We start from the raw sequence: 60337 nt of genomic DNA on the forward strand, positions 1-60337 counted from the left end.
GGCTGTTCAGATCCACCATAACTAGTGCACACTAAACTATATCAGTCATACGTATTTGTTTTCATTGAAATAAGACTACAATTCACAGATGGTGTTGGTTATTTTTTTAAATTCAATTAAACCCTGCAAAACCAAGTCATAATCTATAATATTGTCAAAAAATTACTTGTGTATCTATAAATTATATTATGCAATTAAATCATGCATAACTTTGGATATTTTAATTTTTTATCGATTGTAGTTTTTTCTTAGGCAGGGCTTAATGAAATTAGAAAAAAATAACCAACACCATCTGCAATATGTATTTTGAATACAACGAAAACAAATAAGTACGACTGAAAAGTGTCCACTATTTTTGTCGGATCACCCATACCATACCTAAGCTATTATGGGTATGACTGACAAAGTATACACCATTTAGGTCGGATCTCCACAGCACACCTCCACTATGATGGCTTGGTTAAGCCTCAATTACATTGAGCTTCTTTACGAGCTGTGTGTTGGCGAATTTATAATCTGCCTGTAAAGACGCCCAGTGTAATCATCGAACAAGCTAACATGTTCGATTATTACACTGGGCGACTTTACAGGCAGATTATAAATTCGCCAACACACAGCTTGTAAAGAAGCTCAATGTAATTGAGGCATTTGGCAGGGTTTAATTGAATTTTAAAAACTAACCAGCACCATCTGCAAATTGTATTCTTAGTTCAATGAAAACAATTATGTATGACTGACAAAGTTTAGTGTGCACTATTTATGTCGAATCTTAACAGCCTACCTCCATCCCTCGCCACTGCCACAGGATTCATGGCAATGTATTTTACAAGCCACAGGCATCCTATCTAATTATAATGATATCAAATTGCGTTAATTGTCAGCTATCGGATTTTTTGTGTTTTTAAATCAAGATATCAATTAGCCTAATTTCTAACCGTTGTCAGGATCTCTCTCCACATTTTAGTTATAACGTACTCGCATTAGCTGATAATTAACTATTTTTTTATTCAAAGAATAATACGCAATGTATGTTCAATATGAGGCGTCTAATTCCAAAAAGCGGTAAGTCCACATTTGATCAAAATCAAGAAAATAATACGCACGTATTCTTTGTATAATTTTACACAATATGTATTGATCTATAAATTCCAAAATGCGACAAAACCCTACAAAAAAATATTTAAAATCTCGATTTATTACAAAAAGTGCCATGTCCGTGTTTCATATTATTTGAAGCTTGGTTGATTTCGCGCATGTTTAAGTCAACCAATAAGGGAACGTTCAATATTGAAAAGGGCATCTCCCGTGCTGTAGCATCTGGTAAACTCATGACAGTGCCACGGAAATATGTGCCTTATGCGGAGTAAATTAAAAAGTGAGGTACAAATAGCGCTACGTCCAATTTTATTTTTCCTATATTTATTACATTTAAGAGTTTATCGGCTGAAACAAATTGCCATTTGGTTCTAATTTCGACATATAATACAACGGAAAAAATAATCTCACGTTAAAACAAATAATTGAAGCTTGAAACATAAAAACGTTGTTTTCCGAAAATATTGAATTGTGGACTTATCGCTTTTTGTAATTAGACGCCTCATATAAAGAATATTACATTATTCTAGTGTTTTCACTTTACAATAACCCATATCTTCAAATGTTTCTAATTGTACCAACTGTGGGGTAAAAAGGGGTACCGTCACTTCGCTCTCTACGAGGAGTGCTGGAGACGAGAGGTATCAATACTTGATACTGAAATAAACAAGCTTTTTTTTTAAAAATAAATAAACCTTTTTATTACAAAATTAAACCCTGCAGTCTTATAGCGCCTGTACACATGCACGGATTTACTGCCAGCAATAGTGTATATTTTAAACTATCGTGACAATAACTGTTTATGCAAGTCCTGAATGTCTCTCCAATCTCATTCTTCAAGAGTGAGCAAGACGCGATGTTGTCATTTGATGGTATTATTTGACAGGTAGCCGGTAGGTTCGTCACTAATGTTCTACTGCGCAGGCGCAGATCGAAAAATTCTCAATTGTCCCATGAAAATTCAGAAGCTTCCAACCTTTTTTGAATCATCATTGCAATCAAGCATGCAATCTTGCCAACTGCAGGATAATGCACGTTTACACGAACATTTTCTTGTTCTGGCCGCGATAATACATACTGACAGCAGTAAATAAGCGGGGTTTTATATTATAATTCTTTATATTCAGATATCCGTAGGTACATAATATTGCATGAACCTCATTCATATGTAGCTAAACAATCTTGACTATGTACATTATGTATTTTTCATATTATTTTATTTGACGAAAACTCGGGAAGTTTAAAATTCTAATACTGCATAATATGAAGTGCCTAGTTTCAAATCTGTCAAAATGTTTGAAAATTTTTGAGTTAAATATGTATTTAGATGGATATTTTTGTTACCTATAGATGGCGTAAGAATGAACTTTAAAAACCGCCAAAAACCATCAATATGTATGATCAAAAATTAGGGTAAATTTCAAAACCCGCTAAAATGGTTGGGTGTGCTTTTCAAATACCCCTAAAATGAATAAGCCAAAATACTCTTTAGAATGTACGAATTAAATAATAAATATATAAAGTTCACAGATTTAATAGATTTGAGTTTTTCTCATTTTTCTCAAAACTACTTAAAATCGTTTCAGGAGGTTTTGAAACTAGGCGCTTCATATATAATATATTACAGTGGCGAAGAGTGGAGGTAGGAAGTGGAGATCCGACATATGTCAGTCATACTCATTATTTTGTTTTCATCGAACTAAGAATACAAATTGCAAAAAGTGTCACATAGTTTTTAATATAAAATAAAACCTGCCTGGTATGACCGGCAAAGTTTAGTGTGCCCTATTTATGTCGGATCAGCCTACCTCCACCCTTCGCCACTGATATATGATAGAGAATAAAAGTATCCATTGCGGTGGACTGTTTAAGCAATGTATTTAATACTTCATTGTGATTCCTTTTTATAAGAACTTCATCAAGGTTAGCATAAGATTTTATTCTAATACCTATTATTATTTTTTTTTTTTTTTTGACCATGTCCGATCTTGATAGGATCATATGGGCCTCCACAGAGTGGAGGTTTGCATTGACAGATTTTGTTTTTTACGAGAAATGGATGTCAGCCACTTGCTCAACCTATTAGGTCCATACCCTGACACACAAATTGAAAAACAATATGTGTACTTGCCAGACCCAGGATTCGAACCTGGGACCCACGGCTTTATAGTCCAACGCTTATGCCGCGCGGCCACCGTGGGCGTTAACTATTATTAACTGTTATTATTAGGTGTTAACAAAGTCAACTTCAAGAGGGTGCTTTTGAGTCAAGTTAAAAACCATGTCAATATTTTTTCCCGCCTGAGGCCCGATTGCAGAATCATATATAAGATGTGAATTAAAGATTCTGTGCATTCGTAAAGGTATAACTCCGTCCCGTTGTTGAGTAATGTCAAATTTTGAGTACATAATCTAAATGTCAAAATACTGATATATTTTTGTTAAATCATCAATAATAGAATACGAATGGTCGTCGGTGGACAGAGTTGTAATTTTTTTACATTTAGCTATACAATATAATATACATGCATAGTTACAATCGTTTGGTTGTGTCATTTCTTTCATTCATTATTTGACACACAAACAATAATAATTAATAAACAAAATATGTTTTTTATTCAATGAATAATACACAACATTTAAGAATGTAGCATTTGTTATTGAACGTAATTCGGAACATTTCAAAATGTATTACAAAAAATATTTATGTCGAGCAGGACTCGAACCCGCATCCATCAAATTCAAGCCGATATTGTTTAATAATTAAGTCATTAATTGCGGTTATATCGTACCCCCCGCAACTAAACCGCCACAAGTCCAAATTTACGTGTTTTGAGTTAATTACTACGTTTCATTGTCTATCGTTCATAGTATATGTACCGACAATTTCATATAAGTCATCAAATTCAAGTGAAAAATTCATTCAATATCTACATATATTTAAAAAAACACAGTACAAAAATGCGAAAGGTAAAAACTTCAAAGTTGATTTTCCCTGTTTGACATTTTTTGGATTGTGGCAGTTTAGTTGCGGGGGTGCGATGTGTAAATTGTACGTAAAACATTTCACCATGTCACAGTTCGGTGTGAGCTTATCGGAAAGAGTACGGTCTCCAATTTTATTAGATTCAATATGAACATTAATTCAAGTTACATGGCTGATTTTGGCAAAATTCATGAATTAAAGAATGAAAACCTAACCTAACAAAATTCGTCACTGTTCTGGCAGAAAACACTAATTCGAAAAAATGACATATTGAGTTAGTACCAAAATGTTCCTTATTTCAAACTTTACCGTCTGGAAACCTTCTTAATAAATAAACAGTCTTTATTTTAAGGTCATCCTTTTTACGATTACTTAATAAACTCACATGATAGACCATTATTTCAAACATTTTAACAACTTCAAAGTCAAATTACTCAAAACTAGTATTCTCCAGTTAGTGTGTTCTGCCAGAACAGAGACGAAATAATCCAGTATATTGGCTATTTTCAAAATTTGTTTGCTGCTGGCTTCCTGGTGTAAAGTGTAAACCAACAGGAACCGTGTTTTATTTAAATATAAATTTTATGTCAGTACTATAGGACCCAAAGAGGTTGGACGGTCTTTAATATACGGCCATATATTTCCGGTATTTCACAGTTAAGTGTGATATGGCAAACTGCATACGTACAAGTTTCCAGACACGATTAATTGCACCATGCTAACCATGGCAAAATTAACCAATAACTATGCGTCCATCTTTTGTGATTTAGGATTCAGGTTAAACCTGATCAGTGCCACGGACGAGTTAACTCGCGGGTTCTAGTAAACGTCATAATTTCTGAATAAACTATTTGTGTATATTTTCTAAACAATATTTATCATTTTAGTGTGAAAATATTCACGATAAACTCAAGAAACGTGTTGATTTGGTAAGTTTTCTCAAATATATTATAATATGTATTATTATTTTTTTTTTTTTCGACCATGTCCGATCCTGATAGGATCATATGGGCCTCCATAGAGTGGAGGTTTGTATTGACAGATTTTGTTTTTTACGAGAAATGGATGTCAGCCACTTGCTCAACCTATTAGGTCCATACCCTGACACACACAAATTGAAAAACAATTTTTGTACTTGCCAGACCCAGGATTCGAACCTGGGACCCACGGCTTTGTAGTCCAACGCTTATGCCGCGCGGCCACCGTGGGCGTTATTATATAAATATATTTATCATCCTGTTCCTATTTCATATTTTTGAAGGGATTTATTGTATTCCAAAAATAGCTGGCCTACAAGTGTCCACCTAGTAAAAATTGGCTGGCAGTGAATGGTTAAAATTCATAAAAGTTCATATTGGTCATGAAATCTAATAATTACAAGATAAAAAGAACTTTTTGTATACCACGTTTTTAAATTTTTTGTTGAATCATATAAACTTGACGATTATGTATTAATAAAAACTTTTTAACTTAGTAATAGAAATACTGAATAAAGATAGAATATGATTTCCATAGTAACGCACGCATATATTAATAATTTAGTTGCTAGGACCCCCTTAGCAACCAACAATAATAACTTTTCTATACAAAACAGAATTAACTGAAAATGAATTCAATTCTGCTTAAAAATGGCTAAAAGTATTAAAAGAATGCATTGTCGTCGTGTTCTGATATCGTCTCTGTTCTGGCAGAACACACTAACTGGAGAATACTAGTTTTGAGTAATTTGACTTTGAAGTTGTTAAAATGTTTGAAATGGTCTATTATGTGAGTTTATTTAGTAATCGTAAAAAGGATGACTTTAAAATAAAGACTGTTTATTTATTAAGAAGGTTTCCAGACGGTAAACTTTGAAATAAGGAATATTTTGGTATAACTAACTCAATATGTCATTTTTTCGAATTAGTGTCTTCTGCCAGAACAGTGACGATATATTCTAAAAGTTTCAAATGTCTAGCTAGTCGGGAAGTTAGTTAAAAATCTTCAATCGTCCAATACAAATCTTGGACAAACAAGAAAAAATTCATACTGGACACGAGAAAAAATCTGTACCGGACAAACAAGAATACGAGCTAATAAAAACGTGGTAAAAAATGGCAGCTAATAAATACAATTGACTTTGTAATCAACCTCTGGGTTAATTCTATTTAACTAACAGATGGAGTGGGATTTGATATTTTATGAATATATACAGATGGGCCTGAGTCCAATGTGTAAGGTGCTGGCCTTTTATCTGGGGACTGTCATAATATTATATTTATGTGATTTTCTCAAAGCCTGGGTGTTTGTGATTGTTTCTCATCTATTACTAAAATACACTAGTGTATATATTTTATTCTTTATTCTATATACCTTACATATATACAAAATCCGAATTAAAATATATAGGTATTAAAAAAAACCAACAATTGAGATAGGTAGACGAATTTGAAACTAATTATCTCAATTCCTCCAAAAATTTTATTACATTATGGACGCATAGTTATTGAATAGTTTCGCTATGATTGGGTACAGTGCAGACGACTTAATTGGTGGAGCACACTGGCCAGAATGTAATGGATGCGGATGAATTCTGAATCATGTATGTTCAGTAATGATTATTGTCTATGACTACTTGTATTGAAACATCTCATTACTGTAAACACAGTAAAAGATAATATCTATTTATTATCCTGTGGAGAATATTATAGTAAGGCATCACATTTATTGGATTGAAAAATCTACCTAGGTATATTAATAAAATCGTTTTAAAATGTTGACATTTTAAAATAATGTGTGTATTCATAATCAGTATATCGGTTTGTTCTGTAGGTAACACTTTTTTGACAGCTTTTAAAAAAATTAATAAACATTCATTTGTAAAACAAATATCTGTAATCCTGAAGATTCATTATTATTGAAGTGCTGAAGATTTAACAAATGGAAGTGATTTATAATTAAAAATCTACTATCTAAATCTACCATATACATATTTATGCATAAAACACAAAGAATTTGAACTAAAAATAGAAGGAATGAGCCTTATATGTCTTTTGAAATTATTTAACAAGCTCACAAAGCATGATTAAGTTGGTAAACATAACATCGCTCAGTTGCCATTCTGGTTTCCTTACATACACCATGGTGACTATTTTTTATGTTAAAGACTTTACTTAAATGCAGTTGTAAACGGTTTTACACTAGTGGTGAAGACAAGTGTTGTATTAATGGCTGCTTATCTATTCATTGTGATAGATTGTTTTTTCATACATCCTACAAATCGGCAAATAAATGTCATAGTACAAGTGTGAAGTTCCTAAATGCACCTGCAATGCAGTCACTTGTAGGTAACTTAATCAGTGGGCCAGTTGTCCTTTTTTTTGCTTCAAACTCATACATTTAGGCTCTATCACGATAGAAAAGAATCTTTAAAAATGTGTCATATGTGTATGTGGCTGCTTTGTGTGAAATGATTTAAATATTTTATACCCAACATTAGAGTATATCCCATAGATGTGATGGAAAGAAAATTGTTATTATTATCATAAAAACCATATACCTAATACGGGGAATTTGGAATGAAATCCATTATTTTTACACACTTGTTTGACTTTACTTTATGACTAAACATATAAAATATCTCCGTAATTAGTATTTTAATACTATACAAGCACAAAGCATAAACCAATTGAAAATGAGGCAAGTTTTAGTATACCGATTGCATTGCCTCTAATAATTGTGTGACGAATCAACGAAAATACCACGATGATGTGTTCCTACGTTCTCAGATTAGTTTAAATTTCATGCCCAACTATTCGTGGCATTTCTGTATATAAACAGTCCATCTGTTTATTTATTATATGTATTGATAATAAACATTATAAGTTTTATCATAAATTCACAGTTAATTTTATCAACTTGGTCACTGGTACACTTGCATTAGTTCGATCCTCAGCACATCAATAATTTTTAATTAACTATTTCTTTTATTCAAACGAATAATTCACGAGATTTAAGAATATATCATTCTGATTATTGAACATTATATAATTTAGAAAAACACTAACTGAGAGAGTATATCACAACCAATAGAAAAAACTTTTTTTGAAAAAAGTAAGCCAACCGGTCGGGAATCGAACCCGGCATCTCCGACGGGTAAACGCCCCAAACTCGTCGCATTCAGCCATTATGCTACGGAAGACATACTAATGACGACAAATATTTAAGCTATTGGCTATTAAATACCTACCACTCAGCGCTCTTCGAAATCATGTTACTTCGGCAATCGATTTTTGTATATTAAATCAAAGTAGGTAGTTATTTTACTATTACAACGATTACTAACCGACGTCTAGGAATTTCTCCAATATTTTTTAAGCAACTTCTTGTACTTGCTAATAATTTTTAATTAACTATTTCTTTTATTCAAACGAATAATTCACAAGAATTAAGAATATATCATTCTGATTATTGAACATTATTAACTGGCTTACTTTTTTCAAAAAAAGTTTTTTCTATTGGTTGTGATATACTCTCTCAGTTAGTGTTTTTCTAAATTATATAATGTACATCAATAATTATACGTATTTACTATGTCGTTCTGGGGTTTTCCCCATAACAATATGTAAATTTATGCAATTATTTTTTTTTCTCCAAGCTATTACTAGTGCGATTTTTATACACACTTATAAACTCATTGATTATTTTTAAGAATAACAATCAAATTAATTTCAAAATCGCAGTTACCAAAATAAAGTTTATTCATTGCGTTATTTGTTATAATGGAATCATTAGTCACATCTTAGAGACCGAACTACAGTAGTGATATTCTAAATTTGAATGCAATTAACTTATTTATTTTTTCAAAACTTTCATTGAATATTTCGCTATAGGTAGGTAAATTTTCATAAATAATTTGACCTAATCCTTTATCTTGTTCCTCTATTGTCTTGAACTAGCCAATAATATTGTAGGTACAAACAACTGAGATTATTAACAGAACGCAGCAATACACCATAATAAAAACACAACACACGTGTATATAATTAGTGATTAATAAGTATTGTTGATTTTTTTATAATTTCATTCTCGAATCGTAGGCAGCTGATTTTAATCTTTTTTACTATACAAGTGTTTACTGCCTTATACCTTACACATTAGAATTTATAAGTGTTTGTTTTTTGCATCGTGTAGTTGATTTATTAAGTAACTTTGTTTAATTTTTGTGTCTATCTTCTGTTATTGATAATTATTAGTAAAATTATTATTATACTGTTGATTTTGTTATTAAATTTTTCATTGCCTGCTTTGTGGTTTTTTAATTATACCTACACAATTTCTCTCCCATTCCTAAATTCTTAGGCCCCGTTTTTACGTGCGAGAGAACTCTAGAAAGTCTTGGAGAAATTATCTACGCTACTTTTCACTAGCGGATAATAAAATTCTTGAAATAATGGTTGTACGAGAGATTATACTCTTCCAATGTCTAGTGCATGCGGAATTATAGCGTCAGTACACGCATGGATTTACTGGCACCAATAATGTGTGAATTAAATTATCACAATAATAACTGTTTGCAGTATAATTCTTCAAGCATAAGCAAGATGTGTTATTGTCATTGTATAGTGCTATTTTATATGTTGTGAAAATTAGTAAATGTCAAACTCCGCTGTGCAATGTAGTTTGTATTTTTTCCGGCAGGTTCACCAGTATTGTTCTGCGCATGCGCATATGTCATGCAGTCACATGAAAATTCAGAAGCTTCTGAACTTTTGACTCGTGCATGCAATCTTGCAACTTGCACAATAATATCTGTTTACACATGCATTTTGTTGTTATCGCCGCGATAATTTGTAATGTCAGCAGTAAATCCATGCACGTGTAAACGGAGTATTCGTCCAATACATCGAGATTATAAAAAAAGCAATGGTGCAATAAATATATTGAGGTTATACTGTAATGTCGCTAATCTCTCCTTTTCCTGTATCCCCCGTGCAAAAAACTAGTCAGGTCGCACACTGATCCAGCAGCCAAATTTTAATAGTAACAGCGAATGTAAAGCAACATTTTACAGGAGTTCACATATCTTAAGCCTGCAGTGGAGCAGTGTACAGTTTCTGTAACTAGGGCCGTCATATCTCATCAATTTTATGTAGGCAGTGATACCACTAAAAATGCCAGCAGTAGAGCAACCAAACCATCGCTATCCGGCATTATTTTCAGCTGGACTACAAAAATATAGTAAAATGCTAATTTTAAATTTTGAGCTTGTCCATAGCATTCCGAGTGATATCTTTCAATGAAATGAGCCTGCGAGCGGCCGTCAAAATATCAGCTCTGAACACGTTGATAGCGGAACGCCGTTATACACCCACCCCAGGAAGTAACGAGCCATGCAGCCACAGAACAGATAATAAATAGAATACCGATACGCTATATTCAATACGCCGCATATTGATGCAGGGTTTTTGAATGTGTGAGTGTCCTACAAAAATGAAGCACGCATTATGCAGGTGTAATACACCAACATTAAATGAGCGTAAATGCATAAAGCGAGAGCAGTTTTCAGTATTCGACGTACAGCGCATTCTTGACACGTGTGTAAGTTAAACCCGGATTCTTCCTTACTTGAGTCGGTTACCTGCTATCGCCTTACCCGTTAGATATTTCAGTTCCCTGCATGGAGCCTATTCTGAAACCAGCCATAGTAAAAAAAAAATTATAAACATAATACCCAATAAATATAATTTGTAACAAAGGTCATTCATTACATGGAGATATAATATTTCAAGAAAATTCAGCAGTCAATCCAAACCATAAACACGTCTCTGACAATTAAAACAATATAATAATAACAGCACCAACAGAACAATTATAATACTTCAATACACGCATAATAATTGATAAACTACCGCCGATAGCAGTCTTGTGTATAGAATAGATGCGCAAGGTTGTCAATAAGGTTGATCGCCAAATATATTTATTCATAATTTGGAAGCAGATAAGTATTCAAATCTATTAATACGCCTGTTTTGGTTTGACATACTCGTGCAAATCAGCGTTTTCGCAAATGAAAATTATAAAATCAAAGTACAGAATAACTTTAACGGACGAACCCCAATTATAAAAATTGTTGACACCTTACAATATAGGATAAGTAATTCAAGCTCTAGCATCCGGAAGCTCTTGATAAAATTTCTGTATTCAAAATAAAATAACTAGCTACGTAAATAATTTTTTTCTATGGAGAAGGCTTTATTTTATATATTATTATCTATTATATAAAATACATATATATAAATTATTAATTTCAGAAATAGTGGATCGTGGAGGATTTTCCTTCACCAAAGTAGATCTTAGGTAAAAATTAATTGACACCCCTGATCTATATTATAATAATTTAATTTGCTACAACCTGCAGACATACATTCTTAATATTTCTCCCACTGTTGAAATGTTACGAATAACACCTCTTGATCCGAGTGTAGCAGGTTTGAATCCCAAACATGGTGAATTGAACGAATGGCTTCTGACATGTTATAAAACAATTAGTTGATTATTACGTGGCCTGTAGTTTTGGGTGTTGTTTGAAAATGATTGTATCACCGGGTGAGACCAGCTCAAATGAGTAATTAAACACATGGAAAAAGTAATATCTGCCGATGTCTATCCACTGCAGGACCGAGACCTTATACTCCTCTCACTATTAACTTTGCACTGCTGCGTAAGTATACTAAATCTAATCAATGCATCGATCCGGCTGGCTTAAAGATCGTCCTGCGGTTATGACAGCATTCCAGTGGCGAAGGAAAGAGTGCACAATAAACTTTGTCAGTCATACTTAGTTGTTTCCATTCAATAATTAAGACTACGAATTGCACATAGAATTAGTTAGTTTTTATAATTATTATTTAATTAAACTCTGCGTGTACAATCCATAATAGATAATAGTCTATTCATCTAAAATTATGACATTAAATCATACATTATTTTAAATATAGAAGATTATTTTTTATCTATTTTGGTTTTGTTCAACTAAAACAAATCTGTATTTAGAGCTGAAAGTGCGGAAATCACATTTTTATCATTTTTTAGTAAAGTATGCAGATTTAATTGTGTATCCACGTTTTCTTAATGCTGAAAATTTGGGAGTCCAATGTCACATGGTTTTCAGAATACTTCTAAAATGACGGTAGTTCCAATTGTTATACTTTAGAGCTGAAAGAGTGGATTGCAAAAGTGTGGAAGTCCAACATACGGAGTTTTAGCCCAAACGCGAGTGAGTATTTTAACTAGATTAGATTAACTGTGTTAAAACTGCTCTCCTGCAAAATATTGAATATGACTTCAGACTGCATGACTGAAAAAATGTGCACTATTTTTGTCAGATCGGCCGTAGCATACCTAAACTATTATGGTTTGGTTTAGGGCAGGGTTTAATTAATATTTTAAAAAGCTAACCAGCACCATCTGTAATTTGTATTCTTAGTTCAATGAAAACAAATAATTGGTATGACGACTGAAGTTTAGTGTACATTATATATACTTCAGTGAAACGGCAAATAATTTTCAACTATAGGTGCGACGAAATTTCGGACTCGCTGCCAATCGGAGAGCGAAAGTCGATTGTAAACACGTCAATTTGTTTTGTGATGGCGTCAGGGGAATTAATTTTTAAATCGTGTAAAGATGACTAAAAAACGTTACCCATTTACTTGAAAAAGAAAATAAGTCAATGAATATTATATTATTATTATTAGTACCTAATAGAACAATAAACATAACATTAAATGGACGCATGTTGAATTTTTATGACAAATTATGTTTTGTTCTGCACGCGTCGTTTGCACAATCTTCATGTCGCGTAGTCACGATTGTTTTAGATTTAGACCGTGCCCCAGCTGAAGTATAGCCTTAACTACTTACCTACCTTCAACCCTCGCCACAGTGGATTTTGGAGGGGAAGAATTAACCATTTCAATTTTTATTTCCTTATCCAGCTTACGTAAGTCATTTTAAAATTAACTATGAAGAAGTCCACGTGACATCGTCGTATCACTTGATTCATTGTGCATCTCTCATCTCTGCAGGATTGAGAGTAAGAGAATATGTGAATCCCCACGCTTTAAACTGAGGCATAGTTTCTTTTACTATTACGCAATAGGCTCAGTACAAGAATAGTGCCATGAGTGCTCAAAAGTTGACAAAAACCTGTAATTTTCACGACGAATGAGAAATTGAGTATTTCTTTGAGATGGTGAGAGACAAGGTGTTATTTAATTTGTAAGACCTTTGTTCAAGTGTAAGAATGACAATGGTATGTCGGGCTTGGCGAACCTCTTTACTTACGCGTACCAAAATTTCCTAAATATTATTTTTCGGCTGTCTGACGTACTGAACAGTTTTTCATAGGAAAAAAATAGGTTTTAAAAGTTAATATGATTAAACTATTTAACCACTTGACTGTTTATCCCAAGCGAGACTCGGGCGTGGATTTACTCCGCATGTTGACGAGCCCGAGTCTCACTCGGGCGTTTTTTTTCTCAACTTGCCAGGAATGTTTATCACGAGCTACATTCAGGAAGATCGTATTTCAACTTGTCACACAGTTTGTTATTTGTTTTAACTGGTATGTGAGTGAGTGAGAGACATATGACATAATAAAAACTTTATTTACTGCCGGGCAGAGCGGGCCTGAGTATATTACGATTTGTCAATGACTTCATTGTTCATTCATAGTTATTTTTGTGTTAGGTATGTCGCATGTTATTGTAATTTGAATTTAGTTACTTTTGTCATTTTTGAGCACATTTTAGACGTAAGTTCGTAAAAAATAAGTATACATTATTCATACTTATTTAGCTTCATATTAGTTACCAACCAATACCACCTACGGCGAATAAACAAAGGCCTACTAGACAGTGCAAAGTATGCTGCTCACATAGGAATGAAATCGGCAAACGAATACAGAAGGAGACGAGATAATACTGTCCGGATTGTAATGTAGGGTTGTGTATTGAATGTTTCAAAATTTACCCAACCAAAAAAACTTTAAATTATTTCTAATTTTCTATCTAAAAAATTATTTCTGTAAAATTTAAAACATTGTGAACCTACATATCTATTGTGATAAAATGTAAAAAAAACATGTAAAAAAAATTATAATAAAACGTTGAAAGAAAATTTGTCATAAAATTTTAAACATTGTAAAAAAGAGTTAATTTAATGTGAAAAAAAGTAAAACAAACGTAAAAATAAAATTTTTAATAAACTGTTTAAAAAAATATCTGACAATTTTTAGACACTCTTTCTCACCAAAATCTAACTGGTAAGTGGTTAATAAATGATGTTGTAGATACCACTCACAGAACATAGCACACATATAATAGCTTTATCACTTTTTTCAGCAGAATTACTACTACTAGCTTCACCAAGTTTTTGTTTCTTATTTGGTGCAGTATTTTTTTTTAGTAGAAATTTAATAAAAAGTTTGTTAATGATTAGTTTGATTCTTTATGCAAAAATTGACACCAGAATTACTCCGATCAGATGAGGCATTCTCTCGCTAGAGTGATCTCAAGCATTGTAAATTGATCAAAATTAGAGGTTTGCGGCGCGGCATCCCATGTCGCCTGACGAGGTCAATGCAATAATGTTATATGTGACTCATAAGTCTAAAGCGTTAATTACATTGAGCTTCTTTACGAGCTGTTTGTTGGCGAATTTACAATCTGCCTGTAAAGTCGCCCAGTGTAATCATCGAACAAGCTAACAAGCAGGTTGTAAATACTCTACCGAGAAAAGTTGATAGCCGGTCAACTTTACACGCTACACGCCGGCGTGTGGGCCTACTGCGTCTGCGCAGTAGAGCGCAGTAGCAACCTCCTGGTAAAAAAACGAACTACGTTATGTCAAAATAGTCGCTGGCTTGTGGTTTCTCAGTGAATGGAAAGTTTCATGTGTAATCATCAAATCGCAGTAGCTGAATCGCCCACTTTTAAATTCGCCAACAAACAGCTCGTAAAGAAGCTCAATGTAATTGACGCTTAAGGAACCAATCAATGCAATTAAATTAAACATAATGCTTATTCTTGAAGAGTATTTGCTTGCTATTTTTTATACAATGCGATCTGTCATTTATTATTATTATAGGTATTTTTTTTCTCTTCAAACACGTTCCATGAAAAATTATCTCGCGTGCTGTAGGTTCACCACCACTGGTATATATGGTAGATTATCCAGTGGAATATGTCTCAAATTGGATGCACCACCATTTTTCTATCATTTATGTTCTTTATAGAGGAATGAATACATATTTTCTTTCCTTCCATTCGCTCAACCACTACGAGGGTCAGAAACACCACAAACACCTATAACTTGGACTGAGAACAAATTAAAATACATCATATAAATATTGTAAGTAATCATTTATTTCATAAACAAACACAATATCAATATGTGACAAAACATTTTTTTCCTATACAAATGGCTTTTATTTAAATTACAGTACATAGTATTACTTAGCTTTTCATGAACACAGTAAAAATACATTTTTTTTTTTTATTTGATACTGAATATAGACATCATTCAAAAATGTTAGGATTCTTATTATTAAAATTAAAAATACATAATATTGAAACACCTCAGATAACATACCTATTAATAAAAAAGGGTAGATCAAAAATGGACTTGAAAGCCCACATTTTGTTGGAAGTTTGATTCACTTCCGATAACATAAATATTAGATTTAATTCCCATGACTTGTAACCAGACTGATAGCTCACAAATCAAGAGCACTTACCCCGACAGTGAGCTGTGTTTCAGAGTCATGTATTTTCAATAGAAAAAATGTCATTAAAATAAACAGCATCATCTGCTATTGGTAATAGTCAACTTAGCCTTTTTATAAACATCTTGTTATGGCAATTATCCAAAACTAGGATTACAGCTGCAACTCAACTTTCATTACAATAAGGCACTGCCCCCACCGCTCATTATGACGACTAGACGCAAGCACAAATAGTAGCATCTAGATTCTAGGTGAACATTTCTGGATCAGTTAGGAAATGACGATAAGCAGATCAGTGATGCACGCCCAACATTCTGCGACACGATCAAAAGAACTGACTCGATAGCTGTGTTGATGAGCACCTGAAATGTCTGCAACCCACCATGAAGTATCCACATGTCTGAACCGTCCTTGAAACATTCACCTAGTTCTGGATGCGTCTAGCCGTCGCAGGCGGTAATGGGCGGTTAGTGAAGGATTTTGTAATTTTTAACACAAGTTATTTGAATACTGACAATTAAATTGTAAAAAGAATGTCTCACCAATGTACGTATAAACTTAAGTAATTAACACTATTCTTTGTCTAAAACTTCTAATATTTCGTTACATTGTAAAAATGCCACTGGTTTATCGTAATATACATTCACAAAACACATAACTTAATGCACTGATGCAACACACAATGTGATTACATGGGATTGCCCTAGCTGCGTTGTACATTTTGAATACCATTACACTAATGTTTTTAGGAGATTCTGGATTTATTTGCCGGTGTTCATGATAACTTATAAGATACCTAAACACGGCATTCAACACACATAAATATTTCAACACGTGCTTCACATACATGGTGATAAAGAAGTTCACCATATGAGCGAACCTGTAGTTACGCAGTTGAAGTATCCAAAACTCAGTTCCACCAGAAAAGCGCATGACAATTGCAAGCAACAGACTCCACGAAGAACGTGTTATAACCACAAAGCAAGGAATAAAAAAATTATTAGCTTGCCACGAAGAAATTTACCATGAAAAAAAGGTCAGACGAATTTGTTAGAATTTATGAATCCATCGAAATAGCGAAATAACTTTTTTACGTAACTCATTTATTTTTTTAATATTTCATACAACATATTAATATGTACACAGAACTTTGGTACCAATTAAATAAAATTTATATGTATTTTTATACAAAGTTGTACCCTGACATATGCAAATTCGACTTAATCAATTTTCATCGGACTTACCTGTCACGTTACTATGGGATATTATTGTATGTCATAGAAACAATATTTATATGTGGTGAATATCAAGTGACTATCTCAATTTTGTAAACTACTCCACCAGACTAAATCAAACTGATTAACAATATAATAAACATTCTCAAAAAAAAATATATTGGTCTGTATTAACATAGTGAACAGCATGCCACGTACTTCGGTGTTCCGGCAGGCAAAGCAAACTGGCAGTATTTTATACAAACACAGGCTGTGACCTGTACGATGCAGCTAAAACCAAGCGAGATAAGGCTTCTCTGAGTGATATTACCCCCCCCCCTTCTTTCCAATGTTCAATGACCAGCATATTGTATACATAACAATGAGCATTTGAGTCGGGATACGCCAAACGTATATGAGTAGCATCTTCCAGCTTTTTATACATTTTGGAAAGTTATGAAATGCATTCCTAATATTTTTTTATGCGGGTATCCTGTAGAACGCATCTACCGCATAAAAAACGGCCAGAGTGTATACATATTATTATAAAAGATAACTAATCATTTCATCTAACCTATAGTGAAATGGATGACACGTTATATGTACAGTAGGCGCTCAGTAATCAGGCGTCACCAATCCGGCACGTCCAATTGTCCGGCATTTTGCAACTCAGCTCTCCTGCTCTATAATCCGGCAGGTTTCACATTAAACTGCCGGATTACAGAGAGGAGAGCCGTTTGAACATGATATTCAATTATGCAAGTGTAATTATCAACCGTTGGGTTAACTTAACAAGGACATCTATGCATCTGGCATAGATACCCTGACTAAATTATGAAGAAAAATCACAATCTCAAGTGAGAATCATTACATTGGGCAATCCCAAGTTCAGTCAGCATATTTGATTATGTGGAAACACGGATTAATTAAATGACTTAATAAATCTCCTTAAGTCCTGGTCTTGTACGCGGGGCGGGCTGGAATCGACGCTTGTTCTGGAACGAGGAATGCAGTGGTGCGTTCTGCTCAAAAGCGGTGAACGCCTGAATCTCTTGACATAATATGTCATCTAATGTCTGAAACAAACAAATAAAAAAATAATATTACTTACAGCAACTACGTCTATCTTCGACAAATAGTGGCGAAGGTAGGCTGTGGCTATCCTACATAAATATTGCACACTGTCAGTCATACTTATTTGTTTACATTTGACTACGAATACATATGAATACGTGTATTAATTAAGGCGCTAAGTACCAAAATAATAAAAACTGACATTTTTATAGAAAAATGTTCTACATACCAACGCCAATAACTTCAACTATAGTCTTAAGTGCCTCAAGCAAGTCAAAAAAATACAGCAAAATAATTAAACCTGTCGACGTTGTAAGTCCACTAGCGTGTTTTATTTAGGTGTAAGTAGCACTGCAGTGGTCAACGGCATTCAATATAAAATAGCTGACGATGGTGTGTTGACACTTGCGAGTTCTTAATACCTAAAATTATAGAAGCTGCCGTGATTGCTTCACACTGTAAAACTACATTTTCAAAAGGTCTGCTTCATGAAATTTCACTGCAATGACTCGGTATTTTCTAACTAGAGGCAATACTACTTGGTACTTAGAGCCTTATTTAATACACGTATTCATATTACAGATGGTCAGGGCTCGAAATGGACCGGAACGCACTGGAGCGCCGTTCCTGTTCGTGAAATCGTTAAATTATCGCTCCATCTCCTGGAATAAATAATTTGACCGTCTGAGCTTATTTTACCACTGGCCACTTATTTTTATGAAAAAAACAGATAAACTGTGATAACTTCATTATGTAAAAATCTTCAGAAAACTGTCAAGCGCTCCGGATCGTAAATTTTTCCATTTCGAGCACTGCAGATGGTGCATGTTAGTTTTCAAAATTCAATTAAACCTCACCTAGAGTTATAGACTAGTTAAAATCGTCATAATTAAGTTGGATGCCCGTAGCATTGGAAAAACATTGTCCCAAGTCCCGTCGGGTGTCATATTTTTTTTCTAATGTGTAATATGCATAAGATGTTTACAAATTATGTATGTTCAATATAATATAGAATGACGTTACATTCTCAAATCTTGTGAATTATTCATTTAATAAAAGTAGTGCTATATTTAACCGGTTAAGTGCCCAAAGCGTCTTTGGACGCCCTAATTACACCAATTCTTATGTTAATTACTATCAATTGCGGCAATACAACTAATTGCGGCATAGAAAGGATTAACTACAAAATAGATTAATTGACCCTTCTGTCAAATAGGTTGCCCACCACTGCGTATGGTAAAACATTGACTGATAAAACACAGATTATAGACCAGGGTTGGCGAACCTTTTTATATACGCGTGCCAAAATTTCCCAAATATTATTTTTCAACTGTCTGACATGCCGAGCAGTTTTTCGTGAGGAAAACATAGTTTTTAAAAATCCTATTAAAAAAATGATGATGTTCTAGATACCACTCACAGAACATAGCACATGTATAAATAGCTTTATCACTTTTTTCAATTACGCCATACATTTCGGTCCACCAATTTTCAAACTGTCTGCCGGAATTACTACTACTAGCTTCACCAAGTTTTTGTTTCTTATTTGGTGCGGTCATTTTTTGTGGGTATAAATGAAATTGTTTGTTAATGTATTAATTAGTTTGGTTCTTATCGCACAAATTGACATGAAAATTGCTCCGATCAGATGAGACATTCTTACGCTACTGGTCTCAAGCATCGTAAATCGACCAAAATTAGAGGATCGCGGCGCGGCATCCTCCGCCGTCTGATGAGGTTAGTGTGATAATATTATATAAGTCTAAGGACCGAACTATGCAATTATATATTTACATTAAACGTAATGCTTATTCTTGAAGAATATTCCCACAGTCGAATGTCGTGAGTGATCGTTAGTATAAAGTTTAATATAATTATTAATAGAATGGATAGTGTCATATGTTGTAATATTAATTCCATGTAAGTAGGAAAGTTTACTATTTTCATACCGAAATCAAAATACTATTAAAACAACCAACCTGTATTTCTATGAGTTTCTCTCGTTCGAGCGCCTGGACAATTTGTTGGTATTCTCTTTTGACATCATTGTTCGTACACCTCTCCATCGACACCTTCAATTTCTCCATCTACAATAAATCAACCACGAGTTTAAATAGATTTCTTAACACTTTTACTCCCACCCGATTTAGCCTAGCATATTATGTGAAAACTCCTACAGGTTTTTTGCCAAAAACTTTTTTAATAAATAATTCTAAACATGTTTTAAAAACTTGAAACTTATTTTGTGTGTTATTAATGGCGTATAAAGTAATAATAAGTAATAATATTGGGAGTTTAGCGTCAAATATGTTACAATGCACATCGCATACTGTCGATGTCACATGTGTCGTGTAATGTCGTTTTTCTTGGTGTTTAAAATGTTACCAGACTGATGCTCCCATCCCGTAGCACATTTTGAACCTTTAACCTTTTCCACTCGAAATTTTTTTTATAGGTACATACCACCCACTCGAGACTTTTTCCCGCACAAAGCATAATTTCAATATAAAACATTTAATTGGTGAAAAAAATGTAAAAAAAATTTTTTTTTTTTTTATTCTGTAAAATAAATTTATAATGAATATACTGTACTTATTTTTAGTTTATTTATAATTCTTGATTGTGTGGTATTTCACAAAGCAATCTCCAATATGTAATCCTGGCTTATCACAGAATCGTAATGAAATAGCGGTATGTAGAGAACTGGCTATAAAGTGTAAATCGTCCATTATGACTGTAAATATGATACAAATGAATTGCCTTCAAATACACTTGTAATATAAGCGGCTGTCTCGTAAATTTCCTAAATTAGTTTCGGGCTCATAACAACTCATTCCCAGTGCGGTACACATTATCAAAAGATTTTTCAAAAAATAATAAATCGATACGTAATAATTTTCATTTGACTCATTAGAGTATTTCACATTATATAGGTTCCGAATCGGCATAATATACTAGTAAGTATTGTCATCAAAAACAGTATTCAAATATAAAACTGTAAACTATACGAGACGCCCCTGCGTAAGGAGAACCAATAAAAAATATAAACACACTTCAAAATCATGCGTGACAAACACTTCACTCTAGTCTGGGAACGTTCAATAAATAAAATTTATGTGACAAAAAACATTGCTTGCAAGCGACGACCTACGAATAAAAGAAGAGAAGATTCCGATAAAAATACTATGTTGAAATTAGGCACGCAGTATTCTTTTGCCGACTTCTTTCTCAGATAAATGTAATAACCTATTATTATTCATTCTAACTTGATTGAAATCGCATTATAAAAATTTCTGAAAATATTACAAAAAATGACTTTATAAGCGATGCCGCCGCTACGGCGGCACTCGAGTAATACGGGAAACTTCTAATGCCGCCGATATGGCGGCACTCGAGTGTTAAGGGTTAAATGAACATTGTCACAGCAAAATCAGCCAAAATCACCAGAAAAACCAAGTTTTTTGCTGCCATACTCATAAATTTAGTCATGCCTAATACAAAGCAAATGCTGTTCTTTATCAACACCAGACAAACAACGACCAAAAAAAATTAGAACAATTCGTAAATTTGATTCCAAACTATCGGCCCAGTGGGAGTTTTTGCATAGAAGTAAAAGGGTTAAATATCATTCAACTAAGGTTTCGCCAGTTTTCAACAGTGAAATCCCGATTTTATGGTAGGGCCAATTATGTCAACATGTTCTTCCAATCCTCATCCAAAATGTTTTTTTATTTTGAACTGACAAAGTTTATACTGATAAAGCTTATACAAAGACAGATACTGGGTGTGCAGTGGTATGACTTTAGGAGTAATGAGGAGATAAGAGTGCGGATTAAGCAACCTTTCATCACGCTGAGAGTGAAGAGGCGACATTGGACCTGGCTTGGCTACATGCTGCAGATGCCAGAAGAGAACCTCAACCTGGCTTGCAAGCCAACTGGATTCTGGCGTCCTGGAAGGCCACTTAATACTATCTATAGTGTATACGGCGGAGCTACGGGATACTAGTACGACCTAGAACGATGCAAGACTGACTAGCGATAAGGACTGTTGGAGGTGCCGCATGGTGTCCATATCCTCCAGCTAAGTGGCAGATATGGTTGAAGATAAAATAGTTTATCTTTGCTGAGACATTATTTTATCAAGGTTCATCATTATATAGTGATAGATTTCTGAAGGCTTTAATTTTTTACAGTTCATTTAAAATGGGTATCCTACTTACAGTTTCTGTTGAAAATGTTTTTTTCTTGTTTTCAGGAATATCCACCGCCAGAACGGACCTCAATATGGGGAACGTGTCTTCCTGCCTGTTCAAGTCTGCAAGAGATGCTACCTAGACACGACATACATCCAATATATTAAATAAATCATCTTATGGAGACAGAAACAAATTTATGCTTCAGGGAGCATTCGCAAATATATTTGGGGACTCAAAAAAAATTTATTTAACATTACATTTTCAAACAATTTTTTTTAATTGACTATCTATGCGGATCTGCAGGGCTATTCCAAATAGTTAACACGGTGACACGTTTCCATTATTTTTATTGCTCCAAAATAACACGGATATCACGGAGCAATTCCATAAACGAGAAGGTTATCTATAATAACTGTTAGTACAGATGTCTTACTTGATTCCAAATGTTTCACATAAATAAAGAAAAGTCCAATTGGAGATTAATATGGGATACATTTAGAATCAAGTATGACGTGTTAACTGTGTTACTCAACAACATTTGACAGCTCGCAGTTAATGCGGTGCAGTTATGGGCGGCCGTGTTAAAAAATATTTCGAAGATAGTCAACTGACTGAATACGACATATTATATATATATATATATATATCGATACACCAGTTCAATAGGGGAACAACTCAAAATTTAAAGGTTTTGAGTTAAGAATGCCATTTGATGTAGAAAAGTATTCTCTTTATAATTCAGCAAAAAAAATAATTAAAAATTTCTTCAATGTGTCATAAAATTGAATAATCCTTTCTAAGATTAATCAGTAATTCCATTATATAATCAAATTTATTTGTCAATTCGTTATTAAAATGTACAATTTCATTGTGCATTGATGAATTCCACTAAATCAAATACAAAAAAACATACACTTTTATCGAAATCAAGGCTTTAAAATTAAAATAAGAATTACTGCAAAAAATTCAAACGCCATTATCTCGGAACAAGGTTTTATGAGTTGTTCCCCTATTGAACTGGTGTATCGATATATATAAATACTTTTTTTATTGCTTTAAGAGTTAAGTGATATGTTAGAATAGCCCTGCCGAGTCACTTCATAAAGAGGTTTCATAACAGATTTTTACTAGAAATGTATATTAGCCATTTGGCTCAATCTATTAAATCCGTGCTCTGGGTACTTTTCAAAATGTGAATTTGCCAGACGCGGGATTCAAACCTGAGATTTTATAAGCTGACAAGTTACCGTAACTACATATTCAGTATCAAAACCGGCAGTGATCACCCGGTCATCCACATGATTAATTTGTAAACAACTTTCACATAATCTGGTTAAGAAATTAAAAATAGGAACGGTTAATGCTTCCTCTTCAAAATGTCAAAGAAATCAAATTATATTATAACAGTGCAGGTACATGCTTTTTACATTTTCATGACTCAGTACCTATAGGCCTCTATGGTGTGATCGACCAAATTTTATCTCTCATGCCTGGCATAAGCAATGCACATCTGGCATAACCAAACCGACTTAGTATCCACGTCAACACAGCGCGAACGCGGTAAACTGCAGTGCCGTGTGTCTTAGCCTTTGGAAGGAATAGTTGTTAACCATTCTTTGTTCTGGATTTTATAGATGCAGGATTCAAACCCTCACCCACGGTTTCAAAGATAAGCAAGTCTGAGACTACTTCGTTATTTTAACAGAAAACCAAAAAAAAAAATCAATAATACTGACCTTTAAATTCCTAATACTGACGTAGAATTGCTGTTTGACCATGGACACTACTTCCAGAGCGACGTGTGGAGCTCCTTGATTCAACGCTAAACCTGACACATCAAAAACACCCTTCATTAGAATAATGGTCATAGACAATGGCTAATACTGCCTGTTGGAGAGCAATGAAAAAATTGTAACCGAAAAGAACACACTAACAGGAAAGTTATTGATAGATACCTACTTACAAAATGTAAGTACACAGCTGCTAAAAATAATAACTTGATTATTTTATATTCTACTAAAATAATATAATTTGCCAACGGCATCTGTCGTATATGTAGGAATGTTTTATAAATTGACTGCCGGCTAGACGGACATGTATCTACGCCTACTGGACCAATAATTTGGTTCCAATATGTAACAGAAACCAACACAATCATAGAAAGGCTTCAATTAATTTTGTACATTTCTCACACATAACACAAATGTATGAAAAAAACACATACAAGAGGCTTTTTGTATAACTATAAAGCCTAAAAGGCCATTAGTTTTGTATTTGTTCACATTTATTTTGGCGTGCTGGATTCATTCTATAGTCCTGAGGAGAAATTTTATGGATGTCACTAGTTTTGCTTGCGTTGTGCCTAGTTTAAGTACAAATAAATAAATCAGTTTGTATTATTTGTGGTAGCCGGCACTCCGCTGAGCGAGACAGATGTAATTGTTTTTAATTAGCTCTTAAATATATTGTATATAATAATGGAATTGAAGATGCTCGAATCTCTCGGTTATAATTACTGGACGCAATATTAACTATGTAACATGAAACCATCATTATAGAAACAAAAAATGATAATGCCAATTTAATAACAAATGCATCAGAAGAGATTGTGTGTATGTTTTGTTTCTGTGCGTATTTCTGTGTTGTAATCAACACCCTGTCGCCATATGAGAATAAAATGGCACTGATAGCATATTTTGGTTAATATATTAATGGTTGCAATTAAATTGTATATTATCATTTTAATAAGCGTTACTGGTCATAGGTTACCATACCATGAAAGGCCCCAATGAAACATGGAAATAATCAGGCCTGTCGAGTGATTGGATAAAACCGATAAAAGAAACATGTACCTGCAAAAAATGTGACAGCTTTTCTCATGGGTTCATGGCCCGCATCCATCATCTCTCTCCACAGATTCGACGCAAACTCAAAACTCTCTTTGGTATTCTGCAATTTAAAATATACTATTGAAGATATCTGTGGAATAAATGTTGCATACAATTATAATTTTCAATTACAGTGCAATCCCCCGTTTTACATTTTTGAAGGGAAAAGAAAATAAAGGGAAAACGTAAATTGAAAATGAATGTTCCTTCCCCCTTTTGAAGGAAACAACAAACTTAGACAAACGCATTATGTATGACGTAATCTCAGTCTCCGTCATTGCAGTCATGATGTCTATAAATAGAACACGCATATGGAATTTAATTCAATGTCATGCATTGAATTGAATGTGTTCAAATAAAGTGCATTTTTACTTTTAATATGTAGTTTTAATAAACCATTTTATTTTATTCAACAAATAATTCACAAGATTTGAGAATGTAACGTTTTATATATTGAACATATATAATTTGAAAACATCTCATGCATAACATACCCACTAGAAAAAACCTTTTTATAAAAAAATATGACACCCGATGGAGCATGAATCGCTAGATTTGCGCCGGTGTGCTTCTCTAATTAACCTACGGGTATCCCACGTAATTATGTATGTACTGTGTGACAAACAGCGTTTAATACAAGTAATTTCTGGATACTGGATATCAGTGGTGAAGGGTGGAGGTAGGCTGTTGAGATTTGACATAAATAGTTTACACTAAACTTTGTCAGTCATTTGTTTACATTGAGCTACAAATACAAATTTCTGATGGTGCTAGATAGTTTTCAAAATCCAATTAAACCCTGCCTCAACCAAACCATCCTAGTGGAGGTAGGCTATGGAGATCCGGCAAAAATAGTGCATACTTTGCCAGTCATACTTATTTGTTTTCATTGAATTAAGAGTATAAATTGCAGATGTTGTTGGTTATTTTAATTTTATTTTTTGTATCTATTCTATTATCTATTATGGCTTGGTTACGCATGGTTTAATTGAATTTTAAAAATTAACGAACACTATTTGCGATTTGTACTCACTGACAAAGTTTAGTGTGCACTATTTATGTCGGATCACAGCCCACCTCCACTTTTCGCCACTCCTGGATACAGCGGTACAGCCGAGATGTGACGGCGACTCAAATTCTGTATGACTATTTCGTTGGAAAGATTCAATTGTTTTAATGTAAACTCGGTATAGTAATCGAAAAAAAATTTAATGATCGTTCAGAGCAAATGGCGCCATCGTGAAAACTGAAAATTACCTGCTTATAACACGTCGCCATGACAAGTACGATAATGTTTTTGGGGTACTTAAACATTTGCGTCTGTTTGAGTTTGATATGCTCAAACACTCGTAAGGCATCTTCATATTTCTTGTTTTCGAAGAGTAGATCCATAAGGAGCTGATATGACATCAACTGATCAAAGAATCCTGCATTATCCTTGTCATTAAAAACCTGAAAAATACAATTCTTTTCAAAACGTGTGAACAAAGGTAACCCTAAAAATAGTTTTTGGATAATTAATTAATGAAAGGGCATTTCATAAATAATTTTTTGACATGTCCGAAAAATTGAATGCAGTTGGCCGTATTCACCGTGAAATGTTGTATTGTTGTATATGTGTAAATAAAAGCTGTAGTATTAGATATTTTGTATCAGTTGACAATGATCCATTGAACGAACAGATGAAACCGGTCCTGATTATTATTAAACTATGAAATTACAGATTATATTTATGATTTTTTTGTAGTGTTATCATCTGTTTACGCTTTAACCACATTAGCAGACTCAGTGACTCATGCCAATTATAATCGTGAGCAATCGTCAATCTTAAATAGTAATTATTCAGATATATTTCATATTATGATTCAGGTGCCAATTGGATAGTCTCGACGCTTATTTTGATTGTTTCATAACATACGTTGTGTAGAGTATACGTTTTATAACTTTGCACTTTTTGCTACACTGATACGCCTCTTTGCCTGATTACCTCACATCAAATTAGATCAAATGATATTCACCTGTATTAATATAATATGTAGTAATAAATAAATAAATAGATAATATATGTAAAACAAATATGTTTAGAACATATTATTACATCATTTTCATCCTAGAGCCGGAGTGCAAAGTTATGAAGCATATACTCTACTAGTATTAAAAATGATAAGTAAATAAAAATAATTACAAGATAAAAAGAACTTTTTATATATCACGTTTTTAAATTTTCTGTTGAATCATATAAACTTGACAATTCTTTTTATTAATAAATACTTTTTTTTGTACTTGATAGAAATACTGAATAACTATTATAGAATACTGAAATGTCATTTTGATTTCCATAGTAACGCACGTATATATTAATAATTTAGTTGCTAGGACCCCTTAGCAACCAATAATAGTGAGTAGTAAATATTACTTTTAACGATTTTTTTCCGAAACATACAAAACAGAATTAACTGAAAATGAATTCAAATCTGCTTAAAGATGGCCAAAAGTATTAAAAGAATGCATTGTCGTCGTGTTCTGATATATTCTAAAAGTTTCAAATGTCTAGCTAGTCGGGAAATTAGTTAAAAATCTTGACAAACAAGAAAAAATTTGTACTCTGTACCAGACAAACAAGAATACGACCTAATAAAAACGTGGTAAAATATCTATTGTTCAACTCAATGGCTACATTAGTCTTATTTTGAGATAACGTTATTTTACATTTACGGCTACATGATAGTCAAACAACGATATGTCAATCTTTTATAATTTCTTATTAAATCGTCAGTAAAGTTTAACGCTAACTACATAAGTTACCCTTGTTTTCATATTTTTTTAAAACTATCCCTATAAATTTTAACATCATCATAAGCAAGATAAATGTACAATACACAATAAATTATAAAATATTAACATTAGGTTTTAAATAAACATTTCCCTTATTGAGTTACAAGAATCTAAAATAACGATTTTTGGCTCTCCTGTAAAGTTGCACTTTTGTAGATAGTGTTGTTTGACACTAAGCCCTCAATTTGGACAAGTACGTTAAGTTTAAGTTAAGTTATTAACAAACATTATTATTTCAAATTAAGAAATAATGACAGGCGACTATTATTATAAAAGCAAATGTCAAACTGACAGCATTTACAGGAAACGCCATGTGTGGTCAAATGCGGAAACTCAGGTCTTGGCGGCATGATCAGGGTAAAATAGACATGTATATATTTCGGTCACGATTCGAATTAAAAATGACATTTCTCTCATCGGACCAGGCGCTTAGCGGAAGTCGTCAAGTCTGCTTGAGTAATTTGGTTATAAGAGAGATGTCAGACACTCGGCGGGGATAGTGTGGTTTCGTGTTATTCAGGCGATAAAAAGGTGGAATGAAAACCCTCACCTCCAAAGCGGCGTCGACATCATTAAGGTGGTATAGTAATCTCATTATGACTGGTCCAAAAACAAAACTTCCAAATCTCAATTGATTGTTTTGCAGGTTAAACCTTAAAACAAAAAACAGAATACATAATGAAAGACAAGGTGAAAGAGTTTAGCTAATAACACTTAAGATAATTTTATTCCAGCGGCTTTATTCCATGCACCCGCATTGTGAGTGCAATATATCTCGATATGATTAGTAGTCTATCATCACTTTGGTTACTTAACGCAACTTGAATCCGTTTTACAGTAATCTACCCAGGAGGGCAATTCACGAATGAAGCAGTGAAAAACACCGTCACTGAACCGCTTTAACTGAAGCACGTAAAATTTTTAGTTTTACAGGAGATATTGTGTGTATAGAGCTTCGAACGAAATGGATACGTGCGAGTGAGAAAGCATTCAGCATGCTTATACCTCATGTCCATGCGTTAGAGTAAGATAGAAAGTAAACATGCCATGACGTCGCAGTGTTGCCATATCTACTAAAATTTCAGTAGATCTACTGAAATTTTGGTCAGGAAAAAAAGGAATTATGATATTTGTGATGAATTAAAAACACTTTTTACATGATTTTTTAAAAGACACTTGTGAGATTATGTCAATATGCACGCTTTCACCAAACACAATCGTTGAATTTCATACATTTTTGTCAATCTACTGATATTTTGAAGAAAAAATCAAAAAATCTACTGAATTTTGAAAATTTTAGTTGGCAACACTGCATGACGGATCGTTTGTGAAATGTGATCGTGAATTTCATAGAAATTAAATAACATTTTTATCCATTTTGGTAATGACTTCATATTTAATCAGTACTTACCGTTAATGTTGCATTATTAAACCATTCATTGTTGAAGTACGTAGCCAATTAATCTTTAAACAAGCTAGTTACGTCTCCAATATAACAATATTACAACACGGAATTTTCGTTGTATTTTGCAAACAAACATGTGTGTTTCTGTATTACAAAATCACAATAAATATTTAAGTGAGAATTTAAACACAAAATAATACTTTCAGCGGTAATAGTTGTGTAAAAGATAGAAAAAATAGAATAACAGCCTGCTCACTACGTACAAATTTTTGACGTTTAATAATATGTCAAAGTCAAACAGAGAGTTGCTAGCGCCTCTACCGCCAAAGCGTGTATACTTCAATTGCATACTGTACTCGACACTGCCGGTTGACTTTTAATATACTTCGTTGAAGTAGGCTTGCGCTTACGTTGCGCAACCTAAGCGCAAACCTACTACAACGAAGTATATTAAAAGTCGACCGGTGGTGTCGAGTACAGTATGCAATTTAACTATACACGCTTTGCCGGTAGAGGCGCTAGCAACTCTCCGTTTGACATATTATTAAATGACAAAAATTCGTACGTAGTGAACAGGTTGTTATTCTATTTTTTTCTATCTTTTACATAACTATTACCGCTGAAAGTATTAGTTTGTGTTTAAATTGTCACTTAAATATTTATTGTGATTTTGTAATACAGAAACACACATGTTTTTTTGCAAAATACAACGGAAATTCCGTGTTATAATATTGTTATATTGTAGACGTAACTAGGTTGTTTAAAGATTAATTGGCTACGTACTTCAACAATGAATGATTTAACCATGCAACGTTAACGGTAAGTACTGATTAAATATGAGTCATTACCAAAATGGATAAAAATGTTATTTAATTTCTATGAAATTCACAAACGATCCGTTTTGGCATGTTTACTTTCTATCTTACTCTAACGCATGGACATGAGGTATAAGCATGCTGAATGCTTTCTCACTCACACGTATCCATTTCGTTCAGCTCTATACACACAATATCTCCTGTAAAACTAAAAATTTTACGTGCTTCAATTAAAGCGGTGTTTTTCACTGCTTCATTCGTGAATCGCCCTCCAGGAAAGATTCCCTAATTCGAGTGCTTAAAGTCAGACAACGTTATCTACAAAAAAAGTGTTTTTTTTTTTGAGATAACGTTATTTTACATTTACGGCTACATGATAGTCAAACAACGTTATGTCAATCTTTTCTAATTTCTTATTAAATCGTCAGTAAAGTTTAACGCTAACTACATAAGTTACCCTTGTTTTCATATTTTTTTAAAAATATCCCTATAAATTTTAACATCATCATAAGCAAGATAAATGTACAATACACAATAAATTATAAAATATTAACATTAGGTTTTAAATAAACATTTCCTTTGTTGAGTTACAAGAATCTAAAATAACGATTTTTGGCTCTCCTGTAAAGTTGCACTTTTGTAGATAGTGTTCTTTGACACTAAGCCCTCGAATTGAGCAACATGGTAAATCAGTTGCGCAATTTACCTGATATTTCTGACAAAATTTTCTTGCATATGCGGATAACAAACTATTTAGAAATTTTCGAAATGCGCATGTACACTAGAGAATACAAAATGTCATTGACTAATCGCAGTATTACATTTATTATGTTCCTAACCATTTGCTTCAAATTATAAAACGACGATGGATTTGCAGATGAGATGATTTATACCCTGTTTACACATGTATGGATTTACTGCTGACAGTACGTATTATCGCAGCCATAACAAGAAAATGCACCTGTAAACACGTATTATTGTACAAGTTGCAAGATTACATGCATGGATCAAAAAAGTTCAGAAGCTTCTGAATTTTCACGTGACAGAACTTGTGAGATATCGTGAGTAGAACGATAGAGGCGAATCTGTCGAAAAATAAAACCAACTACTCCGCGCAAAACACTTTTGACTAATTTTCACAACCAGTTAAATAGCACCATACAATGACAACATCGCGTCTCGCTTACACTTGAAGAATGATATTGGCGAGAGAGTCAGCACTTTTATGTGTAAATAGTTATTATTGCGATTGTTGAATTTACACACTATTAGTCCCAGTAAATCCATGCACATGTACAGGTGCTATTATTACAGTGATCTTTCATGCTATTCTCCACATATTTCTCACTCTAGGATGTCAGTCAGAAGGAATATTTGTAAAATTAAAATGATGCCATTATTGTATGTAAATCAAACAACTTGCTTGAACTTCTTGACAATAGACAAGAAAAAATCATTGTGAAACTTTATGAAACAAATTGTATGGAATTGTAAGTAACTTTTAAACAAATTCACGATGTAATTACGGTAAGGAAGTAAGTCATGTCGCGCGTTATATTTTTTTCATAATTTTTTTATATAGGTACAGTCGAACTCAGTTATTACGAGGAAGATGGGACCGACTGAATTTGCTTGTTATATCGTTATATAACATTTTTCGTGCCACATTCTATTTAAGCATAGAACATAAAAAATCTGAAAACCATCGTAAAAATTCTCGAAACAAGCATGGCATTCATAAACTACAAAAGAAGTTGTTTATTGTAATGAAGTGCTGAGCCGCCGGTGCTGGTAAGTACCTACTGACTTCACAAGGATTGGATTTCTACATGCAATTTCAACCATATGCGTGGATACTTTTTCAATGTTGTCGGCGAAAACACCAATTGGGTACTTAGACACTTGACTAGTGTCATAAACATAATCCGATCCGATTTTATTGGTTAGGGTCGAAAATGTTGTTTTTAAACGATCGACACATTAATAGCTATGCTCGGTATGCCCGAGAAGTAGCTCGTTATAAAAGTGAATGGAGAGAAGTAAGAGTATGGAGAAAATCATAAACTAAAATGTCAACGAATGCTTCCTCGTTACATCTGAGATCTCGCTATTTCTGTGATCGTAATAACCAAGTTCGACTGTATATCAATATAAATTATCACTAACCTACTAAATTAATATATAACCTAACATAACCACCCTTCACCACTGCGTAATGGTAAATAGATAAGACCACTTAATTTTCAGCACCTCAATTATGCCAAGAAAACACAATGCTTGTAGTAGGTAATGAAATATCAATTATAAGGAACTATGTAATACATTATATGAAAAGCTTACTTTTTAATCATCTCTTTCAAAAGCTGGATGTCATCTCGGTTGGATAAGTGTACCATATTCTTGAGGTCTTCTGAAAAGATGATGCTTTGTGAGTCTTGATCCATGTAGTCCTTCATTTTGGAGATAAACTTTTCAGAATGGCCTGTCATGCGGTACGCCACTTTATCTTTCGCCAGGAGAAAGTTGTCGATGCCCAACGACGCAGCCGAATATAATGTCGCCGCTAAAATAAAATTACGTGTTCAGATATAATTTAAAAATTTAAACATAAGCAGATGTGATTTATTTTATTGCGGACCGATGCCATAGTGGACTGTACTTATGTGTACCGTTAATTTAGTTACCTCAAATTCGTGGGGTTACTGCCAAGCGTCGAAATCATGTTACGGAGTAATTACAATTTGAAAGTTTGACATGCCGTCTAAAATCAGGCATAATGCTAATTTCTTTGTGCTTTATGTACATGTTCTATATATATGACAGTGGCGCACCCAGGGGGGGGCCAAGGGGCCCTGGCACCCCCCAAAAATGAAAATTATAGGAATGATTTTAAACATTGAAATTGAAAGCCAATAAACTATACCTTTGGGCTTAGACAAATAAAAACACGGCAAAAAAGTGATTTGTAATTTTTAATTTTTAATTTAATTTGCACCCTTTTTAGAAAAATTTCTTAGATTTTAATTTCTAACACAAAAATTTCGAAACACTAATGTCAGGTTTTTTTAGAAACACAATCCCTAATGGAACTGTCAAAAAAATCTCAGTGTCCACCCGAATTCCGGAGTGGTGTAGGTCATGGCTGGGGAGGGCTGACAGAGCTCTAGCCTGGGGGCCCGGCGTGTCGGGTTGACCAGATAAGTGAGATAAACACACATCATAAATTAGCTTTAATAATAAAAAAAGTCGCCTGCTGCGCTATTAAACTTCATGGCCATGAACATTTTCAATTACTTATATAATTGTGCAATATATTTTTTGATTATTATGTGTCGATACTTGACAGCTTCATTATTAAAGTAGATTAATTAAAAATCACCAATAATTCACTGTATAAGTACCCTTAATTTGAACTGAAACACAATTTGAAGAACGTTAATGTAGTGTTTCACACTGCCTTTAATCTTAGCGGTAGGTAGGGGGCCCGCCAAATATCCTAGCCTGAGGGCCCGTTTCAGGATGTGGGGACCATGGTGTAGGTACACCGAGTGCAATAGACAAAAGAACGATAAACGAGAAATTAGGCTGTGAAGAAGAAAAAGATCCTATGGGACTAATTTACATTCTCCTCCTTGGGCCCCCCCCCCAATATTACATCCTGGGTGCACCACTGATATCGGATGACCTTGATTTTTTTTCTAGCATAATAATATGTACATATTAATTATATAGACACATAATCCATTGTTAACTATAAATACCTAAATTATCAAGTTACCATTTATTTGCAAAAAAACTCACTATATAAATATGTATCCTAGAAACAAAATCCAATGTCAAGATACAATAGGATTTTTGCACTTCTTTATTTTGGCTAGACTACAAAATGTTGTCAAGATAAAATTAAAACCCTCACTACCTACTCATTATTCTGTTGTGGAGTGGAGTGGATGTTCACCATATATAAAAACATTTCAATTTACTTCATCATCAGCCTGAGTCTATCCAGTGCTGGATGAAGGCCTCTCCAAGCTGATTCCACTTCTCTCGGTCCTGTGCATTGCGTTGCCATGAACTTCCGCAGAACTTTATTATTTCATCGATCCGGCGGTCTCTAGGTCTACCTTGCGAACGTTTTGTACCTCTTGGATACCATTGGATGGCTAAATTTGTCCAACGATTGTCTCTTCTTCGAGCTTTGTGTACAGCCCTTCTCCATTTGAGGCTTTTAATGAACTCTATCACATCGCAAACCCTTGTCTGCTTCCTTATCCACTCATATTCCTCTTTTTGTCCTTTCGCATTATGCCCAGCATGCACCTCTCCATACCACGTTGTGCTACTCTAAGTTTCTGGATCTCTCTTTTACTTAGGGTCCATGTTTCACATTGTATAAATTGTGTTACATATATTAATTTTGGTTTCAAAACTACAGGTTAATATTTTTAAGCAGTTTTTTAAACAATTTTATGACGATATGGAGTACTGTATCTTTATCCTAAAACCTGCTAACCTGGCAAAGATGCACACTTTCCACCACCATTGGATTGAAGAATAATTGTATCACAGTAGGTACGCGCTGTAATCACCCCCGATGTGCACAGCACAGCCCAAATGTATGATGATGAAAGGATAGGAAGGTGTGATGCGAAAACCTGTTTATGGCTTGATTGTTAATAGAAGGCAAAAATAAAACACCACTGAAAAGTATTGTTTGACTTGAAAATAACTACTAAATTATAACCTATTTGGTAGGCAAAACCGGTAAGTAAGTAATATAATAAAAATGCGGTAGAAATTATGTGAGTATAATTTCATACATTATTAATTATAAATATAATTCTATCGTGTTACTGATTTGTGTAGATTCTAACAGGAATTAAACAAAATAAGCGGAAAGAGCGATTGAAAAAAAATGTAGTCTTCTCATAAACTCACCATGTATATGGTGGAGTGGCAATGCTTGCCATCGCTTCATGCTATTAAACAGTATCCTACTATATCTTTGGCTAGTGTACGACATTATGAATGTGCAATATAAAAAATTTAAAATAACAGTGTTAACTTTGTGAGGTTATGTCACTTAACCATCGCTGAACTTCAAGTTGAGAGTTGACAGCATTAAAAAATTGTTATGTTTTGGGTATGGTATGATCGAAAATATTTTCCAAAATCTTAAGTAGAAAATAATTTAAAATAATATTTATCTTTTTTATGAAATGATTTATACGTTAATTGGCAACGTAATCAATTGTTTTTTTTTTGTGATGCTCTCAAGTTGCGTATATTTGTCTATAGATACTGAGTATATTGGTCATAGATAACATAGGTACGTAGGGTACGTAAAATATTAGTCTATGATATAAATTTGATTTGTGTATGTAAATAAAAATCTGCGTCAGATTTCGGCGTTTAATACCGACGGAATATACTTTTGTTGTAAAAGTATGGCTGAAACAAACGATATGGATGAAATCTGTAGAGTATGTTTTGTCCAAGGCAATCTACTTTCGCTATTCGAATCTCCAGATTCCATACAGCTATCTGTCAAAATGATGTGGTGTGCGTCTGTCAAAGTGAGAATAATAATATTGATTTCATAACAGTAAACAGTCCCCCCAGTCCAGTCCAGTAAACCAGTGATTACTTTTAATAAATACACATTATAATACTGAAAACTTTCAAACTGTAACGTTAAATAGTCGAAAGATAAAAAAGTAATGGAATAAGTTACAGACAGGTCTTCATCTACACTACATACCTATATTGCAGTTTTTGCACCTACTTTCTTCATACACATACGCACATTCGTCATCGGCACTTCAACCCAATATGTGTCTTAAGCTGCGTTGACACGATCCAAGTTGACTTGGACCGAGCGCACTCGTATGAGACATCTCATACTAATTATTCCTATCCAAGCTAGCTTGGATGAGTAGGACGCGGTCCAAGTAGCTTGGATAGGTGTAATTTGTATGAAGATGTCCCGTACGAGTGCGCTTGGATGGCGCTCGGTCCAAGTGTACTTGGATCGTGGCAACGCGGCTTTAGGGCTACAACACACGGTGCTGCAATTTGTAGCAAACTGACGCAAACCGCGGTGTTCTTACTTGATTCCAATTGGATACATTTGGAATCAAGTAAGGCCTGCATCGAGCACTACAGTCTGCGTTGATTTAGAATGCTTTATGTCTTCGTCCTTAGCCGGTTTCAAACAACGGTTATACTCCCGTATGTCCCTTCTTCCTGCTCTCTTTACCGCCTTAGCCCGAGAAATGCTGGGATTCTTTCAACTTAGTCCAACCGCCGCAGTCTAGATCTCTCGATTTTCCTTTTCTCTTCTGCCTTTGGTACTCAAGAAGTAGCGTAACTGACTAAGTCATCGAACTTTCATGTGCTAAACAACAAAGGAATCATTATAAAATGCGTACAGTTTGCAGTCGTACTCATCATCGCTGCATTCCATCTTTGTCGCATTCGGCTCCAAAGACCGTTCCCAATATCTTCATTTCCAAAATAACTAGTTTCCTCTCATATTTGGCCTGATCAGGGCTCGATTTGAGGCCATTTGCGGCCCCTATTCACAACACCAATTTGGGACTTCCATTTAAAAAAATCCAAAATTTTAACTACGAGGGTGGGTCAATAATTCCTTAGAAAAAAGCATTAAAACAGTTTTTATTTTTGTATTTTTTTTTTATTTCTTAACATAATCTCCTTGGAGCTCAATACACTTGGTTAGACGTTTCTCAATTTTTTTTAAACCGTCAGAAAAATAAGTTTTCGGAAGGTCCTCAAAATAAGCATTTGTCCGATCGATGACTTCTTCATTTGAAAAAAAACGTTGTCCACTTAGCCATTTTTTTAAGTTTGGGAAAAGGAAAAAGTCACTGGGGGCTAAATCTGGCGAATACGGTGGGTGGTCGACCAATTCGAACTTCAATTCTTCAATTTTAGCCATTGATCGTAAACATGTGTGAACACGGGCATTGTCCTGATGAAAGAGGATTTTTTTCCTGTTTAAATGAGGCCGTTTTTCTTCAATTTTGTTTTTTAGCTGGTCCAATAAAGATGCATAATAATCCCCTGTTATTGTTTTTCCTTTTTCCAAATAGTCAACGAAAATAATTCCACGTGCATCCCAAAATACAGTAGCCATAACCTTACCAGCTGATTTTACGGTTTTCGCCTTCTTTGGACATGGTTCGCCTTTCGCAATCCACTGCTTTGACTGTTCTTTCGTCTCGGGAGTATAGTGGTGTATCCATGTTTCATCTAAAGTCACAAAGCGACGAAAAAATTCATCCGGATTGCGTTGCATGAGCGACAACAGGGCTTTAGAGGCCACCACCCTATTGCGTTTATTGTCGACTGTGAGCAAACGCGGCACCCATCTTGCAGAAATTTTTTTCATGCCCAATTTGTCATGTAAAATAGAAATGACGCTACCTTTTGAGATCCCTGTAACCTCAATTATCTCACTCAACTTTAATCTTCGGTCACTTAACACCATATCGTGGATTTTATTGATCATTTCTGGTGTAGTCACCTCTACAGGACGTCCTGAGCGTGGTTCATCCTTTCTTGATGTACGACCACGTTTAAATTCATTTAACCAGTTATAAATAGTTGCAAGTGAAGGAGCAGATATGCCGTGAACTAAATCCAACTCATTTTTTATTTCCTTTGCTGTTAACCCTTTTATATTAAAATGTTTAATAACAGCTCTAAACTCAATTTTCTCCATTTTTGTAAACAAGCAAATTTTTTTTTTTAAATGTACGAAAAACACACAACAACCCGACCAATCTGATTGAAACTTCGCAGCATACTGAATCGGTAGTGCCGCTGCATGAAAACAAACCGCTTACAATACTAGTCGCGCCACCTGTCGGCTTTTCTAAGGACTTATTGACCCACCCTCGTACCTACCTGCCTAAAAATGATTTCATATTTTTTTTTTTAATTTCTTCTAGGCCATCCATGGACTGAAACCGTATGCGGTTTCGAACCGTGTGCCATGTTAATCTTATATTTTCTATTCATGGAAATATATTTTTACAAAGTATATTATAAGCATCTGATCGTATCCGTTTATAACATACACTTACAAATTTAGTGAAAATATATTTTCATGAACAAAAATCATAAGTTTAGTATGGCACACGGATCTAAACCGCATACGGTTTCAGTCCATGGATGGCGTCTTAGTTGGAAGTAAGTAATAAGTAGTAACCATTCTCTGCTCGCATTATTGGTCTGTCAAATACTCGAAAAATACTGATGTCAAATGTTTCGTCAGAAGATAATAATTCTGCAGCCGCTACCATTTTTGACTGCAAAAACTTGCTTATTGGATTCATTCTTTGTAATAAACAGTTCCATAATATTGTAAGAAAGGCATTTTGAAAATATGAGAAGATATTTTTCAATTTGGAGGCCCCTTGCCGACAACAGTCCCCCAACAGTCAAGTCTACTGTTTTAAGATGTGCCTTTTATTTGCAGGTGTTTCACGGGGATGACTTTCCTCCAGGAATCTGTGGGCGGTGCGCAGAGAGACTGAACATATCTTATGACTTCAGAAACCAATGCGAAAAGTCAGAGGGCAAGCTGCGTGAGAGACTGGCCACTCTCCGGAGTCAGACTGTTCCCCCTGAGGGTAAACCGCCTGACGTCATCCAAAAATCAAAGACATTAAAAAAAAAGCGCAGCGGCAAAAAAAATGAGAGGACGAAGCGATCGCGGGCGGGAAGAAAGGTCAACGGCTTGCTGCACGTCCGCAATTCTGAGGAGGATGACGTCTGTGAAACAAAGCGAGATTCTCCCGTTGATCTTGAGTGGAGGCTCTCTAGCGTAATTGAGCCGGCAGTTGACAGTCCTAGAGATCGAAGCGATGAGGAATGCAGTGACGGCGGGCGATCCGAGTCGGAGAATAATGCGAGCGTGCACATCGAAAAGCGGGCCAAAATAGAAAACGAGAAAAAGGAAGGGGTCAAAAAACCCAAACACAGTCGAGAGCAATGCTTCACCTGTGGGAAGGTCATGTCGTCGAGGTATATCACCCGTCTTTGTTTAATTTAGACATGGGAACTGAGTCGCTTAGAAGTGCTTCAGAGACTTTGGTTCAATTGTAGGTAGTGATCCGTATGGACAAGCTCGTACAATTGAGACATTTGTTATATATAAATACAGTACTCTCTCAGTAATCCGCCACCCCAAATACCAGACAAGTGTCCAATTAGGGAAAGCGGCGGATTATGATGCATACATACATAATGTGGTAAAAATTAAAACAGGTATTTCAAAAAAATAGTTTTTTTGAGAAATTTTTACTAGCAAATTACGGTTTTATTGATAATCAAAATCAAGTATTTACTAAATTATACATATTTATGAACAAAGTTTATTAACTAAATATTAAACAGTAAATCATTTGACGCGATCAGTTGTTCAGTGAGGCAGATATTCTTGCATGGCTTAGGATTACTGCCTTTCCCTAGGACCAAAAGCTTCAATTTGTGTGTCCCGGTTCCTGGTCCTTGGGCACTTTCCTCCATGGTACATTACTTTCTTTGCGGTGAACGTATGTTTTACGAAGGAGAAGTTTCCAAAATAAACCCGTCTCATCTGCGTTGTATACTTGTACGCGGCGGACCACTGAATTTGACAATCGATTACCTGCGAATTATAGAACTCGATTTTGTCCTTTCAACCAATAAAAATAACAGCGAATTATAGTAGTTGTCGGATTACTGAGAGTGTACTGTAGTATATTAATATTATACAGTAAACGAAATTGAAGGGAAAGAAAAGAATTCGAATAACGAAATACAACAATTACATAACCCAAGGTTACATCACCGGAACGAATAGAATTTATTAGCATCGTAAAGGGAAGGTTAACAGAGTTTTATTGTACTAATTATTTAGTTTTTGTCATTCTATGCATAGACAAAAAGGCGTCACGAATTTTAACGATTGCATCACATAATGTGGAAATACATATAATTTCAGAATATCTCAACTATAAACTGTAACCGTACCTAGGCATGTAGTTCGCGGAAGGACATTTTTTTAACAGAGGGATATGAAACCTCCCACCCATTTTTTTCTATACAAAAGGTCTACAACAGTAAAATTGGCAAACGATAAGATTCGTTCGGACGATCCGTATCCATGAAACTACGTATTAAAAAAATATCCATACGATAGCCATGCAATGAAACCTCCCAACTTCATTTTTTTTATTGTTCGCGTGACTCCAATCCTATAAAACTATACAAAAAAAGTTTGTCATGGATCGTGGCTGACATTTCCAAACTATGAAACAATCCAACGATATGCTCGATTGTACGACAAAGGCATCAGATAGTGAGGGAGCGATTCGTAGGTTGACTGTGGATTCTTATAAGATTAGATCATTTGCGAACGACGCAAGTCTAGTTTAATTTATCCATCAATTAGAATTTTAATAAAAAATGATAAAAGAAAAATATTCCTCTGTGGAAATAGAGCCTTTACCAAAATAAAGATGAGAAGGTTACCGAGGCTAATGATTAATAACCAGCAAGTCATTTTGCATTGCACATTCATTTGTGGCAAATATCACCCTTTTGTGCTGAGTTTTGTTTAACAGGGCCAGTGCAGAGAGATAAAAACACCTTGCATTACTATTAAAAGTTTTATATGCAAAGAACGATCATTATTTAGATGAACATTCATATAAATTTGCAAATAATAGTTTATAAGCTAGTATCCGAAGATATCAACAGGAAGCTGCCATTTTTTTTTTTACAATATAGTAATTAATTAATGTATTTCCTTTTTTTTATTCAATGATAAATCGGCAGGTACCGCCTGCAGATGCATCTGCGCACTCACACAGGAGAAAAGCCTCACGCATGTGACACATGCCCCAAACGGTTCTCGCTGGCGCAGAGCCTGCGGGTGCACGAGCGTACGCACACTGGAGAGAAGCCACTGGCTTGCGCCACATGTGGCAAGACATTTGCGCAAGCAGCCGGTCTGGCCACGCACGTGCGCCTGCACACGGGCGAAACGCCTTATCACTGTGCCCTCTGCCCCATGAGCTTCCGCACCACCGCACATCGTCAGTATCACGTCAGGTACCACCTCTTCCCAATACTCGTTTATTCCGCCTAATGCATTTCTAGAATGCTGCAATAACAGCATTATCCAAATGACATTATTCAATGATCAATTATTTCAGTATAATGTTCTCACAGAATATTGGTGTTACTATTATACCCCCTCTCCAGGCACAACGTCAAATATGGATGACCAGTTAGATTTAGACTAGGGGCGGCAGGTTATATGAAAGTATGGTGAAGCCGGCTTGTATGACGAAAAAGTATAGTGGGGCGGGCTGGTAATCAATTTGTGGCAAAATTTGAACGTTAACTTTATATTATATGGGTACGTTATAATGACCAAAGTAAATCCTCTCTAATGCCCTGAATTTTTTTTATCGCGTCGCTATTTTCGTAAGTTATCGGCTATTGTTGGCCTTCTTCATTCAGCTGTATGAGAAAGCCGATTCCTTGCCCCTCTTTTAATTTAATACCTCTATGAATTTTATTTCTTCTTTCTTCTGATTCTATTTTTTAACAATGCACTCCGACAGTGATAGTGATAAGAAAACACTTGTAGATCAAAAATTTTAAAAAAAAATTATATAAAAGGGTAATAGGAATTGATTAAAAAAAATCACAACATATCAGTAGCGAAGGGTGGAGGTAGGCTGATAAGTTTCGTCATAAATAATGCACCTTAAACTTTGTTAGTCATACGTATTTGTTTTATTGAATTAATAATACAATTTACAGATGGTGTTGGTTACTTTTTAAAAATCAATTAAGTCCTGCTTAAACCTAACTATAATAGTTTTGGTATATTTTGGGCGATATGACAAAATTGTGCACACATTTTCATTCATACTTATTTGTTTTCGTTGGATTGAGAAAACATATTACACATATTATTGGTTCATTTTTTTAAATTCATTAAGCTCCGCCTAAACCAAACTATAATAGATAAAAAGTATTATTCTATCTATAACATATCCAAAGTTATGTATGATTTAATTGCATAATTTTATATATTTTATAGATAGATGAGTATTTTTTGACTATTATTGGTTTTTTGTAGGGTTTAATTGAATTTCAAAAACTAGCTTACACCATCTGTAAATTGTAGTATTATTTTAATGAAATCAAATACATATGACTGACAAAGTTTAGTGTGCACTATTTATGGCGGATCTTATCAGCTTACACCAAACCTTCACTACTGCAACATATATATTATGTAACACTTTTCCTACGTAATTTAGATGACATTTTAATGATTATAGAGTATCATATTGAAGTGAACAGAGCGAAGTTTTCAATATTGTGTTATATTTCAATAATTAATACGATGTTCTTCCACCAAGAATTAAGTATTGACACGATTAAAATGATTGATAATAATGTCTATTTACGATTTCAGAAAACACACCGGCGAAAAGAGCTTCGAGTGTGGATCGTGTGGTAGAGCATTCATTACGAGCGGTGACTTGAAGCAGCACGCGCGCATCCACACGGGGGAAAGACCGTTTGTGTGCACCGTGTGCGGTGTGCGTATGACGCGCTCCAGCCATCTCACTCGTCACATGATGACGCATACAGGGGAGAAACCACACCGCTGTGCGGCGTGCGGCTCCTCGTATGCGCAGCGCGGCGACTTGCTGCGCCATGCCAAGAGACATCTCGCCGAGCCCTCCTGACGCCGCCCTCCCTTTGTCATTCCAACCCATGATATATCTCCGCAGCCATGTTGACCACGGATTACAATCCCAAAATTCCGGGATTAGACTAAAAGAAGTGATATTTTTTATCATGTTTAAGAGATAAATATGCAGAAAATGTAGGCCTCAAAAGTGGATGCTACGTTAACAACCATTTTTTTATGATATGATATGTTGTTAGCCATTTGTCCCAGCTGGGGTATTATCTGGATTAAACACATATTGAAAAAAACATGTGAATTCTTTTACTATCCATGAATGTATACAAAACCTTTTACAAAAAAAAGCAAAACAATTTTAATTAATATATAAATGTATCAAAACCACACTGAAGTCACCTCACTGGTATCAAATCAGACCACCCACCGTACATTTTCGAATCATGTGACCTCACATAATATATAATATTTAGCTTTGTTTTTAGTGGTTTGGAAGGAGCTACAAATGACATATTTAACCGGATTAGGTACTAACAGAGACGAGATATCTCGTTTTTACCAAATTACTCAGATCTAATCTAATCAACTAAATAGGACACAGTTACTGACATTTATCCAAATCTATCCTAAATCCATTGTTTTCAATTGTTTTTTGCTTAGAACAAATAATAAATGAGTTATGATTTATTTTTATTGTAATTAAAAAAACAATTAATTTTCACAAATTATCTTCTTCTTTCTTCTTTCTTTGCCCATATCCGCCCCTTAACTGGAGCATATGGACACCACGCGGCGCCTCCAAGAATCCCTGTCGCTCGCCAGTCTTCTTGCTTCGTTCCAGGTCAAACCAGCATCCCGTAGCTCCGCCGTATACACTCTGTAGATTGTATTTAGCGGCCTTCCAGGACGCCGGAATCCGGTCGGCTTGAAGAACAGGCAAGCCAGGTTAAAGTTCTCTTCTGGCATCCGCAGCACGTGGCCGAGCCAGGTCCAACGTCGCCTCTTCACTTTCAGCGTGATGAGAGGCTGCTTGGTACGTTCTCTTATCTCCTCGTTGCTCCTAAAGTCATACCACCGCACACCCAGTATTCGTCGCAAACATCTGTTTTCGAAGCTCAGTATACGGTTGCTCTGAGCCTTCGTAAGGTGCCATGATTCGCTACCGTAAAGCAGCACCGTCAGAATGCAAGCGTCGAATAGGCGGCATTTGGTTTTGACCGAGTACAATCGTGAGTCCCAGACATTTCGCATCGAGTTGAATGTTGCTCCAGCCATTCCCATTCGGATAGCGAGCTCTTTCTGCAAAATGCCATCTCCCGTGATGTGTACCCCCAGGTACTTGAAGCTGTCGACGCTCTCGATGCTCTGTCCATCGCTAATCAGAGGGAAATCTGGATCAGGACAGGTGCTATTGCACAAGACGTTGGTTTTCTTCGCGTTGATTTTCAAACCAACGCGAGAGGAGTTGTTATGCAACCTGTCGATTGTCTCTTGAATGCCCTCGATTGAGTTGTCGAATAGGACAGCATCATCGGCGTATTCCAGGTCGCATAGCTTCACCGTGGGGGTAACAGGTATGCCTCGGTCGGGTGGTATTGACTTCCGTAGTATGAAGTCAAAGAGAATGATAAAGAGAAACGGTGCAAGGACACAACCCTGTCTGACTCCGGTCGTGACCCCGAACCATTCCGTGACAGTGTCTCCAATTCTGACACAGCATTCGCTATTCTCGTGCAGGCTTTTGATTATGGCAATGATCTTGGGAGGGATCCCGTATGCTCCCAGTATCATCCAGAGGGAGGGGCGGTGCGGACTGTCGAAAGCCTTCTCATAATCCACAAAACAGCAGGCCATCGGACTGTTCAACTCATGGCTCTGCTGGAGAAGACATCGAAGGTTGTGGATTTGGTCTGCACACGCTCGACCAGGTAGAAACCCGGCTTGGTTTTTCCTGAGGACGTGCATTATTGGGTCCCTTATTCTCATCAAAATGATGTTTGCCAAAATCTTTCCCGGAACACTGAGTAGCGTAATGCCTCGGTAATTGTCGCAGCTTAGAGGGTCACCTTTTTTAAGAAGTGTGATGATTTCACCGTTCACCCAGTCCCTTGGGCAGCGCTCTTCTTCCCACACCTTTGTCATCAGATGAAACATAGGGTGCAGGATTGCGCTCAAGCTGTACTTGAGGAATTCAGGATGAATCCCGTCTCCCCCCGGTGCCTTTCCGTTCTTGAGCCTTTTCACAGCCGATTTTATCTCGGTGTGCGTGGGCGGGCAATCGGAAATGTCGGTCGCTCGGGGAATGTCCAAAAGTAAAGCTTCCGCAGATATGTCAAAGGGATCCAAGGGGGGTGGGCGGTTCAGCACTCCGCAGAAATGATTCTTCCAAATCTTCTTGACGCATTCTGCGTCAGACTCTATTGCTCCACTGGGACCACGAATGGCTCCGGGAGTCGGTGGTCGCCTGCCGCAGACTTCACGGGTGATTCGGAAGAGTTTCCTGGTGTCATTTCTGCTTGCTGCCTCCTCTGCCGCTTCAATTTGCCGGTTCATAAAATTGCGCTTGTCCAACCGCACGGATCGTTTGACTACCCTGTCTTGGGTCTGGTAGTCAGTCCGGCGGTCCTCGGTTCGGTCGGGGTCTCTCTCCTCGTCTCTCAGGGCTTTCAGCCTGGCTCGTTCACCAATTTCAACCCACGTTTCGTCAGACATCCACTTTGGCTGCTCACTCCTTCTGGTACCAAGGACGGTACGAGCCGACGACACAATCGCACTCTTTATGAGGCTCCAGTCCGCCTCAATGAGGTCGGATTCAGATTTGTGCCGCTCGTAGATACGATCTACACTATCTCGTACAGCAGTTTCGAAGTCGGTCCGAATTCTTCGGCGTCGGAGCTTCTCAACGTCAATTCGTTCGCACTTTGGAGGCCTCGCCTGGCGACTGAGTTTTACTCGGATGTTTCCAATAAGTAACTCATGATCGCTATGGATATCGGCGCCTCTGTAAGTACGCACGTCGAGAAGTTCCTTTCGGTGCTTCAAGCTGTATAAGAAGTGGTCAATCTGCGTCCTCGTGCGTCCATCAGGAGACGTCCACGTATATTTGTGAATGTCTTTGTGGGGAAAAACAGTGCCTCCGATTGCAAGCTCGTTCAGAGTGGCGAATTCTACGAGCCGCTCACCATTATCGTTGGGGTCACCGAGGCCGTGTCGTCCCATCACCGTGGGGCCAAGCACCGGGTCTGCTCCTACTCTCGCATTATAATCCCCCATTACAATCACGCGGTCTCTTCGGGGGATGGCGGAGACTGCCGCGTGGAGAGAATCGTAAAAAGCATCCTTTGTCTGCGCGTCGGCATCCTCAGTGGGGGCGTAGCACTGAAAGACGGTCAAGGAGCTACCAGGCGTCTTGAAGGAGGCACGTATCAGTCTCTCCGAGATTGGTTCCCATTTCACGAGGCAACGGGCCGCTCTCTTTGACATCAACACTGCCACTCCCTGGCGATGGTATTGCTCCTGACCTGAGTAGACAATAGAGTAACCCTCAATCAACTTTCTCCCGGCTCCTTTCCAGCGCACTTCGCTCAGCCCTAGGATGTCCACACCATAGGTGTGCATGATGCGTGTGGCGTGCAGGTCCTTTCCGGGGGTACGCAGGGTGCGAACATTATATGTCCCAATGCGCATACTCGAGTTGTTAGAGAGGATTACTCTACCTGTTTCATTGTCCATTTCCATGCAAGGTCGTCGTTTTACAGAGCCGGTTGTCGTCCGAGGCTGCTGTGTAGGTGTTTTGTTAATCTGTTTCGTTTAAGGAGGCAAGGTGATTAGCCCAGCGCTCCCGAGGCCTGAGCCACGAGGGCCCTGAAGGTCGGCTCGACCAGGTTTTTCTGTCGGGGATTTCCTTCCCTTAGCCAGAAGGCCAGTTTTATGGCGCCGGTCACTCGCCCTTCGCCCCCTGCTGTAAGCTACAGCGTACGCTGCATTGCCCGGAGGTCGCCACGGGGAGGCCAGCAGATGGGACTTGCTGGCAGTTTGGCATTTCCCAACTTTTGCTATGAACACATCTACTGGCGTCAATGTGTCCACTTGGGGCCGACCAGCCGTTGACCACCAAATTATCTTCAGTGTGACAGAACCTACTGCCATATTTTTACAGCAATCAAAAGGTCACAATATTTTTGTAGAATGTTCTGATGGTTCTAGCATAATATGAGTTCACAAAACATGATAACAATCTGTTTCTGGCCATAGTTCCATTGGTTTATAATGGTTTTTATCATATAATATGTTTTTTAATGAGATATTTATATCAATCCAGTAATTTCAATAAAATTAAGCAAAAATGTCTTATTGATAGATTTAATTATTTTTTTCGACCATGTCCGATCTAATAAGATCATATCGAGGGTATACTGACAGAAAGCATTAACTCATTAAAACAAGTTCTGAGATAATCGCAAAAAGGACTTTAATTTTTTTTTCGAAGCGTTCTCCCACGTAGATTTTTTTATGATTTAAACACATTTTTTCTACATTATAAAGACTAACCTTTATGGCAAACACAATATCGGACATGTTACAAGTCTTGTATTTTGTATACGCAGAACGCATTAGGTCATTATCATGCTTTCTATCAGAATAAAAAAATAACAATATGATTTAATAATGTTTCTATTTTCTCACCATTATATCCTATGCCTTTGTGCGTTTTACCAGGACGTAGAGCGTAAAATTGTGTGGAGGTTTGTATTAACAGATTTAGTTTTTACGAAAAAAGGATGTCAGCCACAGTGGCGGCTCCTCTAATACCATGCAAGTGCTACGCACTGCCTGCATTTTTGAAGACATCGCTCAACTTTTCATTGTTATTCATATGTGCATCACTCACTTCGCGAAGTAGAACATGTAGCAGTATTATGAACTATACTCCGTTCATGAACGCAAAGCGATTGCGATCCAAATAGATTTTTCAGTTTGCACAGGATTACAATGAGGTCATTGTATACTTCTTAAACGGTGGTACAATGTCCTGTAGTAGCATTTTGTGTAGCATTTTTTACACACTTTACGATCAGCGCACGAAATTTAGGACTCTAGAAACAAAAACGCCAATTTCTGTTTTATAACTATGTTGGCGAGTTAATTTTTAACAATTTTACATTTAAGACTTGAAGAATGAATCGCCAACATTTTACGAAAATACAAACTGCCGCATTTATTTCTAAACCACTCAAATACATTCAATATAAAAAAAAAAACACAACAACACTACATGAGTTGTAGTAGGTCGTAGCTGAATATTAAATAAGAACGATAATATAAGAGAAACATACTTTTAATGACACATAAATACATCAGAAATAAAACTGAGTTCGAATGAACGTTGATTTACAATATAAATATTACCCACGTAATGTTAGTTAATTTTATAATTTCACGTAAATTAATAATGAGATTCAAAAATAAACATACTGCTATGCACTTTTAACAAAGTGAATAATTACCCAGACGTCATCCGTTTTTACGACGGTTCATAAACTGTGACATTTATATTTCTTTATTGATATTAAATCATTCTAACTGTTCAAAACCTTTTTTAAGAAATAGAATAAGTAAACAAACACATTTAATTTACCTTCTGAGAAGTTCGATGTTTCAGTCATTTTACACTAAAATATTACCTTAGCTTATACATGGCAGCCTTCGATGATTGAGGTAATGATGAAGAGACGCTTTACGACCTTTACGTGGCTAGGACACGTGTTCCTGATGCCGCCAAAGAGTGTGACACTTCGTACCCTTATGGCACAGGCTCAAGGGTTCCGTTGCCATGGCCGGCCCTCCCTCACCCTGCAGCGGTGCCACAAAAGCGACCTACGTGCTGCTGGTCTGACATGGCGGGAAGCGCAAGAGTTGGCGATGGACCGAGGGAAGTGGCGCGAACTTATGCTTGCCCTATGCTCCAATGCTGGGTCATGACAGGATGAAAGAAGAAGATCTTCTCTTTATAGAAGGTAAACCATTGCGCACTACCAGAAAATGCTATTCTGAAGACCACCGGCCGCCACTGGTCAGCCACTTGCTCAACCTATTAGGTCCATTCTCTGACTCAAACACAAATTGAAAAACAATATGTGTACTTGCCAGACCCAGGATTCGAACCTGGCACCCACGACGCTTAAGCCACGCAGTCATCGAGGGAGTTTAATTTAGCCTTCTTCAAATTATTCCTACTTCATTAGTTGTCAAAAATATACTATACGAGGCATCTGTTTTCAATAAATCTGCGATTCAATATTTTGTGGTAAATGACTGTATTTCAAGCGCAAGTCATTCGTTCAGAATCATGACCTCAAATTTATCAGAAATTGCATTTTTCAATCTTACACGCAGATGCGATTTATTTTATTGAGTGTAAATGTATATTGACTCAACTGGCAATACCTCATAAATAGGCTTATCCTATTATAGAAGTTTACCGCAAATGAATTGAAACTAATTTGGTTAATATGTACTTGGCAATACTTGCAACTTGCTACTAACATTAATTCATTTCTAATGTTCTCATTGTGTATGTGCGCATCATAGACTCATCAGAGTAGTAAATACTTTTACAAAAAAATATTGTGCACCATTGTTTTGCATAGATAAATGAACTCATCAAATTATTATGCCGCTCGGCGTAACAAAATGTTGGTAATTGTTTAGTCTATTTAGGTAAACTAAAATCTGGTATCGCATACTACCTTATACTAAATTTCTGTGTGCAGAGGTTAGAAATGTTTGTGTGGACAGATTTTTACTAGAGGGAATGTTGTTCATGAGTCTTCGTTTAGCTTCACTTTCTTAGGCTCCATCTAATACCGAAGATTATCTTCAACAACTTGAGACTTATTATTCTAGGTTAAATAAAGAGGCGAGGGTATATTTTGAAAATAAAATTTTATTCTTGAATGTTACCGCACGGCGGTCGGCTTCTGATGTTTGTACTGTATAAAAAATATAAATGCGAGACACAGCCCGTGACGAGTAAAAAAGAAAATCAGAGGCTGCGGCGGTGACGGCAACGTTTACAACTTGGCGTCTTCCTTGGCAACTCCGAAGGGCTCTTCGACGGTCTCCGCACCGCAATCAGCGATGGCCACCTCCTTCTGTGGCTTGTCGCGTCCGTCGGTCGGCCCGTTCTCAATCTTCCGGATCACGTCCTGAACAAAAAAAAAACATTCATTAGGTCCGCATACATTCGCAACGTATTTCTAATGTGCCACAACGCACATATCGACACCTCCTACGTAAAAGGTCGTAACTGCGTTTTTGGCTATTTTGACTTAATTGCCTTTTATTAAATAATAATTTTAAAGATAATACAACAATAAAAAAAAAAAAAATTCAATCAATATAATATATCAATCAACTAAAAAATTATGAATTCAGCATTAAAAATTAACGTAGTAATTAAAATTTATTAAAATCGTACTAATGAAAAGAACCATTTTGCAGTTCCAGCCTTATACGTAGGAGGTGTCGATATGTATAGCAGATGCGTGGATATTGAAATATTATGTTGCTTTAGAAAAATTATGTCTCAGCCACCGCTCTAAAATTTATGTATGTCAGATCTCCACAGCCTACCTCCACACTTCACCAATGCGGTACACATATGAGCAGACTTTTGCATTACCTATGTTTATTCAGTGTTTTGTGTGCCCACTTCGACTTAAGGTGATGCATCAGTGAAACGGCAAATAATTTTCAACTATAGGCGCGATGAGAGAGAATGTCGAGCTGGAAACACGTCACTTTGTTTCGTGATGGCGACAGGCGTATTAATTCTTAAATCGTGTAAAGATGACTAAAAACGTTACCCATTTACTTTAAAAAGAAAACATGTCAATGAATATATTATTATTGTTACTAATAGAACAATAAACAGAACATAAAATGGACGTATGTTGGATTTATATGACAAATTATATTTCGTTTGGCATGCGTCATTTGCACCCGCGACCCGCAATCCGCGCATCGCCTAGCCACGATCTTTTTAGACCGTGCCTCAACTGAGGTACAACCTTTATCAATGAACAATACATTATTTGAAAGTTTAACATCACATGCCTACACCTGAAAATGTTGGTCATGTTAAAATCACCTATGATTTTCACAACATAGTGATGTGAAAGATTAAATTTAATATCTCGTGAACCACTCAACATACACTGAATGAATACTCTTTAGAAAGCTCTACATCTTAACAAATTTCATCTTACAGGTTCACCATGCTGAAACTAACTGTTGCACAAAAGCAAGAAAACTACCAAAAATGAAATCTATACCACGGTCAGCGTGATATTTTACACAAAATTTATGGTTCAATGCTTGAACCCTGAGGTTTTTTTTAGGGTACTAAGAATTAGAGACGGGAAAACTAGTCGATTTTGAAGACTGAGTATACATACTACCAGTATAAAAAAATACTTAGTATCAAAACTTGTTCCAAAATACTTACTAGTATTTGGAATACTATTTAGAGTGTTTGGCGTGCGTATGCGACAAAAGTTTCATACTCAACTGAAACTAAAACCAACTCCATATTAGTATTTAAAATACGTATCGGCTCAGGGAACTCAGACTGTGTATCGGCTTCAATAGAATCGCTAAAAATATGCTGAGCTCCGCTTGTCGAAAAGTCCCATTTATTATAAAATTTTAAACACATTTTAAATTTATGAGTTGTTTTTCTGTTAGGTTACAATATTCTTGTTAACAAAAATGAATAACAGTGATTTTTTTAATTTTAAACACGTTTTAAGCGCTCATATAACAAGCCTAAGCTGTGCTGTGACACAAAATTTATGACCTATTATTCATGCATTCAAACGCAATAGACTAATAAATTAAAATAAACCTATATTCAAGTGCTATCTCGTTCGCGTGCATTTAATGTCAATAGTGTTGAAAGTCTACCAACTGGCGAGTGCACAGAACAGCGACTCGCGATGATATCATCACTAGTTTTTTGGAATAAGTTTATTGGGCCACACATACTGAGTATGGGTAGTTTCATCCGAAACTTGAATACTTACTGGTAACAGTATTTCAAACTCACTCTACTAAGAATGATAAATCAGGCCAAAACATTTAAATTTAGTAGTTATGTGATATTAATAATGTTAGTTTTTATTGTTTAACAGATTAGATTTGCATGTAAGTATGTATATGCAAAGTGCAATAAAAAACTAATATTAAATTTAATCGATTAAACAAGTTTCATAACACATATTTTTTTTATGATTTTAGGGTTGATTAAAATTATTATGTGTGTTTATTGATTTGTGCAAATATGCATCGCTTCAGTAATCACACTACTTATAATCCTTAACAGCACATATCGATCAATACGGAAACTGGTCAGGATTTCAAGCTTTTGGGTTAATACTCGATTCAATGTAGAAAAATCTTTTCATACAATCCAGTAAAAAAAAAATTGAATATGTCATAGAGTCGAATAACACTTTCTGGGTTTCAGTTGTATACGGAATTATCTGGATTGTTCTTTATTACACTGTAAAATGTTGAGTATGATGCTAAATTCTATTAGACTAATCCACGATGGCTTGCGGCTTAAGCGTCGGACTATAGCATCGTGGGTCCCAGGATCGAATCCTGGGTCTGGCAAGTACACATATTGTTTTCAAATTTGTGTAAGAGTCAAGAGTATGGTCCTAATAGGTTGAGCAAGTGGCTGACATCCATTTCTCGTAAAAAAAATCTGTTATCATATCTGCCCATATTATGATCCTATTAGGATCGGACATGGTTGGAAAAAATAAAAAAAATCATATCTCCCTCAAAACTCAAGGTTTATTAATTAAATTGAGGATTTCAAATGAAATTATCTTGGAATAAGGTTTTTTTGAGTCGTTAAAAAAGCACTACACCTGAATAAAGATTATTTTGGGGGAAAAAACGACTGATTACTAAAAAATACCTTAGCAAGTTAGTCAATAAGCTTTTTTGGTACCTAAGCATAAAAGGTTTGCTAACCCTGAACTAGGGTATCGAATTATGTTCAATGAATATTGACAAGGAATTTACCATTCCGCTGAGGATCTTGCCGAAGACGACGTGGCGTCCGTCCAGCCAGGGTGTCTGCTTGGTGGTGATGAAGAACTGGGAGCCGTTGGTGTCTTTTCCGGCGTTGGCCATCGACAACCATCCCGCACCGTAGTGCTTCAGCTTGAAGTTCTCGTCGTTGAAACGCTCTCCGTAAATACTGCGCCCTGCATCATTTTGTTTCATCAGTAACAACATAATTCGAGGACATACTACTTTTCTATAACCACAATTTCTCTCATCAGTCAAATAGTGCTACGCCACATTTACTGGGGGCATCTAACAGAATACGAAGAATATCATTTAATTAAATTTACTAATAAAATAGATATCAAAATGTCTTAGTTAATCAATACAGTACTCTCTCAGTAATCCGACAACTACTATAATCCGCCGTTATTTTTACTAGGTAGTTAAAATCACAAAATCAAGCTCTATAATTCGTCGGAATTCGTATGTAAAATTCAGTAGTCCGCCGCGTGCCTGTATCAGCTGTCCGCCGTCGATGAGACATGGAACAACCTACCGGGACAAGCAATAATTTAATCGTGAAAAAAGCTGTAGCCCTCTATGAAACAAGATGATGAAAACTGGAAACCTTCCATTAGAACTAGAATTCAGAGGGCGACTGAAAACTCAGAGTTAACGCGAAATGTTTTAGAAAAATGAATAGCAGAAAGTTCTGAGGAGTTATGCGCCATTTCTGACTGAAGACGAGCTCATACATACAACAAGAAGCTTGGATTCTGAGGATGAAAGCAATAATTGTCAACCAACCGCAGCTCATACAGTCAAATCAAAAGATGCACTATAGGTGGGACTGCGCGTTACCATTAAATGGGCTAAGGAAAATAATGCTACCGTCAACACATTGATTATGTTGCATAAATTACGAGACGACACAATCTTCTAACAATATACAGAAAAAAACAAACACTGAACAAGTGGTTATGTTAAGTGATTTACTGTTTAATATGTATGTAGATAATAAACTTAGTTTATAATTAATATGTACATACCTATAATTTAATACATAATTGATTTTGATCAGAAAAAAACTGTAAGTTGTTAGTACAAATTTCTCAATAAAAACTATTTTTACGAAATACCTGTCTTAATTTTTATATTTTGTATTTATGCACTATAATTCGCCGTTTTCACTAATTGGACACTTGTCTGGTTTTTGGGATGGCGGATTACTGAGAGAGTACTGTACATGTCTAACTTTTTTACGCGATACAGTAATTTTACCGGTAGACTGAATCTGATCAATGTTCGATGCGAAAAACTTCATCGCCGACTCGAAAAGCGAATACAAAAATGGACACAGTCCGACCCCGAATCATCAACCTTACTATTAACGTCTGAGTTGATGTACGCAACCAAAGCTCGAATCTATGTAAATACAAAGGATTTAAAGTTATACACATTAAAGCTATGAAGTATTAACAAATCCTTTTACAATATTTGAAATAACTTAATGATAAAAAACACCAACAATCAATATGTACTGTCCGACAAGTATAATTATCAGTAAAATGTATTAAACTGCAGTTTTCATCTTCTGTTGCTAGAGCCATTATACTTGCCGTTAATTGTGAAAATGTTAATGTTACCAGGATTATGAAAATGAATATCAGTGTGGTCACAGTATGATAATAAAATCAACCAATGCTTCCTTTTCTCAGAGAAATTAAAAGGCATAACTCTGTATACTTTTGTTAACTCTGTATATTTCAATGAAATGAGTCTCACAATCTTCATTTTGTGTCGCATAGAATTCCAATAGAACAGACCTGACGCGATCTACACCTGTTTAAACATTTTCATTATGACATTCATTGCGTCAAATTAAATTCGATCTTTGGCAGCAGACAAAATTTAATACACTTCGACAGATATAAACTTGATTTGATTCTGCTTATGCCAAAGCAAATGTTTACAAAGACATTATTTAATCAAGTACATACAAGTCGAATAAAGAATTTAGTGATTTCACTCGCCGCAAGACAAAAATAAAAAAAAACATCGAGGTGACACAAAAAATGGGAAACCTGTTCGGTTGTCACAAATTAAATGAAAGTTTGACCACATTTTTTTTTCAAAGATGAATGGAAAATATAACGAATGATTATGTACGGAAACTAAAATCGATTACAGTGAAGGCTATTTAATATTATTAGAAGAAAATGGAAAGTTCATTTGAGACCCATCAGTATAGTTTTTAATGTAGAATTTTATTTATAACTGAAAAACAGTCTCTATTGAATGTAGTAATAGATCAATGCGACAACCGTTGGACAAAGACAGATGGAAATATTTAATAATATTGTAAATTCATGCTTTGAATCCCGGGTCTGGCAAATTCACATGCTCTTTTCTCAATGTGTGTTTGGATTCAGCAAATGTACCGAATAGGTTGAGTAAATGGCCAATATCCATTACTCGTAAAAACGAAACTCTTTTAATACAACTTCCACCCTGTGGATGCCCATGCTCCGCCTACAATCGAACATGGCAGTTTACTTTATTGGTAATTGTGCCGCAGATGCCTGTATGAGCTTTTATGATTATTTTAAACGAAAACAGTTTATTCCATGTAGATTATATTAAATGCCTTTTTCTGTCGGCGCAGATGCTTTTCGATCCAATAATTGTTAATTTAAAATTTGAAATTTTCATATATTTTGATGCATCATTATCACAAACTAAGATTATATTAGGTTAGGGTAGGTTAGGTTTGGTATAAAAAGAAAATTATAAAAATCTCTTGCGGGCATCTGCGGCATATTTACCACTTTATTTTGTTAATTGTTTTAACCGTAGAGGTTAAATTGATGAAAACAAGTAATTTTCAAAAACGAATAGTAACTACTTATTTTTAAGAATTTTTATTTAAGTAATTAGATATATTAATAATGGTTAATGGTATTGATTGCTTTTAAAAGATTCAGTGTTCACTTTGAAATTTATGATAATTTTATTTATAAAATGAGTTTCTACCCACACCATAGAGAGAGTAGAAAGTAATTATAAAAACTCAATTTTTATACTCAAAACACCGCCGTAAAACAATATTTATATGACGTTTTCAATACCTCATTTTGTAAATATGGATAATAATATTTTGTTTGGCATATATTTTAAAAAAACCCTTGAACATTGATAACAATGAAAATTCCAAAAAATATTTACTTACTAATCATGGAAATATATAATAATATATCCTTCAAAAGAATTATATTTTGTTTAATTTATGAAATATTTACTGGGTATCCTAAAAAGTGTCTTGATACCTTGCAATTTCTTGCATTCCAATGAATCTTTCTCTTAAACGAAATAAAAATCAACTTACATTCGGAGCATTAGGTATATCTAAGAAATTTAAGTAGGTACTCTGACAGTATATTTGTTTTTTTATATTACCCCAATTATTGTAAAAAACAAAACTCTTTTTCTTAAATGGCAACATAGATGATATCTTTGAAAATGAATGCGTATAATAGTGTACCTCCTGTTCCATCACCCTTGGTGAAGTCGCCGCCCTGGATCATGAAGTCTTTGATGACCCGGTGGAACTTGCTTCCCTTGAAGCCGTCGCCGACGGGCTTCTGAGCCAGCTCCACAAAGTTGCGGGTGGTGAGCGGGACAGTCTTGCCGAACAGGCCGATGTATACCCTTCCCGCCGCCTCTCCCCCGATGGTTATATCAAACCATACCTAAACACGAGCACACTGTTCAGAATCTGTTATGAGGGCCTCTCATTATAATTCTCAGCAGAGAAGAGAGCTAGAGCAGATTGTAGTACCACTAGGAACATCTACTAAGCATGCAATTTCATAATTACCATAACTAAAAAGAATTGATAGGTATTTTGTTGTTTTTTATGATTTGTTTGATAAATGCCTGTTTTAAATTTTATTATTTAGTTGATAAAGTCCCCTTGAAGAGGACGAAGCCGGTACAGAATTAAATTAAAAAGTGGAATAAGTTTTACAAAATTGTGTTTCATTTAATTACAAATAATTAATCAAATAATAAAATGCAGTTCCACCAAGAATTGACAGTTAACACTATAAATGAAATTGAAAAGAATTTCTTTCATGTGATTATATTTGAGACTAGCGATGTGCAATTCTTGGATTCAATTTGATTTAATTAATAAAAAGTGAAAAACATAAAAACTATTGAATCTTGAATTCTGATTTTAATTACTAGGAATAATTCATTTGTGGGCATCTATTTCCAAATGCCCACAATTCACATGTGGTAAAAAACATTTTCGTTTGTAAAGCTTAAATAAACGCTATTAAATTATTTAATTTTTTCCTTTCGAATTGTATTTTTAAATTTCCATTAATATTTGTCAATCAATCGTTAATTGCAATAAAAATTAGTAAAACTAAATTAGACTTAATATGTATCGGCATTTGCTTGTATCTATTTATTTATCTAAGCATTTAGACTCTAGATAGAAGTAATCTTGAAGACAATTCGATTTTTAAATCATTGATTGTATGTGTGGTTGCACTGGTAACAAGTTCATTTTTTTCATCTTCTATTGGCAGCCCAAAAATAAAATGGCGGCTTGCATTACGTTGAAAATAATGGTCAATGTATTACTTTTGACTGCCTACATAAAATTGACATGGGAGTATCTTTCCACAGGTGTTTATGACTAAATTTTATATTCAAATTTTTGCTTTGATATGGCAAAATGTGAAATCTTGAATTTAATTATACAATATCCAATTTTATGAATTTAAGTATGTAAGAATTATTTTGCCAATATCGGTGCATAGAATATACCCAATGTATTCTACGAACATTTTATAAAAAATTCTTCTGCATCACAGATTTCTGCAAAGATCCATTTTTTTTTAATATTAAAACTATTAGGACAGATATATACCTAACTATTGCCATTTTTCGACGGCCTTTACAAAAGACGGCCCTGGTGGATTCATTGGATGGTTATTATTCAAATACCGCCTGTCTGAGGTTTGTAAAAGAATGCTAATGACCATGGCAATTCCTAAAACCGGTTTATAGCAATATACCTAGGCACTGAAAAAGAGTTTAGCTGTCTTGCTGGGAAGTTTTAGTAGTGATTTTTTATACATAATATTTAAAGATCAGGACAATGGAATTATTTAAACATTTCACCAAAGAAATTATTGCAGCCGTTTTATATACAACATAAAATACTAATTACATAATAATGCATAGACACTTATTTTCAAAAAACGAGCTCAGGTTAATTTATTTTGGTACCTACCTACCTACCTATAATATTATCATATAGGACCGGGTTATACTTGGATTTATTTTTTGTACAATATTTTTATAAAATAGGTTTTGAAAATCTCTATATATGAATAGCATTAATATAATTATATAAATACATTATAATGAAGTTGAATACCTATAATATTATGCCGGTCGCGATAAACAAATAATTGTGCTCACGCCATACTAATTGAAGTGCCAACGAAGCAATATCAGATAAGATTTTTTTTTTTAATATTTACCTTATCTGTGACCTTGGGTCCTTTGGAAGGGTCGGAGTCTCCCGAGCAATGCCCTGCTGCAACGAGACAGCAAAGCGCTACCCAAATCGAACTTTGAAGTGTCATTTTTGTATAATAAAATTGACACCTAACCAACGAGGACTCTCGAGCGGCAATGCCAACAATGCCAATGACAAGACAAATCAAGTGGACAAAGAGACGGGACGGACAAATTGACACCGATTGCCGACTGACCGGCCACCAATTCAATAACGGCGTTAACGTTCAGTCACAGACTCTAATCGCTTTTTAAACAGGAAATAATGACACCACTACACGTTAACCCTTTAACTGCTTTATAACTTGCCCAACTCTCAAATAGGTAGGTAAGTAAGTTACAGTGTTGCCATCTTTTTAACACCTAATTATAGTACGCGGCCGAAGAAATTATAGTATTTCGGCAAAATTTATAGTACACGTTGTCATCATTCTGTTGAAAATCTATAGTTTTTTTGTTTCTCACAAAACAAATATTGGAGAATTTAAGAAATTCCAAGGCCTCTTCTAATTTAAGTTGGTACTAAAAATTATACTTACGGCGAATTCAAGAAATTTCATTTTAAATCAAAGTCAAGTATCTTTTTTACCTATTTTGAACACTTTTTTAGTCGGGTCGCCAAATTTTCTTCTGTTATAAAATTATAGTAGGTTCTCCTTCCACGGCGCTACATCCCGGGGTGGGATTTGGCCTCCTCCACAACCGCTCTCCACTCACTTCGGTCTCTCGCCACATTTCTCCAGTTACCGGGTCTTCCTATTTGAAGCCAGTCCACTTCTACGGCGTCAGCCCATCTCCTTCTTGGACGGCCTCTGGGTCTCTTTCGTTGGGGTAGCCACTTCGTCATGATCCTTGGCGTTCTAACTTCAGGCATTCTCTCCACATGTCCCGCCCATCGTAGTCTTTGGGACTTACAGTATCTTATGATTGTTTGCTGTTCAATTAGCTCTTCCAACTCGTGGTTCATTTTTATTCTGTAGTTCCCATTTTCCAACGTGGGTCCAAAGATTTTTCGGAGTATTCTGCGCTCGAATACAGCTAATTTGTTTTCCTCCTTTTGAGTTAAGCACCAAGTCTCACAGCCATAAGTGACCACTGGCATTATAATTGTTTTATAAATTAAAAGTTTACTTCATCGGCCTAGAATTTTCGACCCCACCAGTCGCTTGCAGGCATGCCATCATTTATTCCCGGAGATAAGGCGGATTTTTATCTCCTATGCTGTCTTATTTTGGGTATTTAGGCTGGATCCGAGATACGTGAACTTGTCCACCCCTTCATATGCATGCTGTCCTATGTCTATATTCTGCAGCGGTGCCTGATCGCGTGTGCTGACCATATATTTAGTTTTTGACTGGTTTATTTCCAGCCCAGCGTTTTCTGCTTTTATTTTCATAGTGCCACCATGGTCGATCATCCTCTGTTTGGATCTGCTTGTAATTACTATGTCGTCAGCATAAGCACACATCTGCGTTGTACTCTTATCTACCCATCCTCTTATGTTGGTTTCACGCGCTATGGATTCCACTACAAGGTTAAATATCATAGTGGATAGCGCATCCCCTTGTCTCACACCTGATTCGATTTTGAAGCTTTCAGTTTGCTCATTTTTCACAGTGACAACTGCT

General features: G+C 35.4%; 3 protein-coding genes across 3 annotated transcripts; 1 reads left to right on the forward strand and 2 right to left on the reverse strand.

The window, feature by feature from the left end:
- Positions 1–15467: 15467 nt before the first annotated feature.
- LOC147074680 (pentatricopeptide repeat-containing protein 2, mitochondrial-like) lies at positions 15468–35387 on the reverse strand. The gene is made up of 9 exons (XM_085943366.1): positions 35216–35387; positions 32618–32840; positions 28608–28710; positions 26480–26674; positions 25187–25283; positions 24071–24162; positions 22359–22469; positions 20116–20223; positions 15468–18138 (listed from the first exon to the last, which is right to left on the reverse strand). Exons 1-9 carry the CDS (start codon positions 35298–35300, stop codon positions 17998–18000), a joined length of 1155 nt encoding a protein of 384 aa, XP_085799492.1. The 5' UTR covers positions 35301–35387; the 3' UTR covers positions 15468–17997.
- Positions 35388–35629: 242 nt separating this feature from the next.
- Positions 35630–43312, forward strand: LOC147074681 (uncharacterized). Its single transcript, XM_085943362.1, has 4 exons — positions 35630–35853; positions 38784–39331; positions 41129–41404; positions 42789–43312. Exons 1-4 carry the CDS (start codon positions 35725–35727, stop codon positions 43063–43065), a joined length of 1230 nt encoding a protein of 409 aa, XP_085799488.1. The 5' UTR covers positions 35630–35724; the 3' UTR covers positions 43066–43312.
- A 6639-nt stretch (positions 43313–49951) lies between these two features.
- On the reverse strand, positions 49952–59027 carry LOC147074682 (peptidyl-prolyl cis-trans isomerase B). The gene is made up of 4 exons (XM_085943690.1): positions 58673–59027; positions 56653–56860; positions 53124–53308; positions 49952–50233 (listed from the first exon to the last, which is right to left on the reverse strand). The coding sequence occupies exons 1-4, from the start codon at positions 58775–58777 to the stop codon at positions 50099–50101; spliced, it is 633 nt and encodes a 210-aa protein (XP_085799816.1). The 5' UTR covers positions 58778–59027; the 3' UTR covers positions 49952–50098.
- Positions 59028–60337: the final 1310 nt, after the last annotated feature.

Source organism: Rhyacophila brunnea, unplaced genomic scaffold (assembly GCF_057557595.1).
Source record: "Rhyacophila brunnea isolate RB1 unplaced genomic scaffold, BYU_Rbru_1.0 scaffold_16, whole genome shotgun sequence".
Lineage (NCBI taxonomy): Eukaryota > Metazoa > Arthropoda > Insecta > Trichoptera > Rhyacophilidae > Rhyacophila > Rhyacophila brunnea.

Excerpts from the sequence above, each read along its gene's own strand:
- LOC147074680 (XM_085943366.1), bottom strand. The coding sequence starts at position 35,300 with ATGTCGTACACTAGCCAAAGATATAGTAGGATACTGTTTAATAGCATG. Across the intron at positions 28,711-32,617 it reads TTGAAAGAGATGATTAAAAA|GTTTAACCTGCAAAACAATC; the intron begins GTAAGCTTTTCA and ends TTTTGTTTTAAG. Across the intron at positions 25,284-26,479 it reads TGGCGACGTGTTATAAGCAG|AATACCAAAGAGAGTTTTGA; the intron begins GTAATTTTCAGT and ends TTTAAATTGCAG.
- LOC147074681 (XM_085943362.1), top strand. The coding sequence starts at position 35,725 with ATGGCTGAAACAAACGATATGGATGAAATCTGTAGAGTATGTTTTGTC. Across the intron at positions 39,332-41,128 it reads GGGAAGGTCATGTCGTCGAG|GTACCGCCTGCAGATGCATC; the intron begins GTATATCACCCG and ends ATAAATCGGCAG. Across the intron at positions 41,405-42,788 it reads CATCGTCAGTATCACGTCAG|AAAACACACCGGCGAAAAGA; the intron begins GTACCACCTCTT and ends TTACGATTTCAG.
- LOC147074682 (XM_085943690.1), bottom strand. The coding sequence starts at position 58,777 with ATGACACTTCAAAGTTCGATTTGGGTAGCGCTTTGCTGTCTCGTTGCA. Across the intron at positions 53,309-56,652 it reads CAAGGGTGATGGAACAGGAG|GGCGCAGTATTTACGGAGAG; the intron begins GTACACTATTAT and ends AAAATGATGCAG. Across the intron at positions 50,234-53,123 it reads GCAAGATCCTCAGCGGAATG|GACGTGATCCGGAAGATTGA; the intron begins GTAAATTCCTTG and ends TTTTTTGTTCAG.